General features: G+C 44.0%; 1 protein-coding gene and 1 pseudogene across 4 annotated transcripts; both read right to left on the bottom strand.

The window, feature by feature from the left end:
- Window positions 1–802: 802 nt before the first annotated feature.
- Window positions 803–55,054, bottom strand: GPATCH2L (G-patch domain containing 2 like). Of its 4 annotated transcripts, none has more exons than XM_037145226.2 (10): window positions 54,965–55,054; window positions 52,162–52,833; window positions 36,158–36,222; window positions 31,245–31,421; window positions 29,456–29,535; window positions 26,677–26,744; window positions 25,780–25,819; window positions 23,469–23,554; window positions 12,186–12,280; window positions 803–5,442 (listed from the first exon to the last, which is right to left on the bottom strand). In XM_037145226.2, the coding sequence occupies exons 2-10, from the start codon at window positions 52,821–52,823 to the stop codon at window positions 5,270–5,272; spliced, it is 1,446 nt and encodes a 481-aa protein (XP_037001121.2). In that variant the 5' UTR covers window positions 52,824–52,833; window positions 54,965–55,054; the 3' UTR covers window positions 803–5,269. The 4 variants fall into 4 exon arrangements, with proteins under 4 accessions (XP_037001121.2, XP_037001120.2, XP_053529244.1 ...); XM_037145225.2 differs by lacking the exon at window positions 25,780–25,819 and adding an exon at window positions 25,671–25,725; XM_053673269.1 differs by lacking the exons at window positions 12,186–12,280; window positions 25,780–25,819 and adding an exon at window positions 25,671–25,725.
- LOC119049305 (uncharacterized) lies at window positions 6,778–6,903 on the bottom strand (annotated as a pseudogene).
- Window positions 55,055–56,710: the final 1,656 nt, after the last annotated feature.

Here is a 56,710-nt window from a genome sequence, read left to right as displayed (position 1 = left end):
CCTTTTTCAATTAAAAATCACTTGAATGAGAGATCTGCAGGGTCAGAACTGACTTCTACAGGATGAATACACCAATTTCCATAATTTATATCTTAATCTTTTTATATTCCCACACCTTGGTAATATCTAGTAACATTCTTGGCTAAAGGTACTTTTCAATGGTTTGGAGATTAAAAAAATCAGGTGGTACTATAAAAGAACTGCGAAATTGAAATAAGAGATAAATATGTAAGTTAATCACGTTTTTAATTTTCTGTAAATGACTACACTTTGACACCCTAAGAAACCTTTCTGGCTGGGAGGACTACACTCCCAGAGCTTGCCAAGTCTTGGAGCAATAGATTTAGCCAGCAGCATGCTTCTGATGTACAAACTTTCCAGGTACAATGGAGGCATACCTCCTCCACCTGGCCTGTATATCCCAGGAAGCAAACATCCCTGGGCCAGGTACCAAGCAACTGGAAAGAATGCTATAATCCGAAGGACCCAGAATTACTCAAACTAGCCCTCCTGAGCGGCTCGTCCTCTGGCCTTGCCCTTCAGGAGGAAAACCCGACAGCAGCTCTCTGGCCTACACCTGTCACTAGCTCCTGGTCTGCTGCCTCCTGACCCAGCCCTGGTGCTCATCCTGCTGGCCTGTGTGGCAAGGGCTGCCCCGTGTTTCTCGGGAAACTGTTAACATTACACTTTTCTTTCAGTGGCATTTACCTCTTCACGTCATCACCAGTCACCTTTACAAATTAAGACCCGGGCGCAAAACCACAAAAGTGTCTGAGGAAATGATACTAGAGTACTCCTGTAGCCACTTATTTTCCCTGGGCTTTATTTAGTAGTCAGTTAGGGCCCTGTCCAATTCACACAAATAAAATCTGAAGGAAAAGAGTGGTCGTGATTTCAGTTCAAAACTTTGTAAGGTTAGAGTCCCGTGTTCGGAAGTGCTGAGTAACACGCTGTCGCTGCGGCTCCCCAACCCCCGCGGAAGCGCTGCTGGAAATGTTGAACAAGGACACGAGCAAGTGGGCAACTGAAAACGGGATTTTACTGCGTGAAGCACTGGAATTAAGTCCTAGCAAAAGATTACCAATCACTCAACAGGTATTTGCCTCAAAAACTGTGTATGTAGGGTAGTTTTTCTTCTAATATTTTTTCATATTTGTGAGTTATGCTTCAAAGCCTTCATCATTCATAACATTTTCGCATGAGACTATGATGTAACGAACAAATACCATAAAATCACGAATGGCAATCTCTTACACAAATGTCTTACTGTTAGAAGTGAACAATGACTAGCACTCACAGACTAAAAGTTCATTGTTACATTTTAATCCATTTTAAAACATTCCCATCCACTTAAATTCGGCCTCGATGGCATTTTCTCCACATTGTCCTTTCTAAATTTCCAGGTAATCTTTCAGGAGCAGAGGGGAAGGGTGTGGGGAATAAAGACATGACAATCTTTGCAAACATCATACACAAAACATCTCTTACAGAAGGAAATGGAAGACAGCAGCTCAGGGATACAGCCTATTAAAACAGTCCTTTTTAACTACACAGAAGCCCGTGGTTCTCAAACATCGGCGTGCACCCGAGTCCCTGGGGGGCTCGTCACAGATTGCCGGGCCCCCCCCTCAGACTTCAGACCCCGTAGGGCTGGGGGCCGAGAGCGTGCTGATGCTGTTGGTCCACGCACCCCAGCACCTCCACCTCTCTCTCTTGCCTTCTCACTTCCGGACTTTGCCAAGATTGTTTTCCTTGGTGAACATCTTCAGGGTTTGCCCCATTCTTCAATACTGTGCTTTAAATATTTTTATTTCCAAAAGCTGGCAGTTTTACCAAGTGCCTGTGTTTGTCTGCAGTGGCAGAAAATTGTCTTCTTTTGGCCATAAGTCTGTTTTGCTGGGTTTGTTAAAAACCTTGTAATCCATACCCTAAGCAACATCACTCATTCTCCTTGTTTCTTTTCAGTCCTGCTGTTCACAGGCAGTTGACACTCATCTGTTGTGACCCTAATGCAGGCGGAAGCACCTCCGGACCGCCCTGTGGTCAGTGCTAACAGCAGAACCCACCGGTTTCCTCTCCGTTTCCCTCTGTGCCAGTGTTCACTACCTGTCCTGACTGGCGTGGGAGATAAGGAAATACTGACAAGTGAAATGGACAGCTCAGGCGTTAACAAAGGAGGCAGCTGACAGCAAGCGCAAACCGCTTCTATCGTCCCTCCTGCCACCCCATAAGCCACGACACATCCTGCAAGCCATACCACTGAAGTGACTGCAGCCACCGCTGCTGGAGTGAGCCCCTCTGCTCTCATCCCAGCTCAGAGCGGGTTCGCCAGACATACAAATACTGACTGTGGCTTCTAACGCTGAGATTTTTACACAGCCCGGGAAACAGAAAGTGTGTGGCTCAGAAGCACAGCCACGAAGTCAAAATACAGCGAAGACCTGAAACAAATCATGCGTCACCAGGAGCTTCGCCTGGAGCCCAGAGTGGAGAGACCATCACATTGACAATGACAGCCCAGCGACAGGACTCCCGCTGCTCTGGGCTCAATTGTGCTTCCGATTCCACAATGAAAAGTTGTGTGAGGTTAATCTATCTGGGATTCATACATAGCTTAATCATCCGTGCTAGGTGTGGAGTTTTACTTAGCAAAGGATGCTGTAAGCAGTGACTGGACCGATTTCAGCTTTGGTCATTTGCTGCCCAAATGGCCTGTCTGCAGCCTGTGTCAGAGCCCAGCAAAACAGTGCCATCTGCAATTTTCCACAGTGTTTGATTTCTAAAGAATTCAAGTTTAAAACACACGCACCAGTCAATAAAGACCATATTCTCTCCCTCCCAAATTGGCACCATGTCAACAGCTACTACTTTCCTCTTCTGAACAGTTCTTACCAAAACACAAGTGTTTTTTGATACAAATGAAGTTGCTCCTTTAAAATACTGCGTCTAAAAAATGGTATCAAACTCCCTGAAACTCACACGCCAAATTAACTTTTATGAATGACAACTGAAGATAACGTCCCGACTTCTGCCTGCTGTAGAAGATACACGGCCAGGATTCAGGGAGGCAGGCTGCCAGCCGGCTGCGGTGAGTCCAAACCCGTAAGTGCATGGGCGCCGTGGAACTCAGCTTCAGGTGCTACTTTAGAGCAGATCGAACACTTGGAAGCCCCAGGGTTACCCTCAAAGGAGGTAATGCTGTTAGAGATTTTTTAACATATAACAAAACCAGACTTTGAAATTGTCTCTTTTGTTGAAAGGTAACAGACTCTTCTTCATTTATGACATTATATGTCATCTGCCTGTGCACCACAGAGATGTCTAAAATGCACCATGGTGTATATAACTACTTTCAATCAGGTTAAAAAAGGGTAGAAAAAAAACTGTCGGGCCACATCCCACGAAGGACAGAGTCCACCGAACTACGGAGGCCAAAAGAGTCTATGTCACAGGACCAATCTCAGCATGAGCCACGGGGCTTTCTTGTAAGCCCCGTGGCTTTATTTAAAAGAAAGTAAAAGTGTGTCCACGGGTTTCTCCCCCAAATCCAACAAAGTACGTTAGAAATGTGTGCTCAGGACACCACTATGGGGACCAGGCAGGAACGTGTAGGTGACAACAGGACCTGCCTTCCTCACCCAACAACTCGGAAGCGCCGCCTTACATTCAGATTAGCCTTCTCCGCGTCTGTGGGTGCGGCCCATTGGGAAGGGCGGCGCACTCACTGCCCGGTGAGAACTCTGGAGGCTCCCAGGACACCCCGCGGGCGGCAGCACTGCTCCTCGGCCCACAATTCCCACCTGCCCCACCCCGCCCACCACCATATTCCTCGTTAGGGACGACTGACACATTCTCAGTCTTACATAAAGTGCCACATAAACTTAGCTTAAGTCTCCCTCTGCAACTGGATTCACACCAACCCCACAGACAAGGAATTCTGGAGCTACCACCGAGGACTACCACTTTCAAAGGGAAGACGGTAAAGCAGCCCACCATCACGCTCTGGGTGAGAAAAGGGGACACGCGCCCTTCTGGGAGAGGAGGCTCCGCCCCACCCCGCACCTAGTTTTAAGCACACACACTACCCAGGTGCGAGGCCAGGAGTTCCTCTGGAACGTTAATCACCATAAGAGTGGGCACTTAGAGAACAGCTTCTGTACATTTCAGAGTAAATGTATCTAATTTGTACCAAAAAAGAACCCTACTATCACCCAGGCCCCTGAATGAGACACCCATGATAAAACTTCGGCTTTTCTCCAGCAGCCCCGGGCAGCCACCGACTCCCCATTTTGACAACAGAGCACCCAACCTCAGGCACGGCTGCGTGCGACTCTGCCCGCAGCTGAGCTGCCGTGAACACACCTAGGAGACAGGCACGTCAAAGACATTTTCCTCCCCAAAGAGCAACCCCAAGAAGCCATTATTATAACAGAGTGAATTTCTGCTGCAGGTTACTGACCTATAAACTAACAATAAAATCCCAGTCGGTATATAAAGGCTTACACGGCAACATGAAACGCTGAGACCCAATCCGCCATTTCAGCTTTTCTGTCCGGTGAACCACCTTCTTCGTTACAGCAGTGTGTGTGAGAGCACGTGTGGAGTCCTCGTCTGCTAGAACGCGAACTTTGGAGATGAGGCAAAGCCCAAGGCAGCTGCCGGCGATCCCGCGAGGCCGTCCACAGGAAGTCCCACGCTGCTGGTGTCGCTTCTGAGGCTCCGAATTGAGACCGTGGCGGATTTACCTCACTGACACTCCGGGTGACTCAAGGCCAGGCTCAAAGGCAAGCCTCGCCTCCTGCAAACACGACCCCACACACAGGCCCCAACTTGGCACCCGACTGTCTGGGGCTGACTGCAAAGGCAGCCCTTCCTCAGATGATATTAAAAGCTCTGCACAAAAAGTATGTAAAAGCAGTTACTAGTTTTTCAAGAAAAAAGACACACCTGCAAAAAAGGAACAGCTCCGCACACTACGCTGGCGCTAACTGTTGAGACCGCAACAGCAGTGTAACAAATATCGTATAGGATGGATGGCTTTTAAAAAAACTGCTGCCCTAATACTTCACTAACTTTTTTTAAAAAAACAGATTTCCACAGTATGATTTTCTGAGAGAAAGAGTCCACTGCTTTGTTGGAAGAGGAAGGAGCCAGACCTGGTGATAAACAGACTGGGGGTATCTATTAAAATATGCAAGACCACTCAACACAAAACCTCCTGTTCACTTCACAACAGCCCACTGGCTCCTGGTGGGTGAGGTCCTGCCCTCTAGCTGCATCCAGGGCTCTTCTCCTGTGGCATTTTAAAAAACGTAGCTGCGGCCGAGTCAGTGGCTTTCTCTGTGGCAGAGGTCCTGACCAGCCACTCCGAGTTTGGAGGTTTCTGGGCTTGCGATGCTGGTGTGGCTGGCTCCATGGCATCCACGTGGACTGCTGAGATTACTACGGTAACAGGAAACAAGTCAAGGGGAGACAAGTTAGAATGAGACACGCTCCAAGCCCAAATATTCTCCATCCTTGTATCTTATGCCCTAGTAACCCAGGAGCCACATAAGGTTTTTCTTTTTTCTTCACAAAGAAATGAAAGCAAGATTTAAGTAAGATATGTATTTCTCTACCTGAGAAAATGACTTTAACCAAACAAATGAATAAATTCAGTGATACGAATTCATAATGTAGTAATTATTCCTAGCAGGCACTTATGTGCTAGGCACTGTACTGTGTAAACACTACATTCATAATCTTATTTCCCAATGCAAACTCTCAGAAGTACGTACTATCACCTCCATTTGCCAGGTCAGAAAACTGAGCCCTACCAAGAGAGCAGGTAAGTTCTGCAAGGACAGAAGACAGCTGGGTAAGTAGCAAGATTCACACTCAGATCTGGACTCGGAGCCCTCTGTTCCTTCCATCGCACCCCATGCCTCTGATGTCAGCGTCAGCGCTAAACAGCAGGCAGTAAGGACATGGCAGAAGATCCCATAATCAGACCCAGTTTTTCAACAGAAACACTTAGCACATTCCAGACAGAATAATATTTGCTTGTACAGGGATGTCCTGTACGTTTGAGGACACTTACCACTCTGGACCCCAGGTACTGAATGCCCAAAGCCCTCCCTAGTCACTGGGACGGCAAACAGCCCCCTCATTTCCAAATGCCCCCGAACAGAGTAGTAAAAATCACATCACACCCACTGTCTTGATAGTGAATATATACTAACATGTAACAAAATCCAGAAAGTTTCATTTTTATCATGTCATTCAAAAATTCCAGGAACATAACCTAGAAGAGTAATTTTCAAATTGTGGGTAACAAAAATCAATTTAGGGGTCGTGATCATAATAAAAAGGAAGGCCATATTGTGGACATCTTCTTCTTAATAAAAAAGGAAGAGAAAATATCTGAGTGTACCAAAGACTTATTTCAGATTTACATGCACACCCACATATATATTCAAACACGAGGTTCTTACAGGGACTCATCCTAAGAATAATCTTGAGAGCTATTACTCTATGACACATACACAAAAGTGGCTTGAGGGCAGTGACCTTCACATGTTTTGGAACCTCAAACCACAACAGCGGGAACTACATCTGACATCACAACCCCAATCAATCAATCAATCACTATGTCTTGTGAGCTCACACTCATTCATTTAACTGAAATTTCACATAACTATATTCACCATTAGAGTATGATTATTAACCACAATGAAAAAAAAACCCTACTACCCTAGGAAAAAACTTTTATTTTATTTTTATTTTTTTATTTTACCGAGATGTCTCTTTCTAATGAATTGACCATTACGGACCATGGAAAGAAATGGCCAACAGACCACGGAGGGACATTGCTTTAGGCTCCTGCTTGAAACTAGCAGAAAAACATTTTTTATTTTGCTACATGTTTTTTATTATGGCAAAATGTACATAATACAAACTCTCTCACTGCAACAGTTTTTACCGCACAGCTCGCAGCACCCAGTACACTGACACTGCTTCGGCCATCGCACGTCCCTGTCCAGACTCTCTCGTCCCAAATGAAAACCCCACACCCACAAACAGCAGCTCCCAGTCCTCCCCTCCCCCATCCCGGGAACTACCATTCTGCTTTCTGGTTCTATAAACTTGACTACTCTAGGCACCTCACATAATCGGAATCATATAGCCTTTGTCTGTTTGCGTTGGGCATATTTCACTAGCATATGGTCTTCCTTCATCCACGCTGCAGCACGTGCCAGAACTTCACTCCGGATCACGGAGGCGCCCAGGCTGGGTGATGCCCCACTGTATGCGGTGTGCGCCGCGTCTGGCTCTTCCATGCATCCAGCAATGAGCATCTGCGCTGTTCCCACCTTTCGGCTATTGTACAGAGTATACAAGTACCTCTTTGAATGCCTGCTTTCAATTCTTTCGGGCATATACCCGGGAGCAGAACTGCTGCACCACGTGGTAGTGATTTTATGTTTACTTTTTTTTAACAGTACAGGGGTCTTTTTTTCCCTGTACCACGCCATTTAACTCAGAGGGAACGGGCTCTTTCCATCGGTGCTCACACAATGTGCTTCTCTGGGTGGAGCAGGCTGGTGGTCAGCTGAACCCATCTACCTTCCTCTTTGGCTTCCTTCTTTTTCTGATCATTTTACTTCACATGTTTCAAGACATCATCCCAGCTCTTAGAGTGTTTTATATGCTCAATACGTACATTAATTCTCTTGGCAAAAATCTGACCCTGAACTTGCCTGTTTACAGCAATGCCCACCACATGCTGGGTTCTGCTGTAGACCCCTCCAGTTCTGCACGATAACATTCGTGGGGGCGGTTCTTTTTAAACAGCGCCCATTCCTTTGATGTCCACAATATGGCCTTTTGGGTAGATCTGCATGTATGTGCCTAAAGGAACTCCATGTCTTCTAAAAGGCCTAGAGAATGTAGAGCAGGTGGGTCTTCTTCCCTTTGCATTAGCCATTTTGGCAAGTTACTGGCAGATGGTGGTTCTGGTTGAAAAGGTTATGTTTTGAAGTTTGAGGAGCCGCCATATTGTTTTCCACAGTGGCTGCAGTATTCAGATTACCCCCAGCAACACGCGACGGTCCCAACATCTGCGCATCCTCCCCAACACTGTCTGACGAGTGTGAAGTGGCCTGGAAAACACTGTTGCATGCGCACTCTCGCGGAACAATGCCGTGTTCTCCACAACAGCATAAAATGGGATACGATCCCAATGTCCATCAAGAATTTTCGACTGTAGTGTATTCATCATATTAATACAAGAGAGCACCACAGATGTGGCAGGGTGAGAAATGAATGAATCTAAGAACATAACTGGGTAAAATAACTTATAAAACATGACATTCCATTTACACAAGGTTCAAAAACAGGCAAAACTAGACAATATACTGCTTAGAGATACCTGTGTCTTAAAACAATTTTTTAAAAAACAAGAATGGTAAGTGATGAACAAGAAATAAGTATCAGGATAATGGTTACCCCTGAGGAGAGTGGGGAGAATATTCTAGACGTGATCCTCTTTTTCTTACAGCTGTTGGTGGGTGTGTGGGTCTTCGCTGTGTCATTTTTCTTTACCCCTCGCATACCTTCTATCAGGCTTTTTTAACTTGAAAAATCACCTCAACTTTAGAGAGGCATGGCGGGCAATCAGAATCTGCCCCATGGCTCCCAAGACAAGGGTGACCCTAAAACAGAACTACTGAATCCAATCACAGCATTAGAGTAATACTGAGAATAACTCTGTTTCAACTTTAAGATTCTACTCACACATTCATACAACTGTCTAGTGAGATGGTCCCATCTGCTGGGCGTTTACTTTAACGTCTCGGGTACAGCAGCAGCAAAACAGAAAGTAATCCCTGTCCTCGCGACTGCACCTCCAGCACCACTGGCCTGATACTCGGAATCCGACAGAACTGACATCACCAGCTGAACTGCCGGGCACCCTTCCGACTGATGCTCTGAAGGCAGGTGTCCTATCCCAGAGAGACGAAGGGCAGCAAAGGCAAACGGGGCTCTGAAAACCACGCCCTGCCATCCGGTTCTCCTCTACCTAAAGCCACACGCTCACGTTTGGAAGGAAGGGAATTGGTACAACAGGGCTCTGTCCTGCTGTTTCAATGAAGAAAATCATCTCAACAAAATAAGATCTGGTTTTCATCTGCGTTCCTTATGCTTTTTTACAGCTACTTCATCTCAACTTGGGGAGAAAAAAAAACATTTTTTTTTCTTTTCCAGTTACATTCTTTAAGGGCACATACAGCAAATTCATTCAGCACAAGGTGGTACCGGCTGGGCAGTCCCTGTTCTGAGGGATGGGCGTTTTAAGTAGGTTCACACAGTCACTCACCCAGATCCACAGTGGCTCTGTGCCCCACACAGCTGTGTTTATAAAGCCATAAAGAGAAGGGGACGGGCATAAAAAGAAGAAAGTAAAGGTGCTACACTTTCCAGAAGGATCTACTCAAGGACCCTACAAACAAGTCCTTTTCCTTGGCCTTTTGTTAATATTAGAATAAAAAGACAAGGCATGCTATTCCTACCTGCTCTTCACCTCTCTAGCCTTATTAATATCTTTAAATTCAGTCACTTTCAACTCAAAACTTTCCACCGGGGGGAGGGGAGAAGGGGAAAGATTTGTGGCTGCATGTTTAAGAAAGAAGCTGAATTCATCACAGTGACAGGGGAGACTGTTGGCAGAGATCTGAGCTATTTATTCTTTTAGGAAAATCCTATAAAGAATGACACAAGGAAGCTTCTATCTGCAGTCTTGTTCATCACACCGGTGAAGAGCCCGATAACAGATGTATGCGGCAGCGTGATTTAGTGCCAGGAGCTGGCCCCTGATGTGTATTAATACGGCGGCAAAGCGGAACACACCTCTCTTCATCAGTCATTTCTATAAAAGAGGTGGAATCTGAGATGGCCCAATGTTAGGCAGAGCGAGCCCATTTGTTCTACTGACTGATGGCGCAGGCCCAGGCTATGTCCTTCACCTCCATGGGGCACTCGGGTTGTGGATTAAAAAAAAAAAAGAAAACATTCAGTGAAGCAAGCCTTAGTCAACAAGTGAGGGGAGGAGTTAAGATCGGTAGGAGACGTGTTTAATGCCCAAGTCTTGTTTAATACCTCCCAGTACATTCCCCAGCTTAAATATGAAATAGGGATTTTAAACTCTTCTCAACAGTCCTTCTCTTAAAAATGACTAGAAGCCAAACACAGAGGCTAGACATTAAAGAGAAAAAAAGAACAAAAAGATAAAAGAGGGGAGATTGTGTTTTAGTGCCTCCAACCCCACAGACAGGATGAGGATCTGGCTTTCGATGCGGAGTCACAGTGTGGAACCGATCCCATCGCACAGGAGACAGGACACCAGCAGGGTTTAAGAGGGCAGCTCCAGAGTCACAGGGAAACGGGTCTGACCTTGGCTCTGCAATTTATCAACCATGTGACCTTGGGGAAGTGATTAACCTCTCTAAGCCTCAAATAGCTCCCATGTATTGGGAATAAAAACAGCACCTTATAAAGTTGCTGCAGAGATTAAGTGAAATAACGTAGGTAAAAAGTTCAGCTCAGGGCATGGCCGTGCGGACACCACTAAAACCATTTAGTACAGACATCAGACCTGTGACTAAGCCTGTCCGCACTCACGTCAGTGTGAACCACTGTCAGAGAAGCCTGAAGGGGTCGGTCACAGAGCATGCTGAAACTTACTAAGTAAAAGTAGGGAAAAGAACTCCAGCACAGACGTACTCCCTACTCAACTATCTGATTACTCTGAACTATACATAATAAATATAAAAATGTAGTAATTATAATATATAATATTTTCTGAAGAAAATAAAATAATTTATAATCTCAATTTCCACAGAATAAATCCACGATCCTCAGGAAAATAACCATAGGGATGGGTGGTTACCAAAGAAGGGGCCTGAGGGTGTGGGAGTGGGCAGGGGCTGCGTGGTGACAGACGAGAACTGGACTTCTGGGGGTAACACTGTACTGTAGACAGGTGTGGAATTATAATGTTGTATACCTGAAACTTACATAATAAACAGAAGGAAAGGAGAAAAAACAGAACTGTGGGTATTTTTCATTGGTCCTACAACCAGATATGGTCTTTTTATCCAGAGCAATTCACCCTGAACTATATTAAAATAACAAAGGATTTCCTATGATTACTACTTACATTTAACTACCTTCTCTTAACTCCAAAGAAGAAGATCTATAGACATCCAATATTCTTGCTGATATAAATAACTATCCCCCTCTGTTTTCATTTAAGGATACCATGCATACAGTTAAGTGCATAAATCATAAATGTATAGTTCAGCGAATCTTTACATATTTTGTACCAATGCAACCTCACCCAATTCACGATGCAGAGCATCCCAGCATCCCGGAAGACTTCCTCATGTCCTCTCCTCGCCACCAATGGAAGCCACTCTTTCGGTTTCTACCAAGTAGCTTTGGTCAGAAAACTAAAACGTTTTAACTTTAAAATTTGTTTTTAATTAGAAATTTCATGACTGGTAAAATATTAGCACTCTACTATACATAAAAACAGTGAGAATATATTGTACTCCACACTAAATTTACAGAGTACACAAACCTGTCCTGGCTGGTGTGGCTCAGCTGGTTGGAGTGTTGTCCCATAAACCAAAAGGATGCAGGGTTGGTCTCTGGTTGGGGGGCGTGTAGGGGAGGCAACTGATCAATGTTTCTCTTCCTCCCTCTCTCCCTCCCTTCCCCCTAAGATCAGTACACATGTCCTCAAGTGAGGATAAAAAAAGTAAACCCATGTGGCTCCTTGGCTACTGAGTGACTACACTGCCACCCTAATGGGACATTCATTAACAAAGACCTAATCTCCTGTCTGTGCTAAAACAAAAGCACAGAAGACTGAAGATTGTTTTTAGTGGAATACATGGATTCAAACTCAAGACAGCCATGTGACAGCGACAAAACAGAATGCAGGGTCAGACAGAACAAGGTTGAAATTCTTAAACCGTGTGTGACCTTAGGAAACTACTTCTCACATTCTCAGTTTTCCCATGAAAGTAGGAATGAAATGACCCACCTTATCATCGAAGTTGGATGGAAAGGCATGTAAAACCAAATAACTTAGTATCTGACACTGAGCAGGCGCTCAGTAAATAATACCCATGTACAGTTACCTGCACTGGGGCTAGAGAGAGACGCTGTGGCCACAGGTTTCCGCTTCCTCTTGATGTCACGTGAACACGGGGGTCCCAAGTGTATGTTTGCCTGTCTGCAGAGGCAGCAAGGAAAATATTGCTTTAACCCTGTAAACCTCAGTGTTTATGACCTTACGTTCAGCCCGGATAAAGTCCTCGGCCCGTCACTGATACATACTAACAAAGGCAGCATCAAGTGGCAATACAAGATTATTCACGGTCAATCATAATTCACTCTTTACTCACAAAACTACCCATTCTAAAGTTTTTACCTGATTAGCAAAAGAGCAGACATTCAAGATTAATTTCAGTAAACATGTGTTTCATTACATGCTGATTTTTGTACATTTTTCATAAAACCATAACCTCAATTGTTCTAAACTCATAATGAAATACCTACTCCCAAGCGGTAATATATTGAAAAGTTTAATGCTGCATGAACACAGACATATGCATGGAATTTTAATAGGAAGTTTAACCCTTTTATCACTGTATGTCTGCGTTTTTAATAGTGTCTACATAGCAAGTTGAGTTTCTGTGATTTTTAAAAATACAAATTATGTGCTAATAATATGTCCTCTTTTCTGAATCTTCAGCTTATTTTACTTTTTGATTTTCATTTTTTAAGATGTTATTTATTTTACCCTGGCTGGTGTGGCTCAGTGAATTGAGCACTGGCCTGCAAAGCAATGGGTCATCGGTTCGATTCCCAGTCAGGGCACATGCCTGGGTGGCAGGTCAGGTCCCCAATGGGAGGCGTGTGACAGGCAACCACACACCGATGTTTCTCTCCCCTCCTTCCTCTTCCCTTCTCCTCTAAAAATTGATAAGTAAATATTTTTTAAAAAGGAAAAAAAGACATTTTTTATTTTTAGAGAGAGGAGAAGGGAGGGAGAAAGAGAAGGAGAGAAATACCTGTATGTGAGAGAAACACTGAGTGGTTGCCTCTCACACACACCCCGACCAGGGACCAGGCTGCAACCCAGGCAGAGGCTCTGACTGGGAATCGAACCAGTGACCTTTAGCTTTGCCGGACAATGCCCCACCAACTGAGCCACGCCAGTCAGAGCTGTTCAGCTTGTTTTAAAAACAAAAAGGTGATAGCTTCAAGACTAGAAAAGCAAAAGACTGTCTGAAAGACAACAGGCTTAACACTGCAACAGGAGGCAGCTGTTTCAGTTCACCACTTCCTCCTGCCTCTCCAACTGGACACATACTACCCCTGATTAAGGACCAAACTGAATCTCACCTTTACACGGTTTCCCTCAACATTCAAGACCTTATCTACTATGAATTACTATTTAACTGCTGTACACATATCTTGTTTCCCTAATGAAGCTTAACCTTCCTGAGAGCAGGAACCATATTTATATTTCTTTCATAATTTTCAATCATCTACGAAACTCAGCAAAAGGCACATAGCTGATCCTCATTAAATATCTGTTGACTAGAACTGATATGAATGAATAAGCCAGTTGTACACTTAAAATGCTTAAAACATGTATTTTATCACAATTTTTTTAAAATAGCCAGAATACAAAACATATAAAAAGGAATCTACTAAAATGATACCAGATGACCTCTGAACTGGCAGCCCTAGCTGGGGATCAAGTCTTGTGTTTAACAGACTTCAAGCTGGAGTCACAGTCAAGCCTAAGAGAACTAGTTAAGCAAGGCTAGAAGACCACTGCTGAATGGACAAATATTCCCATCGGGTGGGGGGACCCAATCTGCCAACTTTCACAGTTTAAAAGAATATGTGCACGTTTCCCTCCCTCCCTCCCTGCTCCTTCCTTCCTCCTTCTCTCTTTCATGCTCTTTTCTCCAAATAGCAAACACTTAAGAGACCCACTCAATGTATAAACATGGAAAGAAAAATACTGATTGAAATCGCACAAAATTTTATAGAATGCAAAGAACACCAAAATAAGCAGATTTAGAATATAAAGCCTGTGGCTTGGAAAGTCCATCCAAATCACCTTTTATCAATCACTCTGTTCTGTACGGAAAAGAAGTTAACTTTAAATTAAATGTCCCATGAATAGTTAGTTCCAAAATTCCAACATGAAATATGAATATAAGTGTGTAAAGAAGGGAAAACAATTCACTTTTCAAACCTTACACAAGTCCTGGGAATAAGTCTAGATCAGCACGCTGACCAACTAAGAAAGACAGACGTCAGAGTGCCAACAGCAGCCAGGCCTTTAAAAGCCTAAATGCGGTGGTGGCGATTCCCTTTGAAGCCAGACAAAGGCTGAAAAGAAATTGACACTATAAACTTTTGTTTCTCCGAGCCCTGATCGGTGTGACTCAGTTGGTTGAGTATCACCCTGAAAAGTGAAAGGTCACTGGTTCAAGTCCCAGTCAGGGCATATGCCTGGGGTTCTGGGCTCTGTCCAGTTAGGGGCATGTACGAGAGGTAACCCCTTGATGTTTCTCTCTCACATCCATGTTTCTCTCCCTCTCTTTCTGCCTCCCTACTCTCTAATTTTTTTTTTTAATTTGTTTCTCCTCAAAACAGAGAAACATACGGAATAGTTTCCATCTTTTCTACAAACAAGGTACGTGAGCACAATCAGACTCCAACTCAGACCGCTGAGCGCTTTGTTCTAATTCCGTCCTGCTTCTCCCACAGCTTCAGAAAGAAAAACGAGTCAAACACAGGCTGATGGTTTACATTCATGCTTTCTTCTTCACTTTAAGTTCATTAAAAGACTCTCCAAAACTTTTTAGATTAAATGGTAACACCATTTCTTGAAACTTTTTTTAAAGGTCAAGTGAGGAATTTTTTAAAAGATTTTATTTATTTATTTTTAGAGAGAGGGGAAGGGTGAAAGAGAGAGAGAGAAACATCAATGTGTGGTTGCCTCTCACGTGCCCTCTACCAGGATCTGGCCTGCAATCAGGCATGTGTCCTGACTGGGCATCAAACCAGCGACCCTTTGGTTCATAGCCCATGTTCAATCCACTGAGCTACACCAGCCAGGGCCATTTCTTGAAACTTATGTTGTTAGACATCAGAACAGCAGTTACCTTTGAGATGTGGGGGGTGGGGAAAAGGGACAGCGATGAGGAGCTTCTGGGGTTCTTTATGGTAATATCTGTTTCTGGATGCTGAAAATTCATCAAGTATATATTTCTTTGTAAATTCTGTGTGTACACTGTTCTTCAATGAATTAAAATACACTACCTTTCCTGACTGGAGACAGTCAATATCGCTCACTTCTCTCGCATTTGTAAGGAATGACACATTTTAGAGTGAAAAGATGAAACCATGTATGTACCAATGTTTAAAATTTTAACCATTTTAAACAGAAATGCAGTGGTGTTAAAAATATTTATTTTAGTAAAATAAAAGTCAGTATTACCTACTACTGTGCACGTAGGTTACCAGACTGCACTGTATTCTGCAAGTCCGTAGGGGACTGCCGGGACTCCACGGCTCGGTGGTCCTTGGGATGCCCCGCCCTGTGGGCCATGGTTCTCAGACCCCCACTATTCCCCGAGCAGTGATGTTACGGGCTTCAGAGTTGGCTGTTCCTACACGAAATGCCCCCGACTGCTAAGGCTCCGTTCCTTCTCTCTGCAGTAAATGCTCCACTTCTACCACCTCGTTCCCACTCCTAATGGTTGTCTCCAACGTTCTTAGTCCTTAACGTTTGGTAAGTTTCCTCTGGTTATGACTCAGGACACAGCCGAAGGCTTTCCAAGGAAACCAGGTAACGAAACTTATTAATAACCTTTTGTTGTAAATGCATGCATTTTGTGCGAACTGTTTCCTCCCTACTCGGCAGGTTTCTGCTTCTCCCAGGCTCGCTGAGTTTTTGGTGAGCACCGGGGTGCAGTGGCAAACAAGACAGTGCCCTGACAGACCCGCAGCCCAGTCCTGCTTCCAGCTGCACGGCCTTCCAGTCACAGAGAAACTGAGGCAGGGACAAAGAAAAGTTGTGTTCGTTCCTAAAACTCAGTTGAATGCTTCTTCCTTAAAACATTTTTCTCAAGACCACTTCCAAGTTGGAGAGCTACTTCCTAAGAGGTATAATAACATCACACCTTAAGGCTGAGCACAGAAGGGCTATTCGTCCCAGAGTCTCTATGCCCCTATGTCTCCCTACGGGCTAGAAGATTTAACTAGATCTCTAAAAACTCTTTTCCAAGGGCTGTTGTTTTTGTGTTGCAAACTATGGGGAGGAGGCCACTCCATTATGCATAGGCTCAGTTAAGCTAAAATCTCTACCAAGTTATTAAAACTTCCTTCTCAACTGAGGTGGCAAATGTTCATCGGAATGATGTAAGGAGCTTTTACAAAATGCACAACCCCCTCCACGTGGGGGTGGGAGAGGAATCAGTAGTATGTTCATTTTGACATTTCTCCTCAAGTAATACTGATAAGCTTCTACCTACTGTGAAAATTACTGAGTTAAAAATATACCTATTCCCAAAGCTAAGCTAGTCAATAAGAGAGATCTAAACATTTCACGTAACGAATAACAGAATGATTAAAATGAAGAACTATTTAGACAAAAATACGGTTCCCCGGCAGGCAGGCAGGCACTCGGCCTACAGAAAATGCGGCCCCACCAGCGGCAGGACTCACTCCCCAGCACTTCGTCCCAGCAGGAGGCCGGGTCTCGGCTTCCCCTGAAAGCCTCCCATTCAGCAGCATTTGCCAAAAAGAATTTATGAGGAGAAATGAGCATTAAAAGCAACAAAAAGCCTTTAAAAACTCTTAGTTCAGGAAAAGTCACTAAATTCCTATCATGGGGGAAAGGTGAATGCAAAAGACTGACGATTAATTGAAAGACTGCTCTGTGCACGCACACGCAAACACAGCGTCTCTCTTTATTGTTTGCTGCAGGTGCCGACAGATCGGGTGAGCTGCTACAGCCGCAGTGGTACTTAGGAAACTGGGCAGACCACCATGTCCCTGGGGCAGGAATGTTCTTTTAGGGGAAAAAAATTACTTTGAGAAAAACATGCGTGTTTAATAGAACCAATGTTGGCAAAAAATAACTGAAGTGACTGCCACAGACTCAGAACAAAGATGTTCAGAGTCACTCCTAAGGAGAGAGTACAGTCTTCACCTGCCAGTGGTGAGCTCATTTAGGAACAGTTCACCTTCAACAACCACTCATTCTTAAAAACCAATGGAGTTCACTTTTTTACATAAAATTTATTGTGAAAAGGTATTTATTTGCTATACTTTTCCTTAAACACCTACAAATTAGTAACATCAAGAAAGAATTATAGATCTAAGAAACAAAGGTCATAATACACACACACACACACGCACACACAACACACAGAACCCCAATTATTCTCCTTAGCTGCTAATCTATTTACCTCAATTATTTTTAGCAAAAATGAATGGAGGCCTACCCTGTGCAAAGCGCTACGCTGGTTGTGGAGGGGGACACACAGGATGACTGAGCTCAGGGCCCCTCCGCCGGGAACTCACAACACACGAGGAGGCTGACGCACACAGAACTAACAGAGACAGACACTGAGCCATGACTAAGAACACGCGGACTGCCAAGGTAAAATGAGGGAAAACAGACTTAAACCTGGGGAAGAAGAGGCACCCCTTCCTCACATGTGATTTCATCTCCAGGGTTAACTGGCACGTACTAAACACCCAGCAGGGAAGTGTGCTCACAGACTTGCACGCAGGAAAGACCCCAGGCCTCCGGCACGAGGAGCAGCTGGGAGAGAAAACCACCTACAATCACAGGACACAATGGAGGCTCACCTGCCAGGAGAGACCCTGGCCATCCCACTAGTGCATTCACTCCGAACTAACCCTCAGAGTCTGTGACAGGCTGCTCACTAGCACCTGCAACTCTCCGTGACCCATCTCCCCTGCCTGAGCCGAGGCTGATGTGAAGCTGCCGGACGCCGCCCACAGGAGCAGCAGCGCGCCCCATGGCTGGGGAGATGGGCACATCACACAACAGCAGAACAGAGGACACGCGTTCCTCGCTCCGCGCAGGCAGCACGATGCCAACTGGCTGAGAGGTGCTAGAAACAAGACTCTCCAACAGAGGACGAACAACTCAAGAATGGTGCACTGTAAGAAAGGGAAGTTCCAGTAGGACTGGCAGCCTGGTGGACGACATTAGAGCAGAAACTCTCCCTCACGCGTGGCCAAAACTAAAGCACTAAGACGTGGGGAAGAGCTGTAGTGCACGGCAGCAGGGGAAGCATCCGCAGCACCACAGCATCCGCAGCAGACAGGAGACCGACAAAGGTTCCTCCCCCCACACCCCGAGGTAAAACCTGAGGCTGTTTACTATGGCTCCAAAGGTCAAAATTAATAGCGTGAATTGAGTCTTCTTCTTGCTCTTTGAAACTCCTTGTCAAGTGGCACAGCCAGCTGGGCACACAACTCTGATATGCAGATCATAACGCTTGTGAACAGAAAAAATGAATTACAATGAGCACAGTCTATCATATTTCGAATCTCTAAAGGGCAGGAACCTCTCTTTTTAACCCAAACACTGTCCAAATGCCTCCTCTTACAGTCCCTTCCAGGCCGTTCAAGCGCCTCCAGAATCTGTGCTACATCTCATTAGCAAACAGCTCTGGAAGCCAACTCAAAGTTAGTAAAACCATAATTACCCTAAGCACAGGGCAGGGTAGTGACTATACAACAAAAATAATAGTATTAGCTACCAGTATGTAAAATATTCAAATGTATTATTTCATTTTGACCACCACTAGCTGAATAAATATTGGTATTTCCATTTTAAAGATGAGGAACTAGACAAATGGGGAGGATAAATCATTTGCCCAGGTAAAGCCAAGATTCTTACCTGGGTCTAACACCCACTACTCCGAGATTAAGAACCTTAAGAAGAAATAAACGGAAATGGTGCTATATTACCAAATTACTACCCGAAACAGAGGGAAGGTCAGCCATGTTGGAGAAAACTCAAAGCTGTCATGAGACTTTCACAAACCACAACTGGTGACCTGTGCATCGCACAGAGAGATGTAGCACCTGGTAAGTTCTAGTTAGCATTTTCTGAGGCAATAACGGTAAGAAAAGCCATCCTGGACGATCAATAACTCTCCCACTTTGGGAAAAGCTGCCTCCGGCACTAGCTCCTCACTACCGCTCTCGTGCCCTTGACAGTGAAACCACCACCTCTACGGCACGCCAATCACACCACCTGCCGTAGGAGTGCGGCAGTCCTCCACGCCGACACCACGTACACTGCGTCGTAGCAATGCCACCCCCCCCCCCGTACCAGAGACCGAAACAGCTGGTTTAGGAATGTCATCCACGCACCTCACCGCTGTCCACCCGCCCCCGCCCCCACCCAACACCTCCTCCCATGGGTTACTCCCTACGTGCAGGGCACTGCAGGAAACCCTAACACTCTCACTCTCTCAGCACCTGAGCAGTCCTCCAGGGCTGAGAGCCGTCCACGGCTCTACCTCTCGCAGGGAATCACAGTACCAAAGCACAGAGCTGTGCCGATCACGGAACAAGCGCTCGCTCCGGCTGCGCGTGCTCTAAAACTGGACCGACACAGAGAGGGCAGCACAGCCCTGTGCGTGGATGGCGCACGTACCCACGAAGTGTGCCATATTTTTTTAATATGAAATGAGATTTCCTGTTAAGCAAATTACAAAGCACCAGTCAAAAATCATATGCATTTAGGGCAATGGGTCTTAACCCTAGCTGCCTACTGGAGTCACCGGGGAACTTTAAAATAATGCCAAGGCCTGGCTTGTCCCAGATCAATTAAATTGCAATCTTGGGGAGTGGGGCCCAGCATAAGTATATATATTTTAAATATTTTATTTATTTTTTTAAGAGGGAGGGAAAGAGAGACAAAGAGGGAGAGAAACCCCCATCAGCTAACTGCCTCTCAAGCACACCCTGACCAGGGACCAGACCCGCAACCCAGGCAGGTGCCTTGACCAGGAATCGAACCTGCAACCTTTTGCCTCACCCTGCCCAACCCACTGAGCCACACCGGTAGGGCCCAGCACGGATATCCTTTTTAAAGCTTCTCAGGTGATTCCAAGTGTAGTCAGGGTTGAAAACGACCAAACATAAGTATTTCTAGAGAGGTATTTCTGAAACCCTCTGAACCACGAAACTGCTGGGTGGCACAAACACCCCAAAGACTCCCTCCCCATCAAACGCACCTGCCATCAGGGCCATATTAAAATGAAACATCAATAAAATGATCTCTTAAAATCATGGTCTCATTATTTCTTTGTTTATAGCAATGAGATACGAGACAAGAGAGAGCCCTGAGGTCGTCCCGGCCCCCAGCGGCCCCCGGGCCCCGTGCGGAGCACCAGAGCTGTATAATGAACGCCCTGGCAGTGAGGAGGCGCTCAGGGGTCCTCACTGTCCTGCAGCTGAGTGCGGGGACTGTGGCAGCGGCCGTGTCCGGGCAGGAAGCAGCCTCAGCTCAGTAACCCAACAGGAGGAAACCTTCACAGTTCGGGCACGATCATCAAACTCTTTGTGCTCTTAAAGGAGAGTAATTATAGGCATGTGAAAAAAGAAAAGCACTCCCCGAGGAACTCTTCCTCACATGCTTCCCAAGAGGTACCAGGGCCATTAAAAATTCCATGATGAAGAGGAAAAACAGCCTGGGAACAGCCAGGAGGCAATACAGCAAATTAATACACCAGCCCTCCTCGGGGAAAGCTGTGATAAAACAGGAAACACTTCTCTATTCGCAAAATAAAATTATACCACTAATGATAACACAGTCACCACCGTACACACACAAATCGTTCTAATGATGGGTGTGAAATTCCCAATGCTGCCCAAATGCTTTGAAAGAAATTTTTCCTACTGCAGATAAAATGGAACAAGAAAAAGATAAAATTTCCATTCGAAACAGTTTTTAGCACGCTCATTCACCTGCCTGTTCCCGACCACCACCACTCTAATGTCCCCCTCCTAGGGGCCGGGCTTTGTCAAGTCACCCACTCTTCACAAAGCACACCACCTGGTTCTGAATCCAGTCCCACCCACCAGCCCCACTGGAACTAGGCTGCCGCTTCTCTACTGACCACACGCTGGGCAGGGACCCTACTATTTCAAAGAAATGAGAGGGAGCCCCAGGGGCTCCGTGTTTCACTATCCACATTTTCTAAAACTACAGAGAGGCCACTTGTGCCAACCACTCCCATAGATCAGTGGCCGGCAAACTCCACTGAGTGTGTGCCTTCGTGATTTAAAAATCTGAACACTGTGTGTCTATGTAGCACATGCACATAACACAAAAATATATGCCGCTAGTCTAACGTATGTACAATTTAAAACAAAAACCTCATACGTGCAACCCACGTTGTATCCGCTACCCTAGAAATGAGGACTCGAAAGACAGACTGAGCCATAATCGTCCACGTTCCCTCACTGTGCTTGTAGCAATAAGCTGTATTTCCCTAGAGCTGAGTCACCAACGCGTACCCTAGACTTCCTTATGCTTCTCAGTGCAGCTACAAGCACTGCCAGCAAGAGAGTGAAAACAAGGGTGTGGATAACGAGGTACACAAAGAAACAAGCGGCTGACACCCACTCTAGCTGCCATAAGGCGTCAGAGGCAAGAGGTACCCAACGAAAGCACGGACACCGAGCACAGCCCAGCTCCAGGTAGTGGAGGTCAGGGACGGCAGGCTAACAATCCACCCTCAGCTCCAACACGACTCCAGGCCACTTAGAGTCTTCCCAAAGACCATACGTGGCCATTATTTTATTTAGTATTAAGACTAGAAGCTTGAGGACTGCTTTCCTATAAATGGAAGTCTTGTGTCTTCCAAGACAGCCTGACCACCACCTCACTAAGCAAACCTCCCTGAGCCTCTGAGTTAGGAGCCCTCCTCTGTGCTTCGCATCTTTCTGGCACACACCTTTCCACACTCACTACTCTGAACTGTAATGGTCAATTTCCACACCTGACTTTCCCATGAGCATGGGAGCTCCTTAAGGGCAGTACCTAACCAAAGAGCCTGGCACATACTAGAGGAATCAGCAAACATTGAATGAATGAATGAATGAATGAATGAATGAATGAACTGCATGCTACTGAAGAAAAGGCTCATGTCAACATCCCACAATGTTCTCCTTTTCCAGTAACACCATCTGTGATGGTCTCCTCAACAGACTTTCCCCAGTAACGACTACTTCTCCAGTCGAAGCTCTGGGAGCTGTTAATGGTACAGAGTTTACTGCCATAGCCCACAGTGGAAGTTCTAATCATAGCCATGAAAGAATAACTTCTTTGTGCACTCTGTAACCCAAATCTATGAACATGTCCATGTAATAATGTATTAGAAAGAAGAAACAACCATTAGCCCTTGGAAAGAAGTTCTCTGTGCCACTAGAAAGAATAAAAGTCTTTTGGTTCAGCCTATCAACTGCCCTTTTGGGCACAATAACCCTGCTAGGGAATCCTACAATTAAAGCCATATTTACTATGTTTGTTGCCTAACTTAAGAGAGTGAATACTGAGAGGTGCTACAATCATTCTGCTATGTAGGCTTAGGACTGATTCTGACAAATACATACAGACACTGCGGGTTAGATGCTAGGGCCGTATCAGGGAACGAGACAAGGTCCCTGCACTTTCAAGTTTCTATTCTTGTCGGGGGAGGGAGAGGGGGCAGGGGATGCCCAATAAAGTCATTAGTGACGGCGTTAAAGCTCTAAAAATACAGATAATAAGCAGAGAGTGGTAGCAATGGCCCCTGCAATAGGATGGCTGAGAGGTTCTCGAGGAGGTGGCCCAAGCTGAGAAGAGGAGCCAATCCTGGGAACTGCTCTATGACCGCAGTCCGAGCAAAGGGAGCAGGTGGAAGGCCAGACGCGGGACAGGGCTGTTTCAGAAGAGCGGAGTGGAGCTCCGGGGTGCAGGGGAGGAGGAGTCTCAGGAAGGGATCCACACACACAGGCAGCAGCAGTCAGACTGTGCAGGGTTTCATGGGCCATAACAAGGACCGTCAATAACGGTCTGCGAAGATGGGCTTGTAGCAGAAGAAACATGAAATACGAGCCAGAAGACTTAGGTCATAAGTTGACACTTAAATCGCATACTCGTTACGTGACTACAGGAAAGCTACCTCGCCGCTTTGCCTCACTTTCTGCATCTGTAAAACATCCACTGACCCCAAAAGCTTACTGCAAAGACCAAATTGGATACTACACACAAACATACTTCATCATTTAAAAAGTGTTGTAAAAAGGACACTGGTATTGTCCGGAAGCATCAGCTGCTAGAAGACAGTTACCTGGCAGAGCACTGTGCCGGGGAACACCTTCGGTGAGAAGCATCGGCGAGAACGTCCAGGGAGTAGAGGGGAGAGAGGGGATTAAACTGCAAAAATAAACAAGATTATTTTAGTAAGGCTTATATGAAACAGACCTGACCTTAAAGGACAACCTGCTATTTGATGACCACACCCCTCCGACCATCCCACACACACCATGCAGTAAGGTCGCGCGTGTCCAGCGGCGCACCCCAGCACCCCTTGTCTACCACGCCTAGAAAAAAGACTCTTCTTCTTCAGAAACTTCTGATAACAGTAACCACTCAAATGGCAGAAGACAGTACAAACACGGGGTCGTCAGGGGTGCCAACCCCCAGTACAGTCGAACATCCACGTATAACTTCTGACTTCCCCAGACTTAACTACTGTTGACCGGAAGCCTTGCTGACAACACGAACAGTCGGTTAACACATATTGTGTATGTTACATGTATTACATACTGTACTCCTACTGGAAAAAAGCTAGAACTCTCAAAGAAAATCATGAAGAGAAAATAAATTTCAGTATTTAGTTTTAAAAATCTGTGCATAAGTGGACCTGCACAGTTCGAATCCCTGGTGGCCAAGAACCAGCTGGACTTCTGATGAACAGAAACATGGGCCCCCTGAGCACCAGCCTTTGTGGCGAAGAAGCCTACGTGGAATTACCTTTTCACTTCCCTGTCCCGGCGAACGTCTCCAGTGAACAGCTGGTAGCACACACCAGCAGCCGAGGGCAGGGAGGACGGAACTACTTTAAGAATCAGAATAACTAACACTCAGTTCCAGTCTAGCACTGAGTTCCCGCGTATCCAAAACTACATCATCCCTTTGAGATTCACTATCCTTTCCTGAGAAATGGGCGTACCACTGTCTGTCTTAACTGTTTTATGGAATTATTATGAAGACTGAATGAAACATCGCTTTAAGCTTGTAAAGTGATTCAGTTTCTCACCTGTGAAACAGCTGTGGACCTCAAAAGGAGGTTGCGGGGATCAAATGCGACACTGTACATAAAAGCACCCCACTTTATGTTTGCTAACTTTCTTTGGATTTTTTCCACTATAAATAAACCTCCCCCCAAATTTCAGAACTAAATACATGTTATGACTGAAAGAACTCCAACTGGTAATTTCAAAAGAACTTAAAGGAATACAAAACTACAGCCCTGGATGGTGTGGCCCAGTGGGTTGAGAGCCGGCCTGAGAACCAAAAGGTCACTGGTTTGATTCCTGTCAGGACACGCTTCTGGGCTGTGGGCCAGGCCCCCGGTTGGGGGATCTCAACTGTGTGTGAGAGGAAAACGATCAGGATGTTCCTCTCCCTCTGTTTCTCCCTCCTCCCCTACTCTCCAAAAATAAATAAATAAAATCTTTAAGAAAAAGAATACAAACCACAGAACTGTTCTGTGTGTCAGAAGCTCCGGTCATAGCTCTATGAGCTCTACAGCTTTGGACAAAGAGTTTAACCCTCTCCAGAAATGAAGGACAGGGTGACCCTGAAAGCCACCCCCCCAGCCGTTAGGTCCCCCGATGCAAACGCGCCGAGTGCTCCGGCTCAGAGCCCCCCAATGCCATCTCTGCCGGCGCCTGCTACGTTCACATCAGTTGTTCCCACTCGGCCTTGTCCTTACTCGAGTTCTGTGAAATAACGAGTCTGCTGTAACGACTACTTCTACGTTGAAACGAATCAGCAAGATAGAGCAACCTCTCTCCCTTCCAAAATCCAAAGGTTTAAACAAAGGAACACTAGCCACTGCCAGTAATTTTTAAATTATGACCCTTACGAAGCACTGGATGTTCCGAGGGCTCCCTCAGGGGGCAGCCAGGGCCAAGACTAAGAGGACAAGGCCCCCAGCCCTCAACCCCACGTCACTCGGAGCGGCATTTCCTTCCCCTGTTCCACGTGTGGAGGCGTCGACACTGTGCTTCTCAGCACGAGGCTCTGACACTGACGGTTTACACCACGGCAGATGAGGTTCACCCTGATTTCTCACGGCAAAGTCTAAGACTAAAATAAAAATGGGGCTCCTATGAAATATGTGTTAGTAAGAAACTAAAGTAATCAACTAAAGACCACAGCTGAACCTAACAAGGGCGGTGAGCCACAGTCCTTATCGGTGAATATCTGTCCTTGGGAGACAGACCCCCAAGAAAATCAGAAGAACAGACAACAGAAGCCTTACCTCATGCGCACAAGCAGAAATGTGAGGAAAATCAGAAGCCAACACTCTATTCTTTCTAAAAAGAAGGAAATCAAATGATAAAATAAAGACAACAAAGAAAAGACCTTACCTGATTCCGTTCCCTTTTCCCAGCTGATGGTAACCAGAAGCTAAAGAGAGGAAGAGAATAACAGTAAAGAAAACAATAAAAGAGGTGGTAGGAACATTATAGGCAGGAGAAGACCAAACACTGTTAGCATAATGAATTGAATACAAAGAAAGAAATGGGGAAAGATGGAACTGGAGGAGAAAAGGAAAGAGGCATTAAATGTGTACAAAGGTTTTTGCAGAAAGTAACTCTTCAAAGGAAAAGGCCTTGTACCGGAATGTAAAAGGCCACAAACTCTCCCGACAAACCAAAGATTACTCCTCAGCTGTGCAGTGACAGAAGGACCCCCAGTTCAACAAGGGCATGAACTATACATATGCCTTGTCTATTTCGTAAATTAAAAATCTACCCAGGCTGGAGAGGTAGAGGATCGTAACTGGGAGGGACCATGACGTGTGTAGGAGACCAGACTGGCACAAGAAGGGGTGGAATGACTTCCCCAAAGCTACAAACAGGCTTTTGAGCTGTGCTTATCACAGCAGTTAGAACAAAAAGATATGTCTCTATATAGAGGTCTCAAAATGGGAAGAGAATATACGAAAATGTAGAGGCTATCAAACATTTTGAACAAAAAAAATCACGAGACACAAAAATATAACATTTTTATTGGGGGCTACTTTTATAATATATCACCTATAAATATAAAAAGCAACAAAATAAAAACTACTTTAGGAAGGGAAAAATAACCACTCGTACAGGGTTAGGGCAGTAGCCATGTTGACTATCACCAAGCACAAATCTTTAAGATCTCCTCTTTCAGCTCTGAAAGTCCGATTTCTAGGTTCCCTTACAACGCCTTCCTCTGCCTCCTTCTCCTAGGAACAGACTATAGTAGTCAGCAAATACATAAGCACTTACTCTTTCTGCCGAGAGTCACTAACAATGTGGCCTATCCTCTCAGAACCCAAAGCACTTATGCTGGTCTCCTGCAAAGACAAGAAGACAAGAGTGTCATCTAACCGCAGAACAAATACAGGAAGCACAACCTGTCAATCGAGCTCACACTTTCCCATAACAGTGCCAGCAACTTCAAAGGCGCATGTCGAATGTCAGTCCTAACCAGTCTTAACTGACAGCAACTGTATTTCTTTTTATGGGAATCTAACTTAGGAGTATTTCATGTTACCCTGGACTTATTTTTCTCCAGTGTTCCAATAAACGTCATTTTAAATATTATTTAATGTATATAGTATTTTATTAATAGTAATACCTCCTGGAGTTACTAAAGTATACAGAAATAGAAATACTTCTTTAAAGCAATTTGACAACAGCTAATTTGTAGGAAGCTGGCAGCACACAGAGCCCCCAGAATCATCTGATTACAGCCCGACAGGCTTCACAAGGAGGCGTTCAGAGTCCTCGCTGCTGACAGACACACATCAGAGGACTTTCGCAACTTATAAAAACTGTCGCCCCATACTTTGTCTGTTAAATGTCATCTTTTAAGTAAAAGTAGTAGTTTGTATAAATTAAGTTTGTAAATTTGGGTTTCTCAAGATTGCAATATGAAACGTTACCATAACACCACAAGCAATTCAGAACTAATCATCTCCAAAACACTGGAAACTGACAGGAGGTGCTCGCCCTTCATTTACTGTGAGCACATTCATGCGAGTATCTGTTGCGGCCCCTGGGGACGCACACCAACAGCACAGGCATAAGAGCTGTGCACAGTACCAGCGCGTGTTGAGATGGGAGAGCATAAGGCATGAGCGTCAAGAATGTCAAGGCTGTTACTCACACACATTTGTTTCTGGGTAAATATTATTATCTGCATTCAATCTATGTGTATAATTAGCTTAAACATTAGATAACACATTCTGAACTAGCTACAGAAACATTAATTTGAGGTCAGATTCTGGGCAGGAGTGGAGCTAAATGAAAAGGTTTCACATACTGAATTCTTCACATCCTTCATCCCTTCCTTATGCCTGTGCCTCTCGGTCACAGACAAAGCCACAGTAGTGGGGCCCAGGGAGAAGATGGGTGAAAAATGAGCTATTTGTTACAGCAGAAAAATTATTAACTTAAAGTGCCGTAATGTTTAAATTTACAGTTTATTACTGCGTAAATTACAAGCAGTACTTTGCGTAATTAGCAGCTCACTGGCAGAGAGCTGTGAATGAAACTCATTATTTATGATTACAATTTAGAAAAAGAGAAGAGGGATGGGGGAGGGGAAAGGAAGACAGAACAGTGACCTCTGCTAAAAATGACAAATATCCCTTTAAGGTGATGAAGATGAATTAAACATGTAAATATCATTCTATTCTTTTGAAATCCTTAGAGATGCCCAATAGGTCCTAGTTTTCTTCCAGACAAGCTAAAGGGTGCCTTCAAGATGAGCTTATTTACTTTCATGGAAATGGAAGGTTCCTATTTTATAGGAGCCGGAACACAGTAAGGTAGGAGGTAGGAAGAACATATGTCAAGCTTAACAAAGAAAGAGGAAAAAAAAATCAAACCATGTCTCTGTTTCCTACTCCCAGCCTCCAGCTCCCCTCCACCCCACGTCCACTCCCACCCTGCTGGCTGTCACAAACACGTACCCAGAAGAGCAAGAGCATCCTTTTACTGCTGGGAAAACAAGTGATCCAAAAGAAGGTGGTATCATTCTTTCAATAACCAAATGTCTTTCTAATTAGACGTTTGAAATTGAATTCAAAGATAAAAAGAATCTAAGTCCACATGGAAATAAAGAGGCTCATTTCTTCTGTACTACTGAAACATAAAAAAAAACCATAGTCCCCTAATTAAATGATAAAACAGTAGCTCTGTGAGGGCAGGCAGACCGTGGCCCGGACCACCACAAGTCCAGCTGGGCACAGAGCCCATTGAGTAAACCAAGGAATCAGGGCTCCAAAATGCTCTCCGCCCCTCGCTCTTCACCCACCACCATCTTCTCTGAGTATGAGCCCCAGTCTGAACCTACAGTCAATCTCAAAGCTAAGTAAGAAATAAATAATTGTTAAAATTTAAATTAAAAAGAGTAGACCTGGGTTTGATTCCCTGCTCTGCCACTTGTAACTGGATCACATCAGACATTACTGAACTTCTTTGAACCCAAGCTTTCCCACTCGCTAGCAGGGAGTAGCACCTGTTTCACAAGGTGGTAAGGAGGGTTAAGTGAACTGAGTGCCCAGCACAATCCTTGGAAAGGTGAACTGAGTAACTGGTATCTATTCCTCTGCCATGAGGGAGTTTTGAAATTTGGTAACAAGGTTTTCCCAGTTTTTTCTTTTGTAATGAATTCTAGAATAAAAGACCAAAGACAGGATAGAAGAAGCATCCATGAATCCAGTAAGAGTCATAAAGAAGCCAAGAGTATTTTAACTTATAATAAGATTAGTCAAAAGAGTAGAAGAGACAAAAGACCAGGCCTGCAGATTTATAGACAACAGATACTGCCCTGGCAACGTCTGCTTTGTCGGAATTTCTACATGAATTAAACTTCATCCTTTATGTGTGTATCCATTCACATGCTATATAATGTTTACTCTTAAGAACTTGCAAAATATCCCAGCTGGCTCAATGAACTCCAGGGTGTTCTGCGGCGCCTCTGACTGCCCAGAAGGCGCACAGGCCTATGGGAGGCATGACCCTCCCGCTGGGCCTGGCAAACAAGAAGAGCCATCACCTTCCCGACGAGCCGTCTTCGTCCCTTTCGGAGGCACCGTGCTGCGGCTCCGGGCAGGCGATTCAGGCGGGCGTGGTACCCTGAAAAACAGAAAGTCCTCGGTAACTAAGTGGAAGATTCGTTAGCAATGACATGCAGCACACCAGATGCCGTGCCACCCAGGATCTACTGGACTGACCCTTAAACTAGTGTCACTAGGCTATCTGTGAAGGATTTATTATTCCCGGCATGTCATTGACCTTTGACCAAGGCATCCTCCTCCGTAAAAGAGGGATCGCCTCTTGCTCAGTCCTATCGTACAGGGGTGCTTTGAAACCAAACTGAAATAGCACATGGAAGGTACTAGTAAATTGAAAAAAACTAGACAAATATAAAGTATAATCAACAATTTCTAATTATAAGTTAATGACTAGTTATTACGCAAAACCATTCTAATCCATGAAATAATGGTAAAAATAGCCTGTATAATCTAGGCACATTTTTCCATCTGTTGCATGTGTTCTGCACACAGAAAAGACAGCTGGAAATGTTACTAATGTCACACTGGAATGTAACACACCAAAATGTTACCGATGACGCTGTCTCTGGTCTCTGGGTGTGTGGTTACAGGCCGTTTGAGTTTCTTCTTCTTCCTGTTCTTATTTGTGTGTGTTTTAACTAGTCCATAAAGAACTTTTAGATACAGTCATTGAAATGCTCAATAAACGTTAAGGTAGCAAACATCGAGCCTCAGCCAGAGAGCAGTCTTTGCCGAGAACCAACTTCTCTGAGAAGGCCTTTCAGTCACTCGATTCGCCCTGACAAAACGCTACGGGAGTTTACAGCTCTGGGTGGAATTCCGACCACCGACTGATGTTCCACAAATACTTGATAACTGACTAACTGGATAATTATTGATTGTTGGGAATCCTATAAATGTATAGAGCTAAAAGAAACCCCTGAAACAGCTTTGTTCAATGTCACAGTATCTTCGGTGCCCCTGACACCCCAAGGAAACGAAGTGACTGTCACGGTCGGAGCTGGGCAGACACCCCCGGAGCTTCGCCACGTTTCCTTCACACTGTCCTAGGCTCTCTCCACCGTCTTGCTATCATCAGTGAAGGGAAAGCAAAGGGATACATATTTGTGTCAAAGTCCACAATAATAGAACTATTAAAATTATTTATTCAAGATCTTATTTATTTTCAGAGAGAGGGGAAAGGAGGGAGAAAGAGAAGGAGCAAAATATCGACGGGTTGCCTCTCACACGCCCCACCCAGGGACCTGGCCCGCACCCCAGGTATGTGTCCTGACCAGGAACCGAGACCTGTGACCTTTCAGTTCACAGCCCAACCCACTGAGCCACACCAGCCAGGGCATTATTAAAATGTTTTAAAGAATATTTGAAAGTCGTCCATTCAGAACGCCCGCTGTAACTTATAAGTGACGTTCTTACTGAAATCTGTTCTCTTCCCAGGTCCCACGCTTCAGGCCGCCTGAAGCACTCAAAAGCCCAGCAGCCACAGAAGGATAAACAGCCACGATGGGCTTCCTGCACCGGCACAAATGGCAACGGAAGCTGAAGGAATGCCCTGCTGATACATAACCTGAGTATCCAGAAAATGATTTAAGAGAGAACCTCATGCTTTGAGACTCACCCTTAAATCCTCTAGAAAAATCCCTGGACTAGCTCCAAAATTCAGACAGTTCGTGTGTGCTCAAGAGGGAGAAGAGCATGTACACCATGGGATGATTCCCCCCAGACAGAACCATGAAGGTGTGAAGTGTATTTGGTCTCCTCAGAACTTACCCCTCTGAGCTGGCCGAGAAGGCAGAAGAAATGTGGGGTCTGACCGTTTGTCCAGTCCAGAGTCCATCCTTTCTACTTCGGCGCGATGATCGGGAGCCCACTTGGGCAGAAGGTTAGGGACAGTGAATCCCGGGACGCATTCTCCCTCATAGAACCAGTCACTCTGCTCGTCATCCCCTAAAATAGAGAGAGCATCTTCCTTAGCTGGAATTCAGCACATTCTACCAAAGGCCACACGGCAGGATGACTTCTCAGTGCTACAGGCTTAAGTGTATTTTTAAATAAAGTCAAAGTACAAAAACTTGTTTTGATCCTTCTTGTTGATCCATATTATGATGAAAACTGGGGCACCAAAGTAGTTTCACATAAATTTCATAATGTGTTATGCTGGCTCAATGAACAAAAATAAAGCTACCATTTTAACAATACAAAAATTCACTAAGCCCTTACCACCTACCAGGATCCACACTAAAAAATCTTTAAGTATGTTATTTCTTCCAAACCTGACACTAGCTCCAACTTACAAACGAGGCAACTAAGTCCAAAGAGGTCAAGGTCAAGGTCAAGGTAGTATATGATGAAGCCAAAATTGGAACTCAAAGCCTAACTCCAAAGCCTCTACCACAAAATTAAACTGCTTCCTATATACCATTCGCAGCAGTATAAATGAACTTAGGGATTCGAAGCCCACAAATGTTTCTCAACTCAGAACTAGCTGTTCCTGGAAGGATTTCCTACTACATTTGCATTTCTCATAGTAGGTAAACACAGAAAATATACTCATACCTTGTTTGTCCCTTGGTACCTCATTGATGGGACAGAAAGTCATCTTGATACTAGCAATACAAGCTACCAAGAAAAAACTAACCAGAGAAAAATAATATAATCCCCTACAGTGGATGTCAAGAAGGTACGTCATTCGCCCGAGGCTACCCTCTTCGATGACAACGAAGTCAAGACTAGATCCACACATCCAGTCTCTTGGTTCGAACTTCTTTCTGTTGGCCAAAATGATACCATCTCAGTTTCCACTAGTTTAGTCCTGCCAACAGAGTAAGACAGATAACTCTGTGTCTGCTGCCACACCCCCCTTTCAAAAGGCAAGGATGAAGGAAATTATTTCGAGAACACCTGGGAAGTTCACAGTGCGTTCATTCTCTAACATATCCTGGATCCCAGGGACGGTGCTCAGGACATGCTAATCACATGAACAGTCAGATTCATGGGCCACGACCACCCAGGAATGAGAGCTCTTCAGTCGCTGTGGAGATCACTAAACGGGGAAACTAAAGCTGCACAGCGGTGAAGAGCAGCGGATGCTGCCACCAAACAAGTTAAAGTGTGCCCTTAGGAACACACCACCGGCAGCTGTTTCTGGTAAACAGTGGTTCTCGACCGTTAGTGTGCAGCAGAAGACGAGGGGTGTTGCTGAAACAGACTACTCGGCCCCACCCCCAAAGTTTCTGAGTCCAGTCTGAACAGGACAGAAAATGTGCACTTCTGACAAGTTCCCTAGTGATGCCAGGCTGGTCTGGGGATCCACAATGTGAGAACTGTGTATACAGATGAATTAAAGACGGGCACTAGAATTAACAATAATCAGTTTCTCTGAATGTCAATGTATTAATTCCTCTCTTATTCATAAGCATTCTTTGGGCCATGGACTAAAACAGTATATTTAGCTAGACCATGTTTCCTGATGACAAATGGCAAACCATCATGGAATTCCTTTTGGTTCTCCAGCATTCAATGAAGACTTTTAATAACATGAGAAGAGACTCACTGAACGGGAAGCAACCTTGTGAGATCATCTAGACCCACAGTGGTCAGCCCACACGGTGCCCACACGGTCAGGCATCACACGGTGCCTGACGCGGGAGCTCCTCGAAAGAGCGCTGCCAGGGAGCAAGGGAGAGGCTGAGTGGACCAGCCTCTGGACGCCCCGCTCCTGCGGGGCCTTGTTTTAACCAAACCGGGGTTAGCTGTTTTACAATTTGAGGTTCAATGCACACCTCTGTTTGAGGGGAAAAAAGATATTCTTCCCTTCAACAGGGCTTCCCAATAATTATTTACTAAGAGTTCGCTATATGCCAGGCAATGTGTTACCTATTGTGGTTGCAAATAATTTTTTTTTTTAATTTTCTGTCTTTGAAAAACTTCAATGGAAAAGACACACAACTACAAACAACAATGTATTGCAGTAAGTGGTGAGAAAATAGCAAGTACAGGGAAAGAAGAGAGGAAGGACCCTCGGGGAGGGCGCCTAGTGAGAGCACCAGTGGGAACCCCTGTGGGAACCTCGTGCAGTTACATGGGGTAACTGAGACTCCCATGAAGCGACTGTCCACAAAGGTGCAGACAGTGTGGGGAGACAGAAACCAATAAGGGAGGGGGAGCCTCCCCGGAACCCACACAGTGAGGAGCCTTCACCGTTATTAAACCTGAAGCAGCATGGGAAAGAATGGCTATCAGAGCCCAGGGAGGGAGCTGGGGTCACGGAGGGATGCCCAGCAGGAGCGGGGCCTTCAGCAGAAGGACGCAACCCCAGCCAACCGGCAGTACAATGGAAAGGCGGTCCAGGGGAGCTGGACTCCAGTGTGCTGGACTGCATTAGCATTCCCACCTCATCACCGCTCCCTCGCTGTGACAGAATGACGCGCCCCTGCCCTCTGCCAGAGGGTTCCACAGAGCCCTCCCCCAGAGGCAGAGCACACTTCCTCAGCCCACAGGCACTGGCCTTGGTCATATGACCTGCATTAGGTAGAACATTAATGAATGTGATTGAAGCAAAAGCTTTAAATATTCATACACGGTGGGGCTTGGTCACTTGGCATTCAAGTCCTCTGCCATAAGCAGTCCCTGAGACATATACGGCCAGTGCTTCTTTAGCCTATTGCCCAGAATAAGATGCACTGAGTAGACACAAACCTAACTCAAAGCCTGCACACCAGCTGAGCCAGAGCAACTGAACCTCAGCTAACCCCCAGCCCCACAGTAAGAAATAAAAGTAAAAAGCCACTGAAATGTTGGGGTTGTTAAACAGTATTGTCTTAATAAAAACTTGACTCTTCCATCCAATCTCATTCACCTTACTCCCTCCCTCCGTTCTTCTGCTCATGCCTCCTTTTGGCCAAACCCATGAGAGCAAAAAACCTACTGATGTAGTCCTTAAATAAGCCCCAGAGAGGAAAAAGGAGAACTGTGTCTTGGATAAGCAACCACTCAAGGAAGAGTGAGGATGAGATTTCAGGCAGAGGCCAGTATAACAAAGCCATGGAAGCGGGAAAGAACGTGGCTTTGTACTAGAACTCTAGGCCTCTAAAATATCACCAGAATGTGTGGCGTTGAGAGGCAGACAAAAAAGAAAGCTGGGGCTACAGAATATCCCAAATCTCTCATGATAAACCAAGGATTCCTTATCAGTGGAAAGATTTTCCAAAGGCCCGAAGCAATGTGTTGTAAGAGGCCCACACTTTCTTGCACCTCCGTACAATTAACTCTGCATCATGACCTTTGAAGAGATATATTATGATACTTCATGGCATTCAGTAAAAGCAAAGAAAAAGAGTAATTCTGAACAGTATGTACCAGCTCATTCACGGAAAGGCAACCAGACTTTCCCAACACAAGGTAAGAAAGACTAGACCCTGGCTACAACCTATCAGGGAACACACACACACACACACAACACCTCGACTAGCACCAAGCTCCCTGTGAAACAGAAGGGAACAGAAACGTGCTCACAACCTCCACGTGGGGTAAGCTTAACAACACCGCCCACGCCCACAACTCTGAGGCATGGGGGAGACACCATGGGACTTTGAGAAGTTGCTTTTGACTAGAACCAAAAATATCCTCATGTATTACTCTTTCTTTTGGATGTTAAGACATTCTTGTTTTCACATAGGGAGAGTTATTTTTATAATCTTGTTTATAAATGGTCACAGTGTTCTGGGTGAATATGTTATAGGACACATCTTTCTAAAGTTAAAATTCCTGAAGTTTAGCATAGAACACTGTGAATAGAGCCAGTGTATGTTCCGTATCTGTCCTTTATTTTTACTCCCTAAACAGTAATAGCTCCATGGTCTCTCCAAAAGCAGGTCTGGAACCTGCGTCTCACAGGCCCAGGAGCCCTTCCGTTACTAGGGGCTTCTCCATATCAACCAAGACACGTAGCCACCATGCCTCCACCCCTCAATCACCTAACCCTTCTAGTAGAATCACTGATTTCAGAGCTAGAAGGGACTTCAGAGATCTACAAATCCTGTATTTAGAGTGAGAAAACTACTCCAAAGGAGCTATTTGAAATTCTCGTTTGTACACAGTTAGTGTGGCCCTGAGTAAGTGTACAGGACAAGAACAAAGTTTCAAATTACTGTTTAGGGAGTAAAAATAAAGGACAGATACGGAACATACACTGGCTCTATTCACAGTGTTCTATGCTAAACTTCAGGAATTTTAACTTTAGAAAGCTGTGTCCTATAACATATTCACCCAGAACACTGTGACCATTTATAAATAAGATTATAAAAATAACTCTCCCTATGTGAAAACAAGAATGTCTTAACATCCAAAAGACAGAGTAATACATGAGGATATTTTTGGTTCTAGTCAAAAGCAACTTCTCAAAGTCCCATCCTTGACCCCATGGCCCCCTAAATCAATGAATCTCAAAGTCTAAATTGTTTGCAAAAAATACACAGTTGGTATTTGTGAAAAATGCAGATTCCAAAAGCAAACTCTAGACCTATTTGATGTCTAGGAGTTCGGGAATTTGCAGTTCTACCAGTTCCCCAAATGGCTCTTGCATGCCCTGAAGTTCGAGGGCCACTGCTGCGGACAACCATTGTTACTCTCAGTGACTCGCTCCTATAACCATTAAGGCCTTCCCAGGGCTGGGTCTACATTACCTTGCCGTCCCTCGTCGTTCGTGAAGAGGCCTGGGTCACTGCTGCTGCACACACTGCTGGTCTCACTGAAAGGACAGAGAGCAAAACGAAGACGACACGTCAGCTGCAGTCAAACAAACATGAAGCACCACCCACTCTTCTTCCGGTTTTCACATCCAAAGTTTCCCTGATTCCATTGGCCAATTGGAAACATAAAGTTCATGGTTAGGTCACAGGGGAAAGTTTTATTAGGAAGAGAAGAACTCTAAAACTTTTATTTATATTTCAAAGTACTTGTAAAAATATTTAAAGTTATTTTGTTAGTTTAGCCTTAGAAAGTTATTTATTAAGGGTCATAATCTCAACATTGCTTGTTATATTAAATGACATAAATTTACAAATTCACCAATTCTATTTTTAAATTTCATTGACTACCAGTTTTTAATAACACTATCCAAATTTATGACATCTAGCATCTCTCAAGTTTTTTCTCCCATTTACAAAGCAGCAAACAAAAATCCATGAGCAGGAAGAAAAATCATGATGACAAGGTTGTAATTTCTAAATTTAATGTCTTCCTTCACCTCAAGCATATACAACAAAGCTAACTTTCAAAAAGGAAGATATAAAAATATAAAAAGGAGCTCCACTTGAACTCATTGCAACAAAACTTTTGCCCCATGGATTTCCACCCGATAAGTTTCATTTTCCAAGCTATTCCAATTGAATCTGCCCCTTCTCACGTTGCTTTTCTGTCACACAATCATCAAATTTGATTTATCTGGTTCAAAAAAAATATCTCTACTCTTTTTAATATTAGCTGTTTCCTTGACTGCGAATGTTTCCTTTCCAGCTATTTCATTTTTTTCACCTGTTCTAGAAGATGGAAGAATCCAAAGCAATGAAGAAGCATCCTCACCATGCTGCATGAATCCCAACCTACATTTCTGATTCAAAAATCTGAAAACATTTTGTGTTTTGCAGCGTTTCCAAATATCTTGCCAATACTAAATCCTAAAAAACCTGGCTAAGTAGCCACAGTCTCCTCACTTCAGCTTGTCTCTGAGTAACAGATACAAAAGATCTGTTGCAGCAAGAGCCAATAAAACATATCCCGTCTCTTTCAAGGTTCTTTCATTGTATTTCCTTCTGTGTTTGTAAGTGGGAACATTCTCAGTCATCATTGTAAGAAATCCTACAAAACGACACCACTGGATCTTGAGGACTGAAAATCTTCAAAGCTTGCGCTTACATCCAGGAGACACCCTCACAGACTACTTACTGCAGTCTTCCTGCTTCTGGGTTCAAAGACCTGTGCCCGCGACCTCCATGGTCCTGGCTCCGTGTGCCCCCTGACTTCATAAGCACACCACTGCTCTAACTCCAGTGAGTCTTCACTGCACACCCTCTCGGCCCACTCTCATCTCTCCTCAAACACAGAGCAAATTTTACATTTTCAACTCATCTTGGTATGAAGGAGGCCTTCAAAAGCACACGAGGCCGTGGGACAGATACTCCATGACTGTATTACATTCTTTATTGGCTAGCGGTCTCACAGACTGATTTAGGGGTTAGGAAACGACAGCCAGTGACCTATTTTTGTACAGCCTGTGAGCTAAGAATGGTTTTCAGTTTCAAATCCCCGGGATGGGGAGGGGAAAATCAAAAGAAAAATATTTTGTGGCATGAGGAAGTGATGAGAAATCCGACACATAAAGTTTTATTGGAATAGAGCCACGTTCGTTCATTTATACATCCTCTATGTCTTCTTTCACACAACAAATGCAAAGTTGAGTAGCTGCAAAAGAGAACATCAGCCCACGAAGCCCTAAAATATTTACTCTGACCCCTGCTCTGCCTATGCTACAAGTCCTAGCCTGCGATGTCTATGGTCCCCTCTGTTTGAATATTTCCAAAGAAAATATTAAAGCTGTTGCTTTATTACAAAGTCTTGTCGATTCTTTTCCCTGTTTATTTCCAGTCACTGGTAAGCATTAAGACATAAGTGCTAACTTGATCTTTTTTGCATGGATTCCATTCTTTCCTCATACTCTAAATAAAAGGTGCAAGCTCAAAGAAATCTGCTGAATCAAGAAAGGTGTTGGTAACCTAAACCCTTCCTGTCGTTCTACGTTTTCTATTTCTGTCAACAGCATTTAAGGAGATTCCATGTTCTTGAAAGAGCTTGCTGGACTACTCTCTTCTATAAATTTCTACATAACGTTAGGGTAATGGTAATGATGTCACAGAACCATCACCAGGGTTTTAAAACTGTGATCAAGAGAGACACGTATTTTCTTCATCGAGAAAATGATTTATGTCTTACAGAACACCTAGTTAAAAGTATCATCATTCTTACCTGTATCTGGAAATGACTATTTCATCTGAGAGCACCTGTTGACTCTATCCTTCAGAACAAATTGCATTGTAGAAATCTAATGATATGTAAGAAATTGCCAGCATAATTTACCGAAAAGGAAAGGGACAGAGACTCATGGCATGTTGGCACAAAAACACTGTAACGAGACAGCACACAAAATGTGGTGCTAGCTATACAGTAGGATCAAATATTTCCCCTTCCAAGTTACAGGCCAGAGCTGTCCAGTCCTGTGGCCTTCCTTCATTTCTGGCTCAGAGATGATGATTTTCAAATAAAGTCATCTCCAAAGCAGACATACAGATGAACAATAAACATGCAAAGATGCTCAACATCGTCAGAGAAATGTTAAAACCACAATGAAGCAGCACCTCACACCTGTCAGAATGGCCATCATCGATGAGTCAACAAAAAAGTGCTGGCTGGGATGCAGGGCAAAGGGAACCTCAGGTACTGTGATCCGCTGAAGCCTCAGCCTTTATCCTAAGATTATTAATGTACCTTAGGATAAACTAACAAGACAGGGCCCACCAAACCAGTAGGTAATGAAACCCCATCTTTTCCTAAAACGGCAGCAATGCCCAGAGGCATCGACGCCTCCTGTTTTTGCCTCGGGAGCTGTTCTGTACTGCTTGTTTTTACTTGATTGTAATCTATAAATAGTTTGCATACAAAACTCTTCCTAGAATATATCTACACTATTTTAGAACAGAAGAGTATTAAACCTACAAACAATTTATACATCACTCAAAAAAAAACTCAATCCCCAATGGAACCAATAAAAAGTCTCTAACAGAAAAAGGAGGGATTCCTCCCACTATTTCCCCTAAACTTCCCCTCATTCACTTAGTATTTATTATTTACCATATACCAGACACTGCTATAACCAGCACTAAAAGTTTAAAAGAAAACATGTTGACCACAATTTAAATGCATGCATTTTATTAAAAACTTAGTGTAGACTATGGGAGAAGTATGTGAAAAGGTACAGAGAACAATGCTTTCCAGTGAAAAATATACAGGTCTCCAGATCCCAGGAACCACGAGATGGCAGCTGGCTCGTCAGGCAAACTAGTAGAACTGAAATTACTCGAGAGTTGTGCAGGCCCCCTTCTCTGCCTAGCCCAGGCAGAGAAAAGACCCTCCACCCACAGCACAGAGATCCTCCTACAGCCATGAAGAGGGACAGTCAGGCTGCAAAGGAAGCACCTTGCTCATTTCAACGTCCCCAGTGCCTAGCCCAGCACCTGGCACATAACAGGCGTCCAGTAAATGTTACGGAATGGAATGAACCCACTCAAATCGGCTCCGTTGCTGCCCCTTGCTTTGCCTTTGCAGTACGTCACTTTACCTCTCCAACACTATTTCCCTGCATATCAAATGCGGATGGACTGTTCTGAGGATGTGATAATACAAGGCAAGTGAACCCACTTTGTGACGAAACACTAGAGCATTATACAAAGGCAAAGGATGAAAAGATTAGAAAGCTACTTCTAGAGTACTAATTCTTGTATGTGCCCAAATATTTTTATTTTAGAAGCTAAAAATAGTAATTTCCTCACTGACACTCTTCTTAAAATAGTGATCTAAATTCTATGGGGACTCTCAATAATACCTCAATTAAAAAAATTCTATGGGTCTTGAATCTATTCTCATTTTAAATGAAAAAATGAAATGTAGCCTATGAAATTTAGTACTTTTAAAAATTATTCTTTATTGATTATGCTATTACAAGTTGTCATGATTTTCCCCCCTTTATATTCCCTCTACCCAGTACCCCCAACTCACTTAGGCAACTGCCCACCATTGTTCATGTCCATGGGTCATGCATATAAGTTCTATGACTACTCCATTTCCTATGCTGAACTTTACATCCTGTGGCTATTCTGTAACTACCTATCTGCACTTCTTAATCTCCTAACCAATCACCCATTCCCCCACACCCCCCGTCCCATCTGGCAACCATGAAAACACTCTCCATATCCATGATTCTATCTCCGTTCTGTCTGCTTAGTTTGTGTTTTAGATTCAATTGTTGACAGATTTGTATTTTTTGCCATTTTATTGCTCATAGTTTTGATCTTCTTTTTCTTAAGCAAGTCCCTTTAACACTTCATATAATAATGGTTTGGTGATGATGAACTCCTTTAGTTTCCTCTTGTCTGGGAAGCTCTTTACCTGCCCTTCCATTCTAAATGATAGCTTTGCTGGGTAGAGCAATCTTGGTTGTAGGTCCCTGCTCTTCATGGCTTTGAATGTTTCTTGCCAATCCCTTCTAGCCTGCAAAGTTTCTTTTGAGAAATCAGCTGACAGTCTTATGGGAGCTCCCTTGTAAGCAACTCTCTGCTTTTCTCTTGCTGAAGATTCTCTGTCTTTAACCATTGGCACTTAAATTATGATGTGTCTTGGAGTGGGCCTCTTTGCATCCCTCTGGTTTGGGACTCCCTGTGCTTCCTGGACTTGTATGTCTATCTCATTCACCAAATTAGGGAAGCTTTCTGTCATTCTTTTTTCAAACAGATTCCTAATTTCTTGCTCTTTCTCTTCTCCTTCTTGCACCCCCTATGATGCAAACACTGGACCTCTTGAAGTTATCGCAGATGCTGCTTATACTATCCTCATTTTTGTGGATTCTTTTTTCTTCTTATTGTTCTGATTGGTCATTTTTTGCTTCCTTATGTTCCACCTAATTGATCTGATTTTCAGCTTTATGCACTTTACTGCTATTTCCCTGTAAACTGTTCTTTTCTGACTGGATCTTTTTTATGCTGTTGAGATCCTCACTGATTTCCTTGAGTGTTTTGAATCCTGCATCTGATGGATTGCTTATCTCCATTTCATTTAGCTCTTTTCAGTTTTGATTTGTTTTTCCATTTGGGCCATGCTTCGTCTCCGTGTTTTGGCAGCCTCCCTGCGATTGTTTTTATGTATTAGGTACAGCTGCTTTTTGATAGTGTAGCCTAATGTAGTAGGTGTCCTGTAAGGTCCAGTGGCATAGCCTCCCCTATCACCCAAGCTGGGTACTCAAGGTGGACCCTCTGTGTGAGCTGAGTACACCCACCTCTTGTAGTTGAGCCTTGGTTGCTGTTGGCAGATCAATGGGAGGGATTTACCCAAGCCAGTCAGTTGCAAGGATTGGCTGTGACCATTGACCACCAACCTCTACCCTCCATGGAGGATCAGCTGTGCAGGGGCAGGGTGCTGGTGCTCCGATGTGGTCTGTAGTTCTCCACTGGGTGTGCTGGTCCTGGGGTTTTCCAAGTGGTGCAGGTCAAGGTCGGCCCACATCTACGTTCTGCCTGGGGCCACCCTATAGGAGCTATAAAGCAATCTGAGATGGCTGCTACTTGTGCTGGGCTTGGACATTCCCAGGAGAAGCCAAGCTGTTCATCTAGGCTGGCTGCTGCTAATACCAGGTGTGGGGCTCAATGAAGGGAGCTTTGCTCAGGATTTAGGAAGTTGGAGAGCAGGAGCCAAGACCAGCCATTCAAATGGAAAAGTAGCTGGGGTGAGCCCATCAGCTGGGTGGGGCAGAGTCTCTGGGGCATTAGCCAGGTTGATGGAATCTCAGATGTGGCACCAGCTTGCCAGCTCAGTCTGGATGGATGTGGATTCTTTAATTCCACAGTTGTCAGACTTCCAATCAACTCAATTGCTGATAGTTCTGAGTGACAGTTGTTCTCTATTTTAGTTGTAATTATGATGTGGTTGTGCAAAGAGGCAAGCCATGTCTGCCAATGCCACCACTTAACTGGAAGTTGAAATCTAGTATTTTTCCTGCACTGGGTTTCATCTAAGTGGGAAAGAGACACTACCCTCAACAATATCTAAACCATAAATGTCTCAAGAAAAGACTTGGTATTTGAATTGAGCTTATGAGGGAAATTGTTAACAAAGAAGGCCACTATTAATTCCTGATACCAGGAAAGCCATTTATCGAGTTCTACTACAGGTCAGGCAAAGTACTAAGTGGCTTATATTCATTATTACATTTGTTCTACCCCAAACCTCTGAGGTAACTATGTCAGCCTCCTGTTACAGATGAAAGAATGAGGCTTAGAGAGGCGAGCACTGGCCCAGCGCTGCACAGAGAATGAGCATCAGCCCTGAACGGCCACTAAAACCTGGCTGGTGCACAGAGACTCACCCCACTCACTGAAGTCAGTCCTCTAAGTTTCTTTTGACTTGCAGCACTTCTCATTCTTCTGCAAATGCAAAGTGATTAACTGGACTAAGTAAAGCGCTGCCTTGCCTTTTGCTACTTAACACATTCAGACACAGATGGAGTCCTAGCTGAGCTCTGACTACTACTATCAGCCAAAAAATGTGTCATATGTGCTGAACACCAAGAAAACTCATTCTGTACTCACTTGAAAAAAGCTCTCCCCCTTTATGGCCTATCTTGAGTTTAAAAAATAAACATTTATCTTCAGTGTCCTTCTTAAAACACAATAACACAAAATATACTCTTAGGGATATGTATCTGTTTGCCCTTATAGTTCCTGAATGCATATCCTCTGAAATTGAAGTAAAAACCTTCTCCTAATAAGTTCTGGGGAAATGCTAGTCTGAACTATGCCTGAATTTAGCCTCACACTAAGTTTGGGAAAAAATTCAGATGACCCGTGGCCAACTCTGGTAACCAAACTCCCAGGCAACTTGCTTCCTAGTATTTCACACCCTGGTTGGTCTGTGTAACCAATAGCATAGGCAGAAGTAACGGTATATTACTTCTGAGAATAGGCTTAAGACAACGGTGGCTTCCATATGGGCACTCTGGAGATTCTGTCTCTCTCTCCCCCTCTCTCTCTCCATTAACAGCCCTACAGAGAAGCCCATGTGGAAAGAACCTCAGACTCTTGGTCAACAGCCTGTAAGAAAGTAAGATCTGCCAACGACCCTGTGAGTGAACTTGGAAGTGGATCCTTCAGTCCTAGTCAGGTCTTGAGACAACTCTGGCCTCAGCCAACAATTTGACTGCAACAGTATGCGATTCTGAACCAGAACCAGCCCACTACACCACTCTCTGATTCCTGACTTCAGGAACTATAAGACTATATATGTTTGTTGCTATGCTTTAGGGCAATTTTTTCTGCAGCAATAACATAGCATCTTTATAAGTTTTTTTAAAACAATTCCCTACCTTCTAGCCTTAATGAGAAGCTTCTACTGTTGATAAGACAAATCTCTCTAAATTCCCACAGTTGAGAGAAAAACAAAGCTCATCCTCCCTCCTGAGAATTTGCTAGTTCTTTCATATTCCTAACTACAGAAGACCATAAATTTAGAACTGAATGAGAATAATTTATACCTGTCTCAATTACAACAAGGAGGTACAGAGTAAGTTTATCACCTATAATCAAAAGTTGATACTAATAAGTTACCACCTGGATTCCTCGTTCATTTAAGACTAAGCAAGTACCTTGAATAAGAGGTATCTCTTACATCTAATTGTAAAAGACATAAGCAGGTCAGAATGGCTATTGTTAGTAAATCAACAAACAAGTGCTGGTGAGACTGGGATAAGCACACTATGCCAACTATTCAATACTATTCTGCACTGTTGATGGGAACGCAAACTGCGTGCAGCAATGTGGAAAACTATCCACATTGAATGTCCTCAAAAAACTAAAAACGGGTCCGTCTTTTAACCTACCTATCCCACTTTTGGGAATATATACAAAGGACCCCAAAACACTAATTTGGAAGAACATAAGCACCCCTATGTTCATTGCAGTGTTACTGACAATCACCAAGACATGGAAGCAGTTCAAGTGTCCATCAGTAGATGAGTAAATAAAACAATGAATAAAACAACTATGGGACATTTACACAATAGAATACTATTTGGCCATAAAAATGAAGAAAACTGTACCTTCTGTGACAGTATGGATGGACCTAGAGAACATTATGCTAAGTGAAATAAGCCAGTCGGAGAAAGACAAATACCACATGGTTTACTCCTATGTAGAATCCAATGAAGAAGCTGAACAAACAAGGAAAATGGGGACAAACTCATAGATGGAGGGCAGATGACAGTTGGGGGAGGTTAGGGGTGGACAGAGTGAGGAAAAAGGAAAAAGGACTCCTGGACGGGGACAGCAGTGAGGTGACTGCTGGGGGAGGGGAGTACAAGGGGACTAAATGATACTGGAAAAAATACAAAGAAGATTAAATCAATTAAAAAAAAGAAATATGTAGGACAGGCTTTACGGCTCACAACATGCTATAAAATAAGCTTTCATTTTAATTTCCTCATTAAATAATGATATATTTAATAAAAATCTTAAACTGTCTTAGGCTTCAGTAAAACAGAAGGAAACGTCACTCCTACATCCACTGTCCAAAGACATCTCTGCTCAGTTTTTTCCCATCCTTTTCCTGGGTTGAGGTGGTGCACTTGTAACCATACAGAATCAAACCTCTGAAACTGAAAGTAAACATGACTGAGTTTTTCAGAGAAAATCTCACATCAATTGTAAAATTATTCCCGTAATAAATTATGAGGCTGCATAACAAAGGAGTTTTTTTAGTTTCATTCAGATGGGAAAATATTGCCAGGATGTATGTGAAATAGGTTTATTTTTCATTAGTTGTCCCTTTGAATCTTTATACTTAATTGTTTTTAAGGAGTACTTTTTCCTTTTAGTTCTGTTTTTTAAATCATTCTGCTAGTCCAATGCTTTGGGTCCTTCCTTGGGAATGTTTACACACTCACGGACCAGGCCCCTCTCTACTCTCTGCCCCACAGACCGATTGCCTTCTCTCTCATTTTTGGCTCCTCTCTGCGTTTTGGCAGGGCTTCTGAAGTTTTCCACGTCATCAACTCACTGTTCGGCAGGATGAACAGTCCTTCATTTTAACATTTTAAATTACATTTCAAATTTCCTACAATTCTCCCTCCCATACATTTGGGTTTTCAAATAGCCACCTTTCTGTCCTTACGACTTACTGCTCCTGTTCCAAAGTGATTATACTCCTGAATCCTAATAAAGATTTTTCTAAAATGTTCTCCTGGTGTCCTCTGAACTTTTAGGATGCATGTTCTCTTTTCTTTATTCTGCATAAGTTGTTGAAAGACCACTTGTTGAGAAGTGGTTTCCCTAGAACCTGGTACTTGCCTGCAAAAAGTGTGTAAACTACCTTTAACCCCATTCTGTACTCCCTTGGACATGGCAGTAACATGCTCTTCTCACATCCGCAGTTGGCCAAGAGGACATGCAGACCCCAGGCCTAGCTCCCAGCATCACTGGTAGGCTTTTGTCACATAAAGCTGCATTGGATTGAGACAGGATCTTCTAAACCTCACTGCCTAATTCTGCCCCGTTTTAGGAGTCTACAATAAATGAAGACACGTAAAACAATATAATGTTCAGAATGCTCTACTATGAGTGCTTTTTCCTTCCCTGTCCATACAACTTTATTTTTAGAGGCTGTATTTCCTAGGACTTGATATGCTGAGACTGCCTTCTCCCACCTTCAAACACAAATAAACACACAGAAAAACAGAAAGTCTCCCTTACCCAAGAGTATTCTGGGAATTGCAGCCTCCAAATAGACCCTGAAAGATAATGACTGGGAAGTAGAGGATAAAACAACACTCTGGCTCAAACTGCAGCTGCTCAATTTTCTGATCGAGAGGCCCTTCGCATGCCTCTGAACCGAGGGCTGACTACAGAGAAAGATGCTGGGCCTTGGCGTCCACCTGCAGGGCAGGCTCCGCACCGCTGAGGGGGCTTCCGACTGCACTCTCAGCGCAGTTCTACCGCCTTGGACTTCGGGGAGATCTTGGCAACAGGCCAACTGTACGTCCTAGTTTCTGGTAACAAGAGAATGCAGTGTTTTATGCCTTTGTAAGTATTTTAATGAGCAATGGAGGCTGCTTATCAGATGCTTGATTAAAAAATGAAGTTCAATGGGAGGGAGGTTGTAACTAAAAAGAATTACAGAAACTCAGTGTTGCAGGGACTTCAGAGGTCATTCAGTTCAAACTGTCCAACTTTGCCACAACAAGGTAAGTGGTCACCAAGACCAGGCTTGAATCGCACCAGTGACCTAGACCTCATTACCCAGTGAAACAATTCACTTCATTTTTAGAGTTCTAATTTTTGGAATGTTATATTTTATACTGAGGTAACACTTAACTCTCTGCTTACTATCTACGTGCCCTTAGTTCCCTCCACTGCAGCCACACAGAAAATCCTAGCGTTTCTTTCAAGATGTAGACACTTCTTCCAAGAGACAGATCCTCGAATACAACAGTATCAACTCCACCTACCAAGTTGTCTTCTGCTGTTGTTCCTAACGATGTACTAGCATCGTTTGACGGAGTCTATAAAAGCACACTCTGCCAGCTATTCAATGCTCTCAAATGCAGGAGTATCGTTTGCAACAATGGTAAAAATACCGCTGGTCAACACCCCTATTGACAGAACAGAAAACAAAATATCCTCAACCTACCACATATATTCTTTTCCGCAGCTCCAGTAAGCCCTGATTAATGACCTCCACTTGCAAAGGAGGCTACTTACCTTAACCATGAAATAATGAATGCTATTGATCCAACAAGCTACTGCTATAGAATGTTATTGATCACCCAATCTTTGGTTAAAATGGTCCTCATTTAGCAATTTCACCGTTGCAAACACCTGGAGCAAAGCCAGCTCATAATTAAAGAGTTTGGGGGAGTTAAAGTGAGAGGTGATAGACAGAGATCTCAGCTTTCTGCCATTTATTCTTGCTTCTGAGCTATTGTTTGTGTCAGAAGGGATATTGATTTTCTATAAAAATAAGAAAACAAGAGGCACCAAGGGGCCGTAGAAGGTCAGTTCGGGCTGGAGAAGGAGGGGGAGGGTTCAGCATTCCATCTCTGTCACTTGCCTTCCAAGAGAAAGGAATATTTTCTTTCCTATAAAATCGGCCTCTAATACATCACCACAGGAAGGCTCTTGACTGCAACCTCAGGCCATCACCAAACCAATTCACTTATGAAAGAAAGAAGCTAAACCGTATTCAAAGAGAACAAGTGAGTGATGTGTTAGTAGAAAAGACAGCAAAATTGGGCTATGAACCACCTAATTATCAATTGCTATATAGGCAACTTGAATAAAGATTAGTAGAAAGTAACTTTACAAAAGAGCTGTTCCATTTTAGAATGGAATGCACATATACAGAAAACTATTAAAATAATAACTGATCTTTCTGCAGGCATAAGAACACTATTACATCATAATAAATCTTAGTTCCTCAGAACTCGAGGGATTGGTTGGTATAGAACTGAAGAACAGAAAGAGCAAAAGCAAAAAGAATTATTGGTTACACTTAAAATTACTGGGTCACTCCATGTTTAGTTAGAGTGAATTTAAGAAAATTAGAAATAAAGCTCTCTAACTGAGACATACATTTTCAAACCTAAAACACCTAATACATGCTTTTTTATAAGAACTCTATACACTGACCAGGCTAAGCTAAATAACCGATTCATCCTACTAATGTTACAAGTTAGATCATATACATTCTGATAATCCTCAACACCACTGATGAAAAGTAAAGTTCTACACTTTGATCTATGAATAAATTGGTACATCCAAGCAAATTTATGAAAAGAGTAACTAACAGGATTCTTAGTAGTTCTTTCAATGCAGAAAAACTAAGAAAATTTTGACAGAATCAATTCACCAAGACAGTATATTATCCAAATCATACACTATTATCTACTTAAACACACTCTAATGCTAATCCTGTTTATAAGGCATGCTTAATAATTGAGGGTAGTAGCCCTGACTGGTGTGGCTCAGTGGATTGACTGCTGGCCTGCAAACCAAAGAGTCACTGGTTCGATTCCTAGTCAGGGCACATACCTGGGTTGTGGGCCAGGCGCCCATTAGGGAGGTGTACCCGGCAACCACATATTAACGTTTCTTTCCCTCTCTTTCTCTGTCCTTTCCCCTCTCTCTAAAAATAAATAAATCAAATCTTTAAAAATAATAATAATTGGTGGTGGGGGATTTTTAGGGCCACCTCACTGTTGAGAGGCTGAACATAATGTACAGTCAAAGAATAAGTAAGAATTACCCCTCTTCCCCATAAAATAGGTTTGGGGGGGGAAGTAGAAAGTACTTCTGTTTATAACCACATATGAATCATCATAAACAAGACAAATTTAAGATTCCTAAATATTCGGATTCTAAAGGATTTGTCGTTTTCTATTTCTGCTACTATACTCTACCCACTACTTCCTCCTCCTAACCAGCTGCAAGGACTTTGGCAGCCACATTATTGAAAAAGCTCTGGCCGTGGCTGGTGTGGCTAAGAGGACTGAGTGCTGGCCCGGGTACCAAAGAGTTCCCAGTCAGGGCACATGCCTGGGCTGCGGGCCAGGTCCCCAGTAGGGGGCGCAAGAGAGGCAACCACAGGCTGATGTTTCCCTCTCTTTCTCCCTCCCTTCCCCTCTCTAAACATAATAAAATAAATAAAATATTTAAAAACAAAACTCTGAAGTCACAGACCAGGGAGATAAGGGGGAAACAAGGTCTTCTCAATTCGGGAAGAGTGAGAAATTCTGTAAGAATCGCTGCCTACTTCAATTTATCCAGGCTCTCAGATAACTAGAGTGTTTATTAATTACAACCTGACTGTAACGCGCAATAGATTGGGTATGAAGGGACCAGAAGACCAAAGTGCCTCACTGCTGGGTGACAGGCTCTACATTTGGAACCAATCAGGGGCTGTTATCTTACAGGAGCCAAGTCAACAGTCTCTCTCACACACACAACTGGGTCAGAGTTTAACAAGAAATCCTTGGGAAGAGTATACACAAGCTATCATCCCAAAACACAATATTTAAAAGTCATTCTCAACAGTTAAGATTACTATCTGGCATGTGTGCTCAATACTGAAACAAACTTGACCACCTCAATTGAGAGTTTCAACATTGTGAAAGGCTACCAGTTAATTACATATTTCTTGTTTAATTAAAAATAGCATGATGAGGGGGAACTCTCTTCTTAAAACACTTTATTTTTATTTATTTTTAGAGAGAAGAGAAAGGAGGGAGAAATGTTGGGAACCGCTCTGCCTGGTTTCAGAAGCTGTAACCGCCCCCCACAGCTAAGGCAGAGTGAGTGACCTTTGGACCATAAGCCACTAAGGAGACAAAGCTTATCTCCCTGGCAGGAGCACCACTTCTGCTCCTTTTACTTCATCCATAACTGGCCCCCAGTACTTGATCAGTTAGCCAATGATGGGTAAGATTCCCCAAGGGGGGAACGAACTAAGACAGGTATGATCATGTGGAGGCCCCAGGGAAGGACTTGGGGGGCTATAAGAGGGTGATGGACTCTCGCCCCTCGGCTTTGACATAGCCTGAGTCCTCATTCTGTCTGCCAGAAGTCTCCTAATCTCTTGGCTGCCTTACTTCCACTGCCTGACTTAAGCCTGAAACAATGACAGAGGACAGTGCAGCCCTGTGCAGGAAAGGGCGTGTTCCCCGGTGATCAGGTCTAAGAAAGAATATGTAAAATCCTGTGAAACCTGCTTTGATAAGAAAGTTCTCAATTAAATAAGGGTCCAAGCAAGAAGTGAGTTTGTTCCTCAACGTTTTATGGCCATTTAGCTATCTGATTCTAACTCAAAATACGCCCTCAGAGTTCTTTGTATGTTATCTATTGTTCGATCTTTACTGCCTGACAATGAGTAATGAACTGTACCTATATTCCTGTGCAAACTGAAACCCAATAAAAACCTGTCAAGGCAAGAGTTGGGGCGCTCTCCCCTCGAGGGAGTAGCTGTGCCGTCCTTTTCCTCCACAGTCCATCTGAATTTCTTCTGTTTCAGCTACAATGCCATGGACCCCACGAGCCAGGGTCAGTGTCATTTCAACTGTGAAAGGCCACCAGTTGACTAAGTATTTGTTTAATTAAAAATAGCATGATGAGGGGGAAAAAATCTCTTCCTAAAACATTTTATTTTTATTTATTTTTAGACAGAAGGGAAAGGAGAAAGAAATGGAGAGAAATATCAACCGGTTGCCTCTCACACACCCCAACTGGGGACCTGGCCCACAACCCAGGCATGTGCCCTGACCAAGAATAGAACCAGTGACCTTTCAGTTTACAGGCTGGCGCTCAGTCCACTGAGCCACACCAGCCAGGGAAGGGAAAAAATCTTTATAATCCAAAATTATACATGTAAATTGGATAAATAGGCCATGGAGTATACATTAGAGGAAAATTAAAAACCTAATTATAAGCCTGCCGAGTTGTGCAGCTAGACTAAAAACCACTCGTGAAAGGTACAGGCACACAGACCTACAAAGCTTTTCCTGTTACTGACACAGCCTCACCTCAGAGTTCCCAAGGTTTGGCTTTGTTTTTCCAACAAACTTCAGAAGCAAAGCCCTAAGAAAGGTCATATACCCCAAGGTAGAAGCTGAGAGTAATAGAGCCAAAGAAAAAGCCAAGTCAAGGGCAGGAAATGCGGTGGTCATGTGTGAGCTCCAGGTCCAGATGTGATTTCCAGTTCTGTCTGCATCCTTGGGCAAATTATCCCACCGCTGCCAACCTCCACTACCTCTTCCATAAAATAAAAATAGTACCAAATAGTTCCACAAGACAGTGGGGAGTGAACATTACATGAGAATGTATGTTCTGCACAACAGTATAGCACCTGGCACACAGTGCTCATAAATGCTAATTAATGTATCACTAATACAATACAATGGCTCTCGGTCACTCAAGCCACCTAGGGAACACCTACGGAGGCATCTGGTTTGATACTATGAAGAAGGGGTGGGAAAAACGTAGAATCCCAAATACCTGCAAGGACAGATGGAAAGGTCCCTCACCGCAAAGCACTGCCCAACTAAAACACCAACAGCATCCCCATTGGAAAACAGAAACCACACGTTATTATTATTAATAATATTAGAGTATCAAGCTGGGGAGTTTCAGTGTTCCTAGGACTATCTGAAATGTAAAAAATAAAAACCGCACTGACATTATAAACATGCAACCATTACAGACAAATTCTTCTGGCTCAATGACATTGGACATAAGACTAATAGGCTTCACCACTGTTAGTTTCAAAGCCTACCATGTCTTCAGACCACTTGAATGTCACAGCCATAAGAAATATACTCAATACAGGCAAACTCTAAGCAGCAGAGAACAGAATTATGGCCCAAAAGTATCTAAAGCCATGATTCTTAATGGGTAAAGGCAGTCCCAGGAATATTTACAAACTCCACAGGCCTGGCACAACATTTATAATACACACACACACACACACCAGCCTCTGCTGAGACCCTGGTTCTAAAGAACAATACCTATGTATGAACTGCGTGGCATAAACACCAGCAAACTTTTTAAAATGAAATTCTGGTTATGCACAACCGGAATTTTGGAACAAAAAGTTTTAAACAATTTTCAGAATCAATTGTGTTTCCATTACATTATAGCGTCCCTGCCTAGGGAAATAAAGTCATGAATGTTCTTTTAAAACTAAACACTAGCAGATTGGTTAAAAGAGACCTATAAAGTCAGTATCACAGTGGCTGATTTGAAAGGAAGCTCATTTCATCAAGATTGTGGATTTGCATTTTGGGTCAAATTAATCAGGAAAATCTCTGATCAAGTAAGAGAAAGCTCACCATTCTGACATGTTCTCATCAGAGCCCTGTTTTTGCTCATCTGCTTCACACTCCATCCTTTCTTTCCTTCCTGTTTTGCTTAGAAAAGTCCTGTTTTCTGCTGATTCACACAATCCGTGGCCTGATGAGGTCCAGGGAGTATTCTCCTTCCAGCGTGACAGACGCTGCTTCTTAGCAGACTTGAACCTACATCCTCGCTCATAGCTCCAATCTGATACCTTGAGCTTCTGCTGAAGGCTGGCAGCCACCTCTGATGTCACTCGCTTCACCTTCCGCCGGCGCCTGAGAGGTCGACAAGGCGCATTTTCAGTAAAGGAGTCAGATTCGTGCCAAGAATGTTGTTTACTCTTAACAATGGTGTTGAGACCTGGGTGCTGTTTGGCTACAATGGTGTCATCAGAATCACTAAAATTGGTGACCGGGGCCATTTCTCGACAGTCCTTGATGGCCTCATCCAGACTGGACTCAGAGGCCTCACTGTAGCAACAGGTGTGCTCTGCCAGGTGAGTGAAGTCTGAACGGCGCTTCCGGCCCCTCCGTTTGCGAAGCTGCCGCCTCTGCTGCCGAGGGCTCAAGGCCATCTCTTCCCACAGCTCACCAAGCTTACTCTGCTCCGATGTCTGCTCCAAGGCTGAGGCTAAGTCGTGTACCAGCTCATCCATGAGGCCACATCTACCAAAAGGAAGTTCAAAAAAGAGAGGGAGAAAGCCTGAATAGGTTCTGTTGTTTTAGAATAGTTTGACAAAATATATCACGGCACTGCGGAGTCTACCGTATCTAAAGAAAACAGCCACCTTTCGGCTGGCCACACTTAGAATGCTACCATCCGTGCTCGCTCTGGCCACTGAAAATAGTGTGTGGCCCTTGTTAAATGCCTAAAATCAACATGCTTTTAAGCACAAAAACTCACTCACCACATGACAAATGAGATGTTAGCAGAAACAAGCAAACTCAAGGGAATAAACTTTTCCCCTCTTTCCCCGGTTAAACCTGTCACTAAATTACCTGCTCATCTGCTCATCCAAAGTAAATAAGAAAATGTCTCATCAGACAGGAGCAGAGAAACACACAACTTTGAAACCACGGCTGAAGGGCTGCTTTGCAGTCTGAGGTCACTGATAAGAATGCTTGTGGAAGGTAGCAGAAAAACAACTTCAGTGACGCGCTTTAAGGAAAACTGTTTGCAGTTTCAGTGACCCAAGAATTTGCCCTCTGAACGGAAAATAAACAGACTCAATTTACACCCATTCTGCACCCACAGCTGCCACCTGGAAGCTACCAGAGAAAGAACCTTATAAGAGTATATCTACATTTTTTAATAATTACCAACTTTTAAACTCTTGTCCCACCCTTCAGAAAATAAGTGATCACCCCAACTATGTGCTTTTTCTGGTAGGCCATCACACAAAAACAGGGTGCGAGTACAGCTGCAATGACAGGGGTGGGTGGAGTCCTTAACATTCCCAGCTAACTGCGTTCCTACTTTTCTACTCGTTCATGTCAAACCATCATACTTCAGGGGTCACTTCAGAGGCAAGCCTTCAAAGGGATAACAGGAGTAAAGACCAATTTTCAAAATGCCCTTTTAAACGGAAACATCTAATATAATTTGTACAATAACTATTAAATACATATTAAATTAGCACTTTTTCTCTAGTCCTTGTTAAAGCCAAAGTATTTTGAGACCGTAATTAGAGTTTAAATTTCTGAGCGGATTTCCGTTCCTGTGGTTTACATTCTGCTAAGGACTCCCACAACCTATTTGCATGCTGTCCCAACGCCAATGAACTCAAAGGCACCAAACAGTCCACTGGCTTCTCCGCCACATTGGTGGGCGCAATGGAGACATCTAGTCCCCAAATTACCAAACAAAACTTCTCAAAGTGCCAAAAGCCACACACACACACACACACACACACACACACACACACGACTAGTTCCCTTTAGAAAATAAGAAATAGTTTAAAACGCCCTGACTGGGGTTTGGGAGACAACCGTCCCTAAGACCAAAATAGTCTAAACCTACTCCCAAATGACAACCACTGCTGTAAAAGCTCAGGCAGAACTGTACAAACTTTAACATGGAACTAAGTTACCAGACAACTTGTGCAGAACCTTTTCCTGATTCCAAGACCGTAATTCGCAAAGTATGTGACAGAAGAACCCTGGAACTCCCACACCTCGTCTCGGGAGGCACAGTGCAAAAGGACCCCCGAGTCCAGGCAAGCACTTGGGGAGAGGAAAGGCTGTCTAGTTTACGCAAAGGAAGAAGGGGAAACTGGCAGAAGTAAGAAGGCAGACGCGGGGTCGGAGGGAAAGACACGGTTAGGGGCCGAGGAAGCAAGAAGGGCAGGAGGACTTCCCGTTTGTGCTCACCAGGGGCAAGGGGTCAGTCCCACCAGGACAGAAAGAACTATAAAGAAAGTCCTGGCGACTGAGCTCTCTCTGAGATCAGGTGTGTCGCAACAGGGCCACACGTGGGCGGGGGGGGGGGCGGTTCCCAAGGACTCCCCCCAACGCCCCCACCCGCCCCTAGGACTATGGCGATCACAGCTCTGGGCACCAACCCCTCGCGCTGTCGCCAGCAAAAGAGCCAGAAAGAAGAGGAGGTGACTGTTGTCTATGGACTTCCGACCCGAGGGACAGAGGCGATGGGCCCTGAAAAACAAGGCCCGACCACCCTCACCCCTCCCGCCGGCCGCCGTAGCAACACAAAGTCTCTGGCCGCTAAGCCCACGGTCCAGAGCCCCGCTGGCGCCAGCCCCCTGGACCCCAACCCTCTCAACCCACATCTCCCCCTCACCAGCTGTCGCAGGCACCTCCAACAGCCGCAGCTTCTGGGGCCAAGTCTTCCCGGCAAGGTTTCCCTCCCTGACCTCATTTCCGGTTTGGGCCGTAGAGGAGGGCCAGTGGCGGAGTGGGAGGAGCTGCCTGCGTGAAAGGGCCCACCCAGTCCCGCGCTTCCGGCCCTCAACCACGCCCACTTCCGCCCCAAGTAGGGCGGGGCCTTGGGGAAGCTCGACTGGGTCGAGGAGGGGTCGTGGTCAGGGCGGGGGGTAAGGCAGTGGGTACCGTGCCCATCTGAGGAAGGACGACCCGGTCCTGGCCTTATCTTCGTCAGAAAATTGGGCGGTAGGGAGAAGCTTAGAAATTACCCTTTCTTACTGACCTACTTTTTTTCTTATAACGTGTGTGTGAAGGAGGAAGAGGATCCTCATTTTAACCGTTTGCGTTGGTACAGTCTTTGGCAGGGTAGCTTTGCAGTGAGTAACTCAGGGTATTAAAAATACACATGCCTTGAGCCACAAAACAAGCCAAGTACTACTGGATTATAGCTAAAGAATAAAAGAAACATCTATGAGTACACACCGATACAAGGTAATGATATGAATAGTGACATGAGTAAATTAATGAATAGAAAGAACAGTTAACTCTCTAGTGCAGAAGAATTCCAAACGATTTATGTAAATTCTCCACCCTGACGCACAACTCCAGACTCCTTAAATGTGAGCTGTGCATAGTAACTCCAAAGAGTATACAGTGAAGAGTGGGAATTAGTGACTTTGTAGTGGAGAGACTAGAGAAACACAACCTCAGCCAGGTGATCAAGGTTAACATCTACAGTGCTAAATCATGTTGACAAAATGTGGCCTAGATGTGATGAGAGCGGTATTTTATCTCCTGCCCAAACGCACAGCCCCACTCTGATCATAAGAAGGAAACCAGACAAACCCCAACTGAGGAACATTCTACAGAATGCCTCACCAATATTCCTCAAAATTATCAAGGTCATCAAAGACAAGGACAGTTTTAGAAACTGTCACAGCAGAGAGGCACCTGGGGCAACGTGACAAGTTGGTATAATGTGGTATCATAAATGGAATACTAGCACAGCAAGGAGGGCATTGGGTGAAAAGTAAAGAAATTTGGATAAAGTATGGGCTTTAGTTAATAATAATATCTCACTATTGGTTCATTAATTGTGACAAATGTGCTGTACTAATTTGTACAGCTAGAGATGTTAATAATATGAGAAACTGGGGGTATATAACAATGATTTGTAGTGCCTACATAATTTCTGCAAACCTAAAACAATTCTAAAAGTAAAGCCTTATTTTAAAAATGCACAAAACTGTTAATCCTGAAATTTAGTCTCTAGGAGTTTTATTCTAAGGAAAAATTGGCAATGGGCATCAAAATGTTAAATATGGTACGTTCATCTTTGCAGCATTGTGGAAGGAGAGGTGAGAAGACTAGAAAAAAGCCAGAGACCCTACAACCTTGGTTAGTTACCTAAATTATGGTATGTCTGTGGGATGGAGTACCTGTGAGCCTTTCGAAATTGTGGGGGAATATTTAATGACATGACATCATTAATTTCTGATTGTATACATTTCTGCTGACTGTTATACTTTAATAAAACTGTTACTTTAAAAATGTAGAGTATGACTCTAACCATGTATACAGAAAATTAAATCTTTGCTTGCATAGGAATATGACCAGCATGATACACAACAGAGTAGTTCCATTATAAAAGATGATGTTATGT

Source organism: Artibeus jamaicensis, unplaced genomic scaffold (assembly GCF_021234435.1).
Source record: "Artibeus jamaicensis isolate MK-2021 breed Jamaican fruit bat unplaced genomic scaffold, CSHL_Jam_final contig_851, whole genome shotgun sequence".
In the NCBI taxonomy this organism is placed as follows: Eukaryota; Metazoa; Chordata; class Mammalia; order Chiroptera; family Phyllostomidae; genus Artibeus; species Artibeus jamaicensis.
The sequence above is the reverse complement of the archived record's forward strand: the minus strand, read 5'-3'. Positions and strand labels throughout refer to the sequence as shown.

Excerpts from the sequence above, each read along its gene's own strand:
- GPATCH2L (XM_037145225.2), bottom strand. The coding sequence starts at position 52,823 with ATGGATGAGCTGGTACACGACTTAGCCTCAGCCTTGGAGCAGACATCG. Across the intron at positions 36,223-52,161 it reads GATGAGAACATGTCAGAATG|TGAGACCAGCAGTGTGTGCA; the intron begins GTGAGCTTTCTC and ends CTGTCCTTTCAG. Across the intron at positions 23,555-25,670 it reads TTTCTGCTTGTGCGCATGAG|TTTAATCCCCTCTCTCCCCT; the intron begins GTAAGGCTTCTG and ends TTATTTTTGCAG.